The 60,948-nt window shown below is 42.6% G+C and overlaps 2 protein-coding genes across 4 annotated transcripts in view; both read right to left on the reverse strand.

The window, feature by feature from the left end:
- MYH4 (myosin, heavy chain 4, skeletal muscle) overlaps window positions 1-24,797 on the reverse strand; it is a 25,752-nt gene extending 955 nt beyond the window's left edge. The window contains exons 1-39 of one of the 2 annotated variants that reach the window (XM_021066035.2): window positions 24,705-24,797; window positions 24,437-24,485; window positions 21,070-21,312; window positions 20,834-20,977; window positions 20,562-20,718; window positions 19,446-19,473; window positions 18,558-18,672; window positions 18,362-18,454; window positions 18,164-18,227; window positions 17,396-17,494; window positions 17,200-17,303; window positions 16,919-17,057; window positions 16,602-16,720; window positions 16,363-16,512; window positions 14,881-15,051; window positions 13,922-14,228; window positions 13,043-13,110; window positions 12,103-12,190; window positions 11,901-12,018; window positions 11,199-11,322; window positions 10,969-11,105; window positions 10,585-10,840; window positions 9,650-9,892; window positions 8,569-8,745; window positions 8,341-8,486; window positions 7,996-8,086; window positions 7,359-7,748; window positions 6,720-6,846; window positions 6,171-6,289; window positions 5,847-6,043; window positions 4,295-4,478; window positions 4,049-4,214; window positions 3,823-3,947; window positions 3,253-3,561; window positions 2,401-2,604; window positions 710-835; window positions 450-620; window positions 259-363; window positions 71-166 (exon numbers count right to left, since the gene is read on the reverse strand). In XM_021066035.2, the coding sequence (XP_020921694.1) occupies window positions 71-166; window positions 259-363; window positions 450-620; window positions 710-835; window positions 2,401-2,604; window positions 3,253-3,561; window positions 3,823-3,947; window positions 4,049-4,214; window positions 4,295-4,478; window positions 5,847-6,043; window positions 6,171-6,289; window positions 6,720-6,846; window positions 7,359-7,748; window positions 7,996-8,086; window positions 8,341-8,486; window positions 8,569-8,745; window positions 9,650-9,892; window positions 10,585-10,840; window positions 10,969-11,105; window positions 11,199-11,322; window positions 11,901-12,018; window positions 12,103-12,190; window positions 13,043-13,110; window positions 13,922-14,228; window positions 14,881-15,051; window positions 16,363-16,512; window positions 16,602-16,720; window positions 16,919-17,057; window positions 17,200-17,303; window positions 17,396-17,494; window positions 18,164-18,227; window positions 18,362-18,454; window positions 18,558-18,672; window positions 19,446-19,473; window positions 20,562-20,718; window positions 20,834-20,977; window positions 21,070-21,273 (5,661 nt within the window). In that variant the 5' untranslated portion in view covers window positions 21,274-21,312; window positions 24,437-24,485; window positions 24,705-24,797. 2 annotated transcript variants of the gene reach the window in all.
- Window positions 24,798-34,080: 9,283 nt separating this feature from the next.
- Window positions 34,081-59,943, reverse strand: MYH1 (myosin, heavy chain 1, skeletal muscle, adult). 2 transcript variants are annotated; one of them, XM_021066024.2, is made up of 40 exons: window positions 59,581-59,943; window positions 59,301-59,331; window positions 57,601-57,840; window positions 57,365-57,508; window positions 57,093-57,249; window positions 55,984-56,011; window positions 55,122-55,236; window positions 54,926-55,018; window positions 54,728-54,791; window positions 53,960-54,058; window positions 53,764-53,867; window positions 53,483-53,621; window positions 53,166-53,284; window positions 52,927-53,076; window positions 51,445-51,615; window positions 50,483-50,792; window positions 50,325-50,395; window positions 49,142-49,229; window positions 48,940-49,057; window positions 48,240-48,363; window positions 48,017-48,153; window positions 47,670-47,925; window positions 44,910-45,152; window positions 44,641-44,817; window positions 44,413-44,558; window positions 44,068-44,158; window positions 43,589-43,978; window positions 42,882-43,008; window positions 40,953-41,071; window positions 40,594-40,790; window positions 39,347-39,530; window positions 38,900-39,065; window positions 38,685-38,809; window positions 37,997-38,305; window positions 37,706-37,909; window positions 37,130-37,255; window positions 36,870-37,040; window positions 36,498-36,602; window positions 36,283-36,378; window positions 34,081-34,343 (listed from the first exon to the last, which is right to left on the reverse strand). In XM_021066024.2, the coding sequence occupies exons 3-40, from the start codon at window positions 57,802-57,804 to the stop codon at window positions 34,191-34,193; spliced, it is 5,820 nt and encodes a 1,939-aa protein (XP_020921683.2). In that variant the 5' UTR covers window positions 57,805-57,840; window positions 59,301-59,331; window positions 59,581-59,943; the 3' UTR covers window positions 34,081-34,190. The 2 variants fall into 2 exon arrangements, with proteins under 2 accessions (XP_020921683.2, NP_001098421.1); NM_001104951.2 differs by lacking the exons at window positions 59,301-59,331; window positions 59,581-59,943 and having other exon boundaries at window positions 34,186-34,343; window positions 57,601-57,842.
- Window positions 59,944-60,948: the final 1,005 nt, after the last annotated feature.

The following is a 60,948-nucleotide window of genomic DNA, read 5'->3' on the forward strand; positions in this document are numbered from 1 at the left end:
AACGATAGCCTCTTAAATTCTGTGAACTTTAGTCTCCTGAGCCCATCTCTCTCCCTGTGGAGGTACTCACCGCCTCTTCCGCTTGTCTCTTGTAAGCTTTAACTTTGGATTGTAGTTTGTCCACCAAGTCCTGCAGCCTGAGAACATTCTTTCGGTCCTCCTCAGTCTGGAACGAAAGAGGTAGCAAATAGATAGTGTCACTATTCAAGAACAGCTCATTATTTTCTTGAAAGTGAATTATATGGAAAGGCTGGTTACCTGGTAAGTGAGTTCCTTCACTCTTCTCTCATGTTTCCGAAGACCCTTGACAGCCTCAACATTGCGCTTCTGTTCATTTTCAACCTCATTTTCAAGCTCCCTCACCTGGAGGAGGACAAAGATGTTTAGCGACTTGGCTGTAACCAGCGACAGGCACAGGCTGGGAATGGAATGAAGTAGTGGAGACCCACCCTGGCCTCCAGCTTCTGGATCTGCTTCTTCCCGCCCTTCAGGGCCAACTGTTCTGCCTCGTCCAGGCGGTGCTGCAGGTCCTTTACCGTCTGTTCCATATTCTTCTTCATCCGCTCCAGGTGGGCGCTGGTGTCCTGCTCCTTCTTCAGCTCCTCGGCCATCATGGCCGCCTAAGTAGCAGTAAAATGAAATCAGTCGAGGGAGCTGAGTAGCCCATCGGGACTGTAGCCTGACCACCCGTGCATGGCCCTCTGCTCACATCAGTGATGGCCTTCTTGGCCTTCTCTTCTGCGTTGCGAGCTTCCTGGACAATGTCCTCCATCTCTCCCTGGATTTGGGAGATGTCTGTCTCCAGCTTCTTCTTGGTGTTGATCAGGCTGGTGTTCTGTTTCAAATTAACCAAAAAAAAGAAGAAAATATTAGTTAATTATAACTATTTGCATTGTCACTTGTACTAGTTTACTGAGTTATAAATTATTGATCATAATATATATTCAGAATCAAAACCAAATCAAAAGTTGATTCTAAGTTTATGACTTATTATGTCTGTTAATAAGTACTCTTAAATACTCTTAATTTAGAATTTAATTAAGAATTTAATACTCTTAAATTCTTCCAGATGAAAATTAGTTTTGATAACAAACATACTCGACTATTAGGAGTGGCTGCCTGTAGGTATAAAGTACAACCACTGCCTCAAGAAAGAATCTGAGGTGCTCCATGTAGCACCACACAGCTCATGGCAAGTGGATTATTCATTTTTAGTTGTTTATTCACATTTGTTGACTCTATATGGATAAACAGTATCATTACTGGTACAAAAATGAACCATGAATCTCTTACGTTTTTGGAAAGTTGACAGTATTTGAAATATTTAATAAATTCAAGGATACTAATAATGAGTAAGAAAAATGCTGCATTTTAACTTGATTTTAAAATTATTTCGGGAGTTCTCGTCGTGGCGCAGTGGTTAACGAATCCGACTAGGAACCATGAGGTTGTAGGTTTGGTCCCTGGCCTTGCTCAGTGGGTTAAAGGATCCAGCGTTGCCGTGAGCTGTGGTGTAGGTTGCAGACGCGGTTCGGATCCCACGTTGCTGTGGCTCTGGCATAGGCTGGTGGCTACAGCTCTGATTTGACCCCTAGCCTGGGAAACTCCATCTGCTGCAGGAGTGGCCTAAGAAATGGCAAAATGACCAAAAAAAAAAATTATTTCGTAGTATGTAATTTTAACTTTTTCATGATGGCTATTTCCATATATAGCAACTTCAAAGGTGTATAATAATATATGCTTATTGTAAAAAAAGTAGTATAACAGACGTAATAGCAATAAAAGGTATAAGAATAATTACTGTACTCTCACTACCCAGAGATAACCATTGATAATACTTTTGTTTATACTTCTGGATGTTTCCTGTATATTTTTAACAAAAAGGTTCATGTTTTCTATATTATTTTTAAGGTGCTTTTTTTTTAACTTAATTGTGAGTATCTTTCCATGGCAACAAATGTATAAATATTACAATGGCTGCTTATGAGCAATTGTGAGGATATATCATCATTGGTTTAACAAATCTATTACAAATAACAAATGCTGCTGGTAACATTGATGGCCTTCATGCATTTGATTTATTTATCTCTTTTCAGCTTGGAGTTACAAGATGAGATGGCTACTGATACTGTAAATAAGATTATTAGTAGGAGGTCTTATATGCCTTGTAAACAAAAATTTCTAGAACTGTAAGTTATTTCAAATCACCATGCTTATGCCAGCCCATAAATATACTTGTGAACCAGCTGGACCCTTGTGCATATTTGCTGATGCACATTTTCCAGAACTCCTGGGAGGAACAGTTGCCAAGGTTGCCCCTTAGTGAATAACAAGCTTATCCTCTCCAGTTGTCTTCAGCTTCAGGGAGTGCGTTTTCTCAGCCATAGTCCCAAACCTCACCTGTGTGTGTAAGAGCTGCACACGCTCACTGGCATCCAGAAGCTCTTGCTCTGCCACTCTCCTGCTCCTCTCTGTCTGCTCCAGCGATGCCCTCAGCTCTTCAATCTCAGCCTGCATCAGGTTGGCTCTGCGTTCCACCATGGCCAGTTGTTCTTTAAGGTCATCCTGGCCTCTGATGGCATCATCCAAATGGAGCTGAGTGTCCTACGTGGAAAGAGAAAATGACTCTTACTCATGATCCAAAGCAAATACAAATTTCGGGTCATGCATGCAAACGGATCTTAATAACTGAGAGTATGATTAGGTAGGAAAAATGTGCAAGTCCCTTTACTGACAAATTCTTTGTAGCCTTGGGTAGCAGTTCTACCCAGAAACATGATGTTATATTATTTTAGATCCCGAGTCATAAAAATAATGCCATGACTAAAGCTACAAAGGTTTTGATCAGGAAAGAATTCTTAGAGATGAGCTAATTTAATAGTGTTATTTTATATATATTAAACAAATGCAGATATACACATTATATATTTATATATAATAAACACGTGCAGTCCACATACATGCAGTGATTTGTGCAGTGGCATGTAGCTAAACTTTTTCATCACTTCCCCTGCTTCCCACCTCTCATTACTTTGTCATCTTTTCAGATAGCAAAGTAAATTCTGTCCTTTAGAGTCTGTCCTTTCTGTCTGGGCTTTCAAGAGTTTATTTTTCAGCTGCATACATAATATTTTCCACTGATTATAATATATTTAGATTATTTGTGGCATATAGTCCTCCTAAAATATTAAAATTTGAGTGATAAAATTACTCCCAGACTGTATAACATCGTGTTTGTTTATCTCGAGGTACCTTCAGTACTCCTTGTGTGTTTCTAAGATTCCTTATTGCCTCAGTAGCTTGGCGGTTGGCGTGGTTCAGCTGGATTTCCATTTCATTGAGGTCTCCCTCCATCTTCTTCTTGATCCTCAGGGCATCATTCCTGCTCCTGATCTCAGCATCCAGCGTGCTCTGCATGGACTCTACCACTCTAATGTGGTTCCTCTTCATCTGATCGATTTCCTCATCTTTCTCAGCAATTTTACGGTCAATCTCAGATTTCACCTGATTTAACTCAAGTTGGATGCGAAGGATTTTGCCTTCTTCATGTTCTAGAGATGCCTTTAAAAAAAAACATTTCAGTTATCTAAAGAGTTTTTTTGAGGGGCACTGAGTGATGATTCCTTCAAGAAAGCATTAGAAAATCTCAAACTTTCACACATCTTCGTTTAGCCTATTAGTTCTTCGCAAGATACAGTTCAGTATTTCTCACTGAATAGCATGAGCATGACTTACCCCGGAAGTTTGCAACACAGTCAGTCTCGGTTGCTATTCATTTTTCAATTTATTTATAATGCATAGGTGAGTGAACAAAACATGTACCTCTGCTTCCTCTAGGGCAGCCTGTAGTTCACTCTTCTCTTGCTCTATTTGTTTCTTCACTTTCTCCAATTCATGGATATGCTTTCCTCCCTCTGCAATTTGCTCAGTCAGGTCAGAAATCTCCTCTATAGTTTAATAATAAAATACCAAGTCCAGTTGAGAAAAAGGAAAAATGGAAAAGATACCTGCCTACCATTTTTGAAATAGAAAGATTACAAAGACTCACGCTGCAAGTTCTTATTCTCCCGCTTCAGAGTTTCCAGTTGGTCCAGGGATTCCTCGTAGGCATTCTTCACCTTGAACAGCTCAGTGCTGAGAGAACGGGACTCCTTCTGGGAGGCCTCAAGTTCAGCCTGAGTTTCCTCATACTTATGTTTCCACTCTGCTAGGATCTGGAAGTACGTCAAAACTAAGCCTCTGTAGCCAAGAGTCATGTCAGCTTCCCTCTAAGAATCTGGGCACAGTGAGGTACCTTGTCAAAGTTCCTCTGCTTCTTATCCAGAGCCGCACAGGCAGCATTGGACCTCTCCACATCAAGCATGAGGTCCTCGACCTCATTCTGGAGCCGCTGCTTGGTCTTCTCAAGGGAGGCGCACTTGGCATTCACAGCTTCTACGTGTTCCTCAGCATCCTGCAGACGCTGGGCCAGCTTCTTCCTGAAAAGTTGGTCAGCGTGAGTGACCAAGAGCAGAGTCAGAATTACTGTAGTGAACTTTACAAAGCTGTTGACTAGCATATTTTCCCCAAGATTTTTTTTTGTTTTTTGCTTTTTTAGGGCTGCAGTCTCAGCATGTGACAGTTCCCAGACTAGGGGTTGAATCGGAGCTGCAGCTGCCAGCTTATGCCACAGCCACAGCAGCGCTGGATCCTTAACCCACTGAGCAAGTCCAGGGATCAAACATGCATCCTCATGGATACTAGTCGGGTTTGTTAACCACTGAGCCACCAAGGGAACTCCTCCCCAAGATTTTTTGCTCCTTTGTCCACAAGTAATGATTTTCTAAAATATTTTCTCAGTACCTATTTTATCTGTGTTAGCATTCCGTTTTCTAGTGAATTCTCCTTTATCTTGGGGATTGGCAGACATATTTATGAGTCCGTTTTTTGGTGTGTTTGGTGGTAGAGGTGGGGGCACAAAGATTCTGAAGAAGCCCTTTGGTGGGTTGAGTATGTGAGGGTGAAGAGGAAGTGATACCCATGAGCTGGATGCACATCACTAAAGCATTTTCCCATTGAATAGGGTCCTTGTTCATCTTCTGGTGTGGTCCTCTCGACAAGAGAGGGAACTTTGGCCCAGGGTGACATGTTCAGTGTCGTAAAATTAGTAACTTTTTGGGTTTGGTCACCCCAGATAATATTTACTCTTCCCAGGTATCCCCTAAAGTCTCACTGCTCCCTTCACCAGCCCACGGTCTTTTCTCGGATGCTCCCTCCCTCTGCAAAAGCTTGCCAAACCCTATTGTCCTGTTTAATCTTAGCAACTACTGAGATCAATTTAGGGAAAGTTCCTTCACTGGAAATATGAGAGTTATTTCCCTTCCATGTGTAACCCCTGTGAGTTTTATTCCACAAACAGTATGTATGACCAGTGTATGAGTTCATTGGTACTGGTTGTTAGTTAGATGACAACAGGGTGTGATAGTCTTATTGTGAACTTCTCATGCTCCAGGTAAGGATAAACTGACTATGGATAATTATAGTATTCATAAAAATGTACTGGATAGTCTCAGTGTCTCTATTTTTCCTTATATTAAAGAAAATTAATTCCTCTTAATTCATAAAAAGTATGCTGATACTTATTAATGCATTTTGGCAGAAATAAATTTAGGTGCTAGACCAGAAGAGGAGAGGGCTCTGGTCATGGCCCATGCTATCAGAAGCAGAGTGGGGTGGAATCCACCCCTCTGTAGTCACAGGGACCGAAATCCTTCATCTGTCTCCATGGAATATTCTCTTTCGTTTATTTTTCCTTCACTGTTTTTAAGCTTTTCTTTCTTTCTGCCCCCTTCACTAAAAGCTCATACTTGGCCTCCTCCAGCTCCTCGGTGCGCTGGATGGCGTCCGTCTCGTATTTGGTCCTCCACTGGGCAACCTCGCTGTTGGCCTTGGACATTGCCCTCTGCAGTTCGGCCTTGGCTTCCTGCTCCTCCTCATACTGTTCCCGTAGCAGGTCACAGTCGTGGCGGGAGGACTGCACAGCATGGGCCAGGGCACTCTTGGCCTGGACCAACCAAAAAGTGTGCAGTGTAAGTTTACGTTCTGATCATTGACACTCTGCATATGAAGTTCAGTAGTGTGTGATGCTGCAGAGGTCAAGTGATTGAAAGTATCAGCTGGAGAATCCTCACCTTAGTCTCCTCTTCTAGCTGCCTCTTTAACTCCTCAATCTGTTGTGTAAATGCTTGTTTGCCTCGGGATAGCTGAGACACCAGAGCTTCCTTCTCATCTAGCTGTCGTGAAAATTCACCTGTGAGAGACAAAACACAGTGATTTAGTTGTGTTGTCTAGGTGAATAATAACTTAGAGGATGGAATAACATTAGAACTCTCATTTCACATGACGAGGAGAATAACTCAGGAGTTTTGATGCTACTGAGATGTTTACTTCTTGTTTTTTTGTTTGTTTTTTCAAAAATTTAGGAGCTTTCTTTGATAATTTCAGGATTTGGGGCTTTTGAGTAATGCCGAGGCAACAAAAATATTCTCCGCCTATGGAGGTTAGTTTTTTTTTCCCCCCAATTATGGCTTATAATCATTCTACAATCTCACAATAAAAAGATGAAGGCATAACAGATCAGTAATAAACAGGCGTACATGGCCAAAGAAATGATCGGTGTTTGACAGGCCTGCAAGGGTGGAGGCTCACAGTTCATCCCTCACGCCTGCACATTTACGGACCTGATTCTGTCTGTAAACGTGCCTTCTGGGCTGACAGTTCATTGATTAGGCGCTGATGCTCCTCCTCCTTTGTCTTCACTTCGCTGAGCTGGTCTTCCAGTGTGCGGCACATTTTTTCCAGGTTTCCCTGTGGTGAGAAGGTGACAACAGGAGAAGATGGTACACTCCTCTTTGCAAGTCTCGGGTTTGGAGATCTGTAACTTCTTGTGGAAAGAGGCTGAATTGTATTTACCTTGCTTTTTACTTCAAAGCTATGTGCAGTACTTTGAATGGAGGGCCCACCCATAATTTTAGCTAAATGAATAAATAAATTATGGTGAAAATGAGATTATTTTTTTTTGGAAAACTGGAAAGAGTATCATCAAAATTCTGCATCATGTAGAGTATGGTTTTTTTTAAAGGTTTTTTTTCTGTAATTGCATTCTGTCATGGTAATAGTTATGAAGTTTAAAATGATTTCTGCCAAGAAAATATGAAAACTGAAATGATGCAGTTCAATATAATGATGCCCGTTAAGAATAATTTTAAAGTTTGAGATAACATTTAAAGTTTGTGCAGTTAGATAGGTCCAGTCATGTAGAAACTCAGTCATTTTGAGTTGTTGAAAATATGGATGAAAGGGGACAAGTGAATACAGACCTTGGCTTTGGAGACGGTCTCCATGTTGCTAGCAAGGTCATCAATTTCCATCTTCAGCTCGCTCTTCTCCTTCTCCAGCTTCTGCTTGACCCTCTGCAGGTTGTCGATCTGCTCCCCCAGCTCGGCCACGCTGTCTGCGTGCTTCTTCCTAAGAGCAGCTGCCGTGGCCTCGTGCTGCAGGGTGGCCTCCTCCAGGTCCCGGCGCATCTTCTGGAACTCAGCCTCGCGCTTCTTGTTCATCTCAATCTGGGCTGACGTCGCCCCGCCAGCTTCTTCCAGCCTCTCGCTGATCTCCTCCAGTTCCCGGGAGAGGTCGGAGCGCTGCTTCTCTGCTTTGGCCCTGGAGGCCCGCTCTGCCTCGATCTCTTCCTCCAGCTCCTCAGTACGGGCCTGGCAGTAGGGAAAACCCACACTTAGTAGCTTCTTTCCTCTTCTTTTTTAGCCACACACAAGGCATATGGAAATTCCCAGGCTAGGAATTGAATCTGAATCTCAGCCCGAGCTGTGACCCATACCATAGCTATGGCAGTGCCAGATTCTTAACCCACTGTGCCACAGCAGGAATTCCCAGTGAGTAGCTTCCTTGTGTTAGTAATTTGGTCATGTTGAATGAGACTGATGGAAGTCCTGTCCTTACCTGTAACTCCTTGATCTTCTTCTGCAGCTGCATTGCAAGGGCCTGTTCATCTTCAATCTTGCTTTGCAGATTGCTCATTTCAAACTCCTTCCTGTTAGGAGAGCAACACACTGGCTCACAGTCCATCCTCTTACCAGTCTGCTTTTCTGTGTGTAATTGAACGTCTGTATACGGCTGATGGGGGAGGCCATGCAGAGCGCATGTTTTATATGTCAATGATGTGCCATTGTCATTAAGTACGGAAGTCAGAAATGTCACTCTTTGTTTTTTTTTCCATGTGCCGTGAAGTAATATGTTTGAGATCCAGACAATAAGCAGGTTACAGTGGAATTCTATCATCCTTACTTTTTGAGTTTCTCATCAAGTTGCTGTTTGTCATTTTCTATATCCATTGTGGATTCTTGTGCCAACTTGAGGTCACCTTCCAGTTTCCTCTTGGCTCTCTCTAGGTCCATGCGAAGTTTCTTTTCTTGCTCCAAGGACCCTTCAAGCTAAATAGAAATAATGCTGAGTCAAAAGGGATGCTTAGCTTCCTTTTGAAGAAAATAATTTCCTTGATAATCCTAGACTTACGTCATCCACTTGCTGCTCTAGCTTGGTTTTAGCTTTGGTCAGGGTGTTGACTTTGTCCTCTTCTGCCTGCAGGTCATCCAGGGTCTGCTGGTGGGCCTCCTGGAGGGCCTTCTTCTCCTTGGTCAGCTTTGCAATGTTTTCATCAAGGCCTGCCATCTCTTCCGTGAGGTTTTTCACCTTTAAATAAAGTACCGGAATGTTAATGACATCCTGTTGTTTTGATAAAAAACGTGGTAACAGTCTTAGGATAATGTCAGTTTGAGATGAAAAATGGAAACTAGGGGAGTTCTCATTGTGGCTCAGCAGTAATGAACCCAACTAGCATCTCTGAGGATGCCAGTTTGATCTCTGGCCTCACTCAGTGGGTTAAGGATCCTGTGTTACTGTGAGCTGTGGTGTAGACCACAGACGTGTCTCGGATCCTGCTTTGCTGTGGCTACGGTATAGGCTGGCAGCTACAGCTCTGATTCAACCCCTAGCATGGGTACTTCCATGTGCCAAGGGTGCAACCCTAAGAAAAAAAAAGAAAGAAAAAGAAAAGAAAAATGGGAACCAGAAGCTAACCTAGGCTTACAAAGCTGAGAAATATGGGAAATAAAGGTCAAGGCAAATAGCTAGAAATGGTGAGGACTAAAGAGATGACATAATTATAGCAGCATTTTCTTTTCATATTCAGTAATTTTATTTTTATTTATTTATTTATTTATTTTGTCTTTTTGTCTTTTTGTCTTTTGTTGTTGTTCTTGTTGTTGCTATTTCTTGGGCCGCTCCTGCGGCATATGGAGGTTCCCAGGCTAGGGGTTGAATCGGAGCTATAGCCACCGGCCTACGCCAGAGCCACAGCAACTCGGGATCCGAGCCGTGTCTGCAACCTACACCACAGCTCACGGCAATGCCGGATCGTTAACCCACTGAGCAAGGGCAGGGACCGAACCCGCAACCTCATGGTTCCTAGTCGGATTCGTTAACCACTGCGCCACGACGGGAACTCCTCATATTCAGTAATTTTAGAATTAAACTTTCAGTTAAAATACACCAGTAACAAGGTAGCACTTGTAAATACTCTAAAAGAGATTTGTACCTTGTTCTCTGTGGCATGTTTCTCCTTTTCAACCTTGGCCAGTGTCAGCTCAAGGTCATCGATGTCTTTCTTCAGTTCTGAGCACTCATCCTCCAGTTTCCTCTTCTTGGCCGTCAGCTCGGCATTGATCTCTTCCTCATCCTCAGCTCTCTCAGTCACCTCCTTGATTTTGGCCTCCAGCTGGATTTTGGTTTTGATCAGCTGGTCACATCTTTCCTCTGCATCAGCCAAGCCATCTGCTTCCTAAAGGTGGAAATTAAACATTTTTATTTGCTTAAGTTACATCTGCAAATACACAACAATTTATGAAAAGGAGGAAACTTTAATGACCCAATCACTTTGGTCAACACATGTGCCAATTAACTTGCCAACTTTTAAAATTAAATGGACAGAATGTCAGTAATTGAAATCTACTTTTTAAGTACAAAGGTGGATTTTCTCTAAATATCCATGTGTGTGGAAGGTCAAATCAGTAAAATTCACCCCTTGGCAAAATCTACACCTTTGCTACTTTGGAAAAGTCACTTATTCCTTCTAGGAGTCAGTTTTCTCACATTTGAGGGGGGCTTAATTTAGCCTTTTTTCTGCCCTAGTACAAACAGCATGACTTCAATTTTATGCACAAGAAATATGTATTGAGGAGAGAACAATATAATCTAAGGGTTCTATAAAAAAAGGAAAATGTTTATGATTTTTTTTAACTTTGCTCACTGATGAATGTACTATGTCTGAATGTGCGTGGAACATATGTGGCATAATTTGTGACTTCTCATCTGTTCTTTAGGTCTGAGTCTTAGTATTTTTGAAAGGTAGACAATTATGACATATATTTAAGTGGAAGCCATTTACTTCTAAACATTAAGTTTAAAAAAATTCGCATACCCAATCAGTGATTGGGTGACATGTGACTGAACTGTACAGTGTGTGATACTCACAGCTTGAACTTGGAGTTGTAAGTCATTTTTCTCTTGCATCAGAGCTACCATTTTCTCTTCAAGTTCTTTCCTTTTTGCCTCTGACTTAGCCAGGTCTTCTTTGGTCTTCTCAAATTCTTCCTTCATGTTGGCCATCTCCTTCTCTGTCTCTGCGCTCTTGAGGAGGGGCTTGATCTTGAAATACAGCTTCATCCAAGGCCAGTGCTTCACATTCATGAAGGCACGGATATTGTACTGGATGCAGAAGATGGACTCTCTGAAGGAAGAAAAGAAGATGCAAGTGAAGAAGAATGTGGAAAGTGAACATCCATCCACAAAAGTAATAACGGCAGTGGATTCAACTAAGAAAATGTGGAGAAACAGGACTTGTACTTGGTTCCTCACCTCCTCTCCATCATCTTCCTAAACTCCACCCTCATCAGGAACCCTCTGCACATGGCTTGAGTGCGTGTGATGAGTTGAGCTAGCTTTTCATCTCGCATCTCCTCTAGAGTTCCCAACAGGCCGGCCTTAAAGAAAACCTTTCAAAAGAACATGTTAAATGTGTTATTTCTGCTCGTAAGACAGCCCAAAAGTGATGAAATATGATAGATAGAAATCAGGGTTGGTGGTACCTTGGTGTGACCAAATTTGTACTGGGTGTGGTCAATATCAATAGACCCTAGAAGTTTCTCCGAAGCCTTCTTGCTGTCAATGAACTGACCCTCAGGGATGGCACTTGCATTTAGAACCTTGTATCTGTCAGATGAAAAGAATAAAAAATAGTTTTTTTCACTGAAGAAAAACGTGGTACTCTTGGTAGCTGCCATGAAAAAAAATGATAGCTTGAGTTGGGGAGAAAAAAAAAATCCATTAAAACAATCAATGCCGGAATTCCCATCACGGCTCAGTGGTTAAGAAGCCCGATTAGTATCCATGAGGACATGGGTTCCATCCCTGGCCTTGCTCAGTGGACTAAAGATCTGGTGTTGCCATGAGCTGTGGTGTAGGTCACAGACGCGGCTTGGATCCCGCATTGCTGTGGCTGTGGTGTAGGCTGGCAGTTACAGCCCCGATTTGACCCCTAGCCTGGGAACCTCCATGTGCTCTGCAGGTGCGGCCCTCAAAAGACCGCCCCCCCCAAAAAAATGCTTTTCTAAAACTTGAGACAATATGAAAATTTATGGTATATATTTAACCAAGCCTTCTTTCTTTTATGATTACCTTTTAAATGATTGCAGTTCATTTTTCAAGGAAAAGTTTAAAAAATGTTTGAACTATGTGGCAATTTTTCTATAATGCAACACATTGAAAGGGAAAAATAATGAGATAGAAACCTCTGTTTGAAGTCTGCATAAAGGATTCTGCTTGGGAAGCCCTTCCTGCAGATGCGGATGCCCTCCAGCACGCCGTTACACCTCAGCTGGTGCAGGACGAGTTCGTGCTCCATGGCCCCTGAAGAACAAAGACATGTTTTCCATATACTAGTCTAATGAGAAGTCACGCTGGCGTCTTATGTGGAGATCAGCAGTGTCTCACCAGGAGTTTTGGTCTCATTGGGGATGATGCAGCGCACAAAGTGAGGGTGGGTGCTCCTCAGGTTGGTCATCAGCTTGTTCAGATTCTCCTGTGGAGCCATGTGAAAAGTTTTAAAATAATTTCTAGTTGCATCTACATGAGAGTCCTTATCAATGATCTGTAGTTAATGTGACTCTATTTTATATTTTAATGAGCTGTCAAACTGAAGAAGAAGTCATGATGTCCAAGAGATCATACACGTGGAGTAAAATAGGAAATTACGGATTGCACAAAACCAGCCAACTTTAGTTTATTTTTCTCCAGCTCTGCCAGTCAGAGAACATTTGTATTCAGGCTTTGGTTATACAAAGTAGAGGTAACTAACTACAGGGTTTGATTTCATGTGAAATTTGCCTAGTGCCAGATCTTTTAGATTTGGGGCTTAAAGGGCAGGTGGTTCATTTATCATAAAGGTTGATGTGAAGAAACACACTGTGGATCTTCTTTTTGTTAAATTTTTCCTAAGGAATTTTTCATATTTTTTTACTTTTAATGTATCACTACTTCAATTTCATCATATATATATATGTGTGTATATATATATATATTTTTTTTTTTCTTTGTCTTTTTGCCTTTTCTAAGGCCACTCCCGTGGCATATGGAGATTCCCAGGCTAGGGGTCTAATCGGAGCCGTAGCCGCTGGCCTACGCCAGAGCCACAGCAACACGGGATCCAAGCCATGTCTGCAGCCTACACCACAACTCATGGCAACGCCGGATCCTTAACCCACTGAGCGAGGCCAGGGATTGAACCCGCAACCTCATGGTTCCTAGTCAGATTCATTAACCACTGCGCCACGACGGGAACTCCCTCACTGTATATTTTTAAAAGAATTTTTAAAAAATTTATGACAATTCTTTTTACAAAAGTAATCCTTTGGAATTTAAGAATAGACTGTACCCTGAAAAGAGCTGACACGGTCTGGAAAGAAGAACCCTTCTTCTTGCCACCTTTCTTTGTACCACCCTCTGAAAAATAAAATAGAAAAATTAAAATTATTTGCAGTAGCCTTTTAAGCACTATCCATAGACATCAGGAGTGGCAAAATTCCCTTTGGAATTTAAATTTGCACTCTTTGATTTGTGTCATTCCTATTCTTTCCATGTCTTTTCTGCTTCCACTGTAGATTAAGAAAATGTATGCACTGGCTCACCTAGTAGGCATGTAGGATAAGAGCAGCAATGGTAGAACTGTGGTGAAAAGGGTAGGTGTGGGGAAGAGATGGGATACATCTACTCCAAATTGACAAAGTCTGTCCCAGGAGAAAGAGTAGTCATGCCTCATTAGTACACACATTTCCTGGAGAACAGGCAGAATTGCGTGCTGGGTCTCAGGTAGGTGAGTCTTTGGCAACGTGCAAAGAAGTCCTGTTTCCTCTTTGCCTATGCTTTTATCCTCTTACTTACACATCTGGTCTAAGAGGTCTTAAGAGACTAGAACTTCAGTTTCTCAAACTGTAGGGCTCTGGCAAAAGATTTCCTCATTTCGAGCTTACCTGGGTCCTTGAAAGACCATACTGTTAAATGGTATAAATGACCTGAATGAGTTCTCTGAGCCACTGCTTCATCATTGGTGAAATGAGGCAATGGAAAAAAGGATCCATAGTGTCAGTTTTCTCATTGGAAGTCTGTGGTCTTAACTCTTTATCACATTTACAGTTTTCTTTTAGCTTAGTATTGGCCAGGACTTTCAGAGTTGGATTTTCCTATGCCTATCTCTGATAAGCAGTATATTTCTATTTTATGAATCTAGAAATATATTAATGATATTAAAAATGACCTTCAGAACTCTGTCTCTCAGCAAAGAGGAAAGCCAGAGTCTTCACGGAAGACTTCTGGTACAGCCCGACCACCGTCTCATTCAGGGGGTCCTTGTTCTTGTCCAGCCAGCCAGTAATGTTGTAGTCCACGGTGCCTGCATAGTGGATCAGGGAGAAGTGGGCCTCGGCCTTGCCTTTGGCAGGCTTGGGCTTCTGGAAATTGTTGGACTTTCCAAGATGCTGTTCATAGAGCTTGTTCTTGAAGGAGGTGTCTGTGGCCTTGGGGAACATGCACTCCTCCTCCAGGATGGAGAAGATGCCCATGGGCTGGAAGCATGAAGGAAACATGTCAGTCGAATGTGTCCTCCTTGAGAAACAACGGGTAGCATTATGGTCCTACTGAAGTAAGTGCGTCCTTTACTTCTCTAGACTTAGTGGAAACTGATTTCTTCGGTCAGAAGTTGTTAAAGTACAGGTATGTGTCAAGTCCCATCAGGACCCAGGTCTGGTGTTGGCCTTAACACCCCACACTTACCAAAAGCATTTCTAGGAGTGAGATTAGGGAAATGTGCAGTTGTACTGAGGACTTGTGGCAAGTCTTGGGCACATCTGAGAGCCTGCTCTAAAGTACTAGAAATCCTGGTTTGACATAGCAGCAGTACTGAATCCAAGGCTGACCAAGAATAAGAAGTAAAACATGCTCTCCTCACACCTCTTTTCTTAGGAAGGATGGTTTTTGTATAAGGCTTGCGTTGCAGAATGTGGAGAAATGGAGAATTTTGGTCTCTCGAATAAAGATTCGATCTCCTTTCCCCAGAATGCCTACCTCAGCGTTGGCAAAACATGGACTTTTCCTGATTTTTATACAAGGTATTTTTTTCTGTTTTATTTGATATTGCTATAGTATCTAGCCGGTTTTGCGATTTTCTTTGAAATGCTGGTGAGAAGTATGATCTGTGGCCTGAAGAAGGGAACGAACCTTCTCGATGAGCTCGATGCAGGCGGCCAGGTCCATCCCGAAGTCGATGAACTCCCACTCGATGCCTTCCTTCTTGTACTCCTCCTGCTCCAGCACGAACATGTGGTGGTTGAAAAACTGTTGCAGTTTCTCGTTGGTGAAGTTGATGCACAGCTGCTCCAGGCTGTTGAACTGAATAAGCAGAAGAGACACACAAAAACATTGGCCTTGTGATGACAGCTTCTGTTTGAAAGGGGCTTTTCTTGCTCGGTGAGCCTAACTGCCACCTGCATATGAACACCACTGGGAACCCTCTTGACCGAGAGCGCTGTCAGCGTACACGGAAGCCAAAGAGGTTCTATAGCAGGGGTGAAGCTCGCAAACATTCGGCTGAGTGAAAGGAGCCAGGTTCAAAGGCCTGGGTGCTGTATGATTCCATTTCTAGGACCTGTCCAGAAGAGGCAGCTCAGAGTGAAGACAGAGAGCAGATGCGTGGTTTCCAGGGGCTGGGGCGAGCAGGAAATGGGGCCTGACTGCTTGCCGGGGAGGCTTTTCTTGTGGGGGGAATGAAGAAAATGTTCTCAAGGCTGTTGTCGTGAGAGTTGCACATGTCTGGGATATACCCAAACCGGTCGAACTCCGTATGAAACTAGATGCACTGTCCTGTGTGAGTTACATGTCAGTTAAATTGTTGTTTAAAAACTCTCAGGGAAGTCACAAGTGTGCACTGTGCTTAGCTCTCTTACTTGAAAGGGTGTGGTTGACTCTTCCTGTGGCTGCTTGGGTGCAAGAGTATTCTTTGTGTTGTGTGCGGGCTTGGGACTTTGTGAAAGTGCTCTTGTCCCTACACTGAGAAGATCTCATGCAGTGTCCATCAGTGCACTCACAGACAGAGGTGTAGAACTGGGACCTTTGGATCAGACACACCTGAGCCACTGCGGTCAGGGAGAGGCCCTCGGGAACCTCGTTCCTAAGCTGCATGGGAGGTGTTGAATTTGAGTGTCTTTCCAATGCCATTTGCCTCCTCGGCCCCTGGACGCGGCAGGGCAGGTAGGAATCTCAAACCCTTTCTTTGAAGTGGTCCTGGCCTTCCCCAGTGCCTTTTGTTGCCACTGCTTCCCTCACCCCCTTCTCTGTCATGTCCTGGGTGCTGACTATGTGCTTGGGGACTGTTCCTCGGTCTTGAAATTGAGAAACCTTGTAGTGGCAGGAAGCTCTCAGAAGGGAGTGTGTGTTATCTGGAGGGCTAGGAGCTTTCCATCCGGGTCATAGTGGGATTTGCTCCATGGTGGGTCAGATACTATGTCCATTATCCAGGTTCCCAGGTAGGAATTGGCAGGTGGAGTCTGAGGCCAGGTCTGTCTCATGCCAGAGTTGATGCCCTGCCATGGACTTTGGATCTTCTTTCAGGTGTCGATTTGGTTACCCTGCATAGACCCTTCCTAGCACTGAAGGCGGCAGTGGGATTTGTAAGCTTTCCTCCTGCCGTGTCTGCTAACTCACATCAAAGATCTCAAAGCCGGCGATGTCCAAGACCCCGATGAAGTACTGCCTGGGCTGCTTGGTGTCCAGCTGCTGGTTGATGCGAGTGACCATCCACAGGAACATCTTATCGTAGACGGCTTTGGCCAGAGCACCCACCGCATTGTACACCTTCATCGATAGAATAGTAATTGTTGCTGTTATTACAGACAGGTACTGAAACCCTGAGATGTCTGTGGTTCGTAGAGCCATGTACTTGCCTGCTGGACAGTCTGGCCTTTGGTGACAAACTCATTGCCGACCTTGACCCTGGGGTAGCAGAGGGCTTTGAGCAGGTCAGCAGAGTTCAGACCCTGGAGGTAGGCAGCCTTGTCAGCAACTGCGGAGACACAATTCAGGTATCCAGTGTGACCTGCTGTGTGTGGCCCCCCACTCCTGGGCCCAGAGGAAGGAGTGAATCATGACTGTGTGGGTTAAATTTGCATTTGCCTGTCAGACGCTCAGCTGTAGAGGAGCCCTGAGTTTGGAATGGCTTATATAGTCTCTCATTTAACCACCTTGGCGGTTCGTTTGGTACCTTCTGTGCCATCTGGCTCTGCTTGCTCCTCGCGTTGCTTTTGCTTGAATTTCAAGTTTCCATAGTGCATTACCGCCCCTGTGAGCTTGTAGATGGACACCCTTTCGTCAGAAGTGAAGCCCAGGATTTCAATGGCACTCTACCAGGAGAGGTGAGAGGACAAAGGTTAGGGCAGCCGATGCTAACTTACTGAGGAGAATTTATCCTGTGTCCTTAATAGCACCGACAGCGGTTCGTCACGGTCATTTCCATACCCAACGAATTGTGCTTAAAACACTTACATCTGTGGCCATCAGCTCCTCTTGGTCATCAATGCTGGGGACAGTGATCTCCCCTTGACTGACGAAGGCGTAGTCATATGGGTTGGTGGTGATCAGGAGCATTTCTGGGGACACAGAGTTCGGGGTATGTGTTTTACGTCAGAAGGTGCTAATAAAACAATTAGCTTCTAGCTTACACATTGAAACTCCTTCTTACCAATGAGCTCTGGCTTCTTGTTAGACATGATCTGATAAAAAATGTGGTAGCTTCTTTCTGCCTTTAGCTGGAAAGTGACTCTAGACTTCTCTAGAAGATCTGCCAGGGCAAGCGGACAATGATTGGAGAGAAAGGTCGTAAAGTTCCTGGAGTGATTTTGGCAGTTGGGGGTTATGAGCTAAATCTCTTTGGCCCCTTGCGATTCCAGGTGAGTGATCCCATGAGGTAGTCATAGTGTGTCTCTGCGGAGACCACTGGGGTTGCTCTTACCACCTCTGGAGGGAAACTGCAGCTGCGGGGCTCAAGGCTTTTTCACACCGTAGAGCATGTCCTTGACACTGGCGTATACCTGGTTCTTGATAGCCTGTTCCTCCCCAGGCAGGGTCTCTTGTTTACTTTATAAGAGAGGGGTGGCTAAGAGCCACGTTTATCAAGGCTCACACTGGGAAGAAATGATAGACCCTCAACCCTTAGGGAGCTTAATTACCCCTCGCCTTAGATTTTTCTTAGAAACTCTTGAAATTGTTTTCTGAGGCTGGCATACTTGAGGCAAGGCCAGCAACTCCTGACAGTTTCTGCAGAACAGTTAGCTCATGCTGAAGTGGGGACAGCACACGCTGGGCGGTGGTTGAGCCTGGCATTAACCGCAGGCGTGTTTGGCAGCAGACGGGGGTTCCACAGGGCCCAGGCTCAGCGGGAGCTGTAGAATGTTCCTCCCCACCATCATTTGTCATTCTTGGATTCTGTGGAGGCAGTCCTGTTACTCACATGTTTCGATGTCAGCAGAAGCCAGCTTCCCAGTGGTACCGAAGTGGATCCTGATGAATTTACCCTTGCACGTGAGAAACAGTGATGTCAGAAACCAAACTGGAAGCGCACGAGGGAGAAGAGACTGAGATGATAACTCAGACAGGCTTCTCTGGCACCCGAGGGCCGAGAAGACCCTTCCGTGTGCAGGAGACTTACAAAGCGAGAGGAGTTGTCGTTCCTCACGGTCTTGGCGTTGCCAAAGGCCTCGAGCAGGGGGTTGGCACTGATGATCTGATCTTCCAGAGTCCCCTGCCGAGAAGGGCGAGAGCAGTGCTCACCTGTGGGGCTCCAGGAGTTTCTCCCCGGAGAGCCCAGGCCGAGCTGGGCTCCTGATCCCGGCAACCCGACCCACCTGCATTTTGCCAGGAGTAGGTTCCTCCTTCTTCTTCTCCCCAGTGACGGCGATTGTGGCAAAGTACTGGATGACACGCTTCGTGTTCACAGTCTTTCCTGCCCCGGATTCTCCGCTGTGAAACAGTGATGAAATATGTGTAAGGAATTTAGCTCTGTGACGAGTGACTTCCTCCATCTGCATTTACCGTCTCATATGTCTGTTCTTTATGTGTCTTTGTCAGAGTGTCCTCGAACTTTCTCTGCGGCCTACATTTAGCTCATGCTAGTACTGTTGTTTTGCAGTAAGCTGAAGCATTCATTCGGTAATCATATGGCACATATTTCTTGAGTGCTTAAAATATACCAGCCTCTCTTCTAGGTGCTGAAGCCAGGGTTTGAGGAGTCCCAGAAGCAGCTCCTCAGCCACTATGTTGTAAATTTTTAGTAATTTGTGTGTAGTTAGTAAAGAGCCTCTGAAATAAGACAAGTGTTCTTCAGCTTCCTTAGACTAAAGTCATTCCCACATTAGGTCTTTAAAGGAACAGATGTTCCTTGGATAGGCCTTGGGAATGAACCATTGGTAACACGGCCCAGACTGCCCAGATTTCAGAAGGTGTGTCTGCTCCCTGCTCAGTACTGGATTCTGGCTCTGTGGTACCTGGTGTTTTACCTCTCTACCTTCCCAGGACGTTCTGGAACTTTTACAACTGGACTAGGAAACGATCTAAATTTGGGCATTGTTACTTTACATTCAGATGCAATCCAAACCTTCAATTGGGGATAGCAACATTTAATTCAAGCCAGTTATGCCATTGCCGTAGTATGGAGGCATGAACTAATTTCTTCTTTTGGTCTGTCATTTTCCTGGTGAGAGTAAAATAGGAGCAACTATCGGAATAATACATACGTGATTAAGATAGACTGATTCTCCCGATCTAGAAGAAAAACAGTGGACATTTAGCATATTATCAGTTACACAAGCTTTCGACATGAAATTGCTGGGGGCTTTGAGTGTAAGTGTCATGTTCAATGGTGTTTTTCAATATATTATTTAAAATTTCATATAGTATTATTCTTATGCCTCTTAGGTTGGGGAAAGAAGCATAAAATGTTGTTGTGTCCTAAACTTCTTAAGGTCCCCGGCAAGTGTGTCCTTCTGGTTTAAAATAAAGAGTACTGTCTACAACCAGACACATTCCATAGTTTTCATCTCTAGATTTCAGGAACCTACTGTCTGCTGATGAATACGTTTAACTGAAATGTGCCTAACGTACTAAGGATTTGGATTGTATTTCATAGACTAAAACATTGTTAATCAAGCCAAGGTTGAGATTCAGTTTCTAAATGGATTAATTCAACACACACACACACACACACACACACACACACACACACACCCTCTATCTCATGGCCACATACTGAAACCCTAACTCTCATCAGCCTCTGAAAAGTATGCCACTGGGACAAAGAAATATCAGATGAAAGCGCATACCTCAATCAGAATAAAGTCCTTTTAAAGGGGGCAATACATTAGGACAATGTAGTCCCTCAAATACTATCTTCATTCAGAGAGACAATGTCACATCTTAAATTAGTTTTGATGGCTTTAACAAGGTAACGATACCTCTAAAAACATCTATCCATAATCAGCAAGCAACTTAGATTAAAAAAAAAGGATTGAGTACACATTTTTCATTTCTATTAGACAATACTACTCAGCAGTTACTCAATCTTTTGTTACTTAAATATTTAAGATAAATCATGTATTCCAAGCCAGGAGACTATAATCAGTCAAACGTAAGAGGGATGGAACAGTAGCGTGGCCTAGTCAGGTTGTGGATCTGGAACCAAGAGAACTGAGTCTTTGTCCCCATTACCAGTGTCTTCCTCTCTGTGCTTTAAGTCACCTCTTCTGTGCAACCAGGTGGTGGGATCTGATGACTCCTGAGGATTGTTTTAGCGTTAACATTTTGGGATTATAGGTGGCAAAATAATTTGTATGAACCATGGTTGGGCCACTCACCAGTCAGCATGAACTGATAGGCGTTGTCGGAGATGGAGAAGATGTGGGGCGGGGCCTCCTGGCGCTTTTTGCCTCTGTAGGCCGTCACCACCTCGGCGTTGTACACCGGCAGCCACTTGTAGGGGTTGACGGTGACACAGAAGAGGCCCGAGTAGGTCTGTACCATAAAGAAACAAAAGGGCGTAGAATTATTTGCTGGGGATCTCAGTAACGTTCTGTTTTTCCAAACATGAACGACCCGCATGAGCGGAAGGCCACGGGGATGAACTCACGTAGATCATCCAGGCTGCGTAACGCTCTTTGAGGTTGTACAGCACAGCGGGCTCGTGCAGGTGGGTCATCATGGCCATGTCCTCGATCTTGTCAAATTTGGGAGGGTTCATGGGGAACACCTGGTCTTCTTTCACTGTCAAAGTCTGGGAAACAGGAAAGATAAGCATTGATGTCAGTCGAGTGGCCAGACAGAAACACTCAGTAGAATGTGATCGGCTTCTGGGGCTCTACTCACCGCCCCTGCTTCCGTCTTCACTGTCACTTTCCCTCCTTCTCTGCTCTGGACAGTCCCTTTGACAAAGGATTCCTTGGGCTCCGCCACAAAGACTGACGTTTTGGCATCAAAAGGTTTATTCTGGGCCTCAATGCGCTCCTTTTCAGACTTTCGGAGGTAAGGAGCAGCCTCCCCAAAAATAGCCATTTCCTGGTCGGAACTCATGGCTGCGGGTTATTGATGGCAGCAGGGCACTAGATGTACCTAGAGGGAGAGACAGAGCTGGGTGAGCCAGGGTGCGGAGGGACCTTGTCCTGTTGCCTTTCAGTCCGTGGCCATGTCTATTGCTTACTCTAGCTTTAGGATTCAGACCTCTGTACTGTGTCAGGGTACTCTTAGAGCACACCATTGATTTGAAAGTCTTATCGTAGTGGCTTAATATCCGTGACATTTAAGCCTCCTTTCCATCCTCTAAATTATCAGCCTTAGTTGAAAAGTACGGAGTTGACATTTGAAATAGCAACATCCTAAATGTGTCCAGAATCTTTTTTTCGCCTCGCTTTTTTTTCCCTTTTCTTTTCCCATCCCCCTGCCTTTTTTTTGGACGTTATGATTATAAAAAAATGTAAATAACTGTTTCCAATGGCTCTACAATCTTAATGAACCTTTTTTTTTTTTTTTTAATTTCTATTTTTTGGGCTACAACCATGGCATGTGGAAGTCCCGGGCCAGGGATCGAACCTGTGCCACAGCAGCAACCCCAGCTGCTGTAGTGACAACATCAGATCCTTAATTCATTACACCACAGTGGGAACTCCTAAATGAACTTATTTAAAAAACTCAAATATGCAGGCCAATTTTCCTCCTGCCTCAAATTATTAAAATTGGATTTATTAATTGAAAGTAAAAATTATTAAAATTGAATGTACGAATAGGTGAATCTTTTTTTTTCCAGACAGAAGTCCGAGTTGAAAACATTTGATAAGCACAAATAAGAGTATTAGGTAAATAAAAGGAAAAGCAAAAAAAAGTGAAAACTGAAAATGCAGGATAGGATTTTGTCTTATGTCAAAACTGAGACTTTTAAAAATCTGTTCTTAAAATTTGTGAAAGTCAGTAGTTTAAGCAAAAGATAACTTCAAAAGATTCTTGGAGAAAAACAGCATTTGAATTCTTAATAAAATTTCATAGTGATTGTGTATTTTTGGTCTATAATTTTCTTTTTAAGGTGTATTTCAGCATACTGTCTGTTTTTACCTGATTCTTATTATTTTAGGTATATTTATATCTATATCTCTTATACCTTAATACATATGTAAGTCTAAATATATATATATCTTCCCCTTCCTCTTTTTTTTTTTTTTAAATACCAGTCCTCTAAATATTTCTTTTGCAATGGATAGCCAATATAAAGTTTCAAGCCAAAATTAACTTTAAAAAATTTCCCCACTGACAAATTAATTATGAGAAAATAAGTCCTCTTGGAGTTCTTGTTATCATTTAATGGTAACAAACCTGACTAGAATCCACGAGGACTCAGGTTTGATCCCTGGCCTCACTCAGTGGGTTAAGGATCTGGCATTGCCATGAACTGTGGTGTGGGTCACAGACGCTGCTCAGATCTGGTATTGCTGTGACTGTGGCATAGGTCAGTGGCTACAGCTTTGATTTGACCCCTATCCTGGGAACTTCCAGATGCCATGGATGTGGCCCTAAAAAGACAAAAAAACCCAAAAAACAAACAAAAAACCCCCCAAATCCCCCCAAAAACAAAACAAAACAAAACAAAACAAAAGAGAGAGAGAGAGAATAAGTTATCTTGCCTGGATGAGTGACCAGAGTTAAAAGAAGGTGGAAAGCCATGTGTTGGTTGCCAACAGCGGCGACACCAACAGCCTCAACCTTTTGTAGGCTTTCAGAAGAAGTTTTGGTCTTGAGTCATCAGGATTAAACTTCCTCTCAATTTAGAATAATAGGGAGTTTGCCACATACTGTATCTCTGTAATTAACCTAGTTTGTATCTATTACAATCTCTTAATAATCCTGAAATTTAGACATATTTTCAAATATTGGAACATTTAATGCTAAGGTTTTTCTTGGAAGGAGAAATGCTATTTTTTTGTTTCTGTGTTTGTTTTTATACCTGACAATTTTGAATTAAGAGCATACTACCTTGTAGCGATTACTACGGTACAGTGTATCCACAAAGCACAGAAAAGACACTGCTCTTCCCATCTCATGTCTGAGATCAGTCATCTCCTAACTTGTGGGTCACAAACCCCCAAGGTTCCTCAGCGTCATTGAGTCCATTTGGACAGTGATAATAGCTTTGAGTTCAAACAACATTTCCAAACCATGCTTTCTCTTCTTGTGATGAATATAGCTACTGTATTAACTATAAATGTGTTCAAAATAATTGTTATTATTTATTTATTTATTTATTTATTTTTATGGCTGCACCCATAGTATATGGAAGTTCCCAGGCCAGGTACTGAATCCAAGTTGCAGCTGTGATCTATGCTGCAGGAAAGCCAGATCCTTGAAGCCATTGCACTGGGTGGGGGATCAGACACGTGCCTCCACAGATACCTGAGCTGCTGCAGTCAAATTATTAACCCACTGCAGCACAGTGGGAACTCCCAAAATAACTATTAAATGTATAGAAGGCTTTCATCATCATGTATATTCCTGACATAACGGTAAAAGTACAGGTCCCAACATGTGGAGTTGGGTGAAGTCTTTTAAATATTTTGATCCCATGGAAGAGCCCTTGAACACCACTGACTTAGATCCTAGATTATAAGAGCCGGAGGAAGCTTAGTAGTCAAATAGAATTCAGCCTCCTCACTTGACTGATGAGGAAACTAAGGCCCAGAAGGGTCATTGAGTGTTGCAGAGGTGGAAGTGGTAGTGCTGGGGAATGAGCCCTGTTCTCCTCACTCTAGGTACAGTGCTATTCCACTGCAACACACTGTACTTCAAGATACATAAAAGCCAACTGGCTGGACCCAGGCAACCACAGTCGGTGAAAAGCCTGGATTGACACCTGGAGATTTTGACTTTCAGATCAACAGTGTTGATTTTATCACTCAGTCTCTCTGATATATCCACATTGGTTAAGTTGCAGTAATAGTTCTTATTAAATATTACGTGTGATCCTTGCAGTCTTTCTGAAGTTCTCACAACATGTGAAAGAGAAGAGTCACTAGATTTTGTGTGGTTAAGAGGTCTGAAAAGTCAAAATTGTATGAGATGCCATTTTTATAGGAGAACTCCTTTTGGTATCGTATTCCCAGTGCTAAACTAGAAGATGAGACGGGAGTTCTTTAAGACTTAGCAGTATAGACATCTCCCTGTTCTTGAGAGTGTAATAATAAATTACTCTTACCTCTTATGTTACCAGATGAAGACGGTGGCAGGCTCAAGGCAGACAACTACTGTTGAAAGAAAAAACAAACAAGAGAATGTGGATTCTTTTATTTTATTTTTTCCATTTTAATCACATAGTACTAGAAACTATATTGTGTATGACGTCATCCTTAGGAATGTTAGAAAGAAAAATTAAAATTTGGGAAACAGTGGCCATCTCCCTTAAGTGAATAATTGTTTGTGTGAGGGATGCAAAGCTAGCCAAGTGTTCTTCTACATATACATACCTTAAAGTGTTTTGAGGAAGGACAGGACAGAGGCATCTCAGCTCCACTTTTATAGAGACCATTTTGCAAACACAGCAGCCACCTCAGCTGTCCCAGCTGGGAACCTACTTGGCAAACCTTTTTTGGCAATCTCTTTGCACAATATTCACTGACTGTGGCTGTGAATGGATATAATTAGAAATATTTCTTGACACCTATAAATAATTTGACAGAGGATCATCTAGGGTTCTTTTGAGGCATTTGATAGGGATGGAGATTCAGGGCTTCTAAGGCTATTTCTCCAGCTTTGCTGTTCCATCATTCATCACTGAGTTGAAAGCCAGGTTCCCACTTACTCTCCTGCCTGTAAAATTGGTCCGACAGAATGAGCCAGACACGAGGAGTTGAGAACTAATTGATTTGTTAGTGCTTAGGGCCATTGAGGAGCTGGGATGAGTTTTAGCTCTGACAACATGATTGGTATTAAAGCAGAAAACTCCTAGCCTGGGTCTGGATTTTAGAAATACTGATGATAGATTTTTTTAAAGTCTAAAAGACTAAGCATGAAGGAGAAAGTTTAGGCAGATTCTCGGGCTAAGCCATGGTGACAGACCAGTGGGGGAGCCATAAGGGATTTAGAATAGATAGAAACACTTCTTTTCCTTTTCTGGAGAGCTTGCCGTGGCTGTCTTGAGCTCACATGTTTTCACTGGGGGGACTGCAGGAGTCCGTGTGATGTTCTATGTGTGTTTCTACCGCATAATGATGGAAGGAGGCATCAATATGCATTCCTAGTTCACAGGCAAATCCTCATGACTAGCAGTAGCTCTAATGAGGTGGGTAATACGTATTTTTATTTAAGGTGGGAGGAGAGATGTGATACCCACAGGACTCTTTGTGGGTTGAGAACATAAGGGGGCTATCACATATGCCCACGATGCTTGTAAATTGGGTTTTGGTGGTTTTGCCACAGACACAGCTGCTGCTGAATGTAACAGCAAATCTGTCCACGCTAAGTGTGTCACCTAGATCTGATGTAATATTTTTGGCTGTCATCTCCTAGCTTAAGTTACTGACTAATATGATCACTGTTTGCAAGCATCCTACTGACATAGAATTTCTTTTTCATACCTTCAGAGATTGAATCTTTTATAGTTTTTATTTCTTTTGATACAATACTGTGGAATAGATGATCAGGCTTTTTTTTTCCCCCCAGTCTCCATGGAAATGATTCACAGAAGTTTAGTGACTTACCCAAAGTGTTAGGCTCTAAGCCAGAAAGAAGAGATGTCTTCTGATTTTTCTCTAATTTAAGATTTCACAACTCATTTATTTTTACTCCTTTTGAAACTTAATGTCTACATTATAAACATAAATATTATCAGACGCATGTGCTATCTTTGGAACTGAAAGTTAAAAGAAGAAATCACGGATGAGACCAAGACGCATAGGCTGAGTTACACAGTACAGCTAATGAGGATTTTTTGTTGTTGTTGTCTTTTTAGGGCCGTACCCATGGCATATGGAGGTTCCCAGGCTAGGGGTCAAATCAAAGCTGTAGCCACAGCAGTGTGGGATCTGAGCCGTGTCTGCGACCTACACCACAGCTCATGATGATGCTGGACCCTTAACCCACCGAGCCAGGAGGCCATGGATTGAAACTGCAACCTCATGGTTCCTAGTTGGGTTCATTTCTGCTGAGCCACGACGAGACCTCCTCATTCAGTTCTTAAAGTCTCTAAAAGAAACCATGATATTCCAGTGGACACTGGCAAGGACCGCCAGGAGTGGGTCAGAGAGCCTTGCAGAGAGTGAGTATGGAGAGAGGAGCAGTGGCGCTGAATGAGGGAGAGATTTCCTTACACTTGCTTCTCTAAGGGTCGTTGAACTAGGAAATACAGGATATTAATACTGAGCTTTCTTGTATTTGTGTGGTTCTTTATGATTAGATATGGGGAGGAGCTTCAATCTAAATTAGGAGAGTGTTTTTTTTTGGTTTTTTTTGTTTGTTTGTTTGTTTGTTTGTTTTGTCTTTTTGCTTTTGCTGGGGCTGCTCCCGTGGCATATGGATGTTCCCAGGCTAGGGGTCTAATTGGAGCTGTAGCCGCCAGCCTGCACCACAGCCACAACAACACGGGATCCTTAACCCACTGAGCAAGGTCAGGGATCGAACCTGCAACCTCATGGTTCCTAGTCAGATTTGTTAACCACTGAGCCATGACGGGAACTCTCAGGAGAGTGATTTTGGATACTGTATTTAAGCAGTCTGGATAAAAGCTTCTCTCTAGCATTTCCCCCCATTGTCCTCCAAGAATAAGGAAATATTTTAGACTTCTGTAATTTTGTGCTTCTTTATCTATTAAAGCATAAATCTGGTGAAAACCTAATATTTCCTTCACTTTATAGATTTGTATGAATTATATCAGTAATCTATAGTATATAATATTTATATGAGTAATATCTATTATAGATTATTATATTAATATATTATAAATCAGAGTATATTTATCATATATAATCTCATTTAATGAATACAGATACACACTCAAATACATACAGATATCATAGATATGTATATAAAATGCTGAGAACAGTGTCACCAGGGAGGTAATGGTTACATAATGACACATGAGTGTTTCTCCCCAAAATTCCTAGGGAGTTGAAGCAGTAGTAAAGGGCTGAAGATAGGTGGTGTCTAGATGCTGGTGAATAATATTATTTTTGATGTTTTTATGTAACATTTATTATTGTTGCATTTTTCTTATATAAATTTTGTTCAAAAAGTACAGTTAAGGAGTTCCCGTCGTGGCGCAGTGGTTAATGAATCTGACTAGGAACCATGAGGTTGCGGGTTTGATCCCTGGCCTCGCTCGTTGGGTTAAGGATCTGGCATTGCCCTGAGCTGTGGTGTAGGTTGCAGATGTGGCTCAGATTCTGTGTTGCTGTGGCTGTGGTGTAGGCCGGCAGCTACCGCTCCGATTAGACCCCTAGCCTGGGAACCTACATATGCCGTGGGAACAGCCCTAGAAAAGGCAAACAAACAAACAAACAAACAAAAACAAACTCTATTGTGAATATCTGCTATGAGCCATGTGCACATTCCAAGCACTTGGTGTATACTGCTTCATTTTATCCTCATCTAAACCTAGTGTAGAAAGTGTTATAATTGCCATATACTGAAAAGGAATTGAGTCGCACAGTCTAGTTAATTAAGTAAATTGTCCAGGATGACATAGCTGGTGTGTGGGAGACCAAGACTCAGCTCAGGAGGGGTTCCCTCAGAGACCACTACCTGGCCACTAGTTATGTAGCTTCTAATGTCCCTTTCAATTAGAAGATTCTGTATTTACCTAACAATTTTACCACTGCAGTAAAAGCTATGCCAGAGGTAAAAGGCTAGCAGAATAAGAAACCTCTCATCGGAGTACTTACACTTTATAAAAACCTGCATTTACAGGAACTTCATGTGATGTTATGGTATTCTGTTGTTTGAATGTGCCAGAATGCTTACCCTCCAGAAGCTGGCATATTCAGAACCATGATGCCACAAACTGCTCCCAGGACACTCAGAACTATGGAAGGTACATAGTGCTGAAAAGATAGGGGTATGGAGAGGCTTATATTTCCTGTGCTACAGTAGAGCCTTAAAAATGTATTTCAGAATTTCTGTCTTGTAGCATATCCATCATTTGGCCCCCGCACACACGTAATTTTGTTCCCTTGCCGCTTTCTTCTAGTGTCTACCCTTTCCTCTTGCTTGAATAGAGGGAATAGAGAAGCATCTGCTAAATGTTATAATTAACACAGAGGCATATAGATTCGTGGGAAAGCAAGTCTAATTGGAAAAGAATGGGGAGACAGAATCATTCAACTCTTTCAGTTCTGTTTCATTCTTTAGGGACTTTCTCATTTCTAGAGGTTAGTCTTTATTTGTGTGGCTTACACTTGTTTTCTTCTCTAGTTGTCATCTGACATGTCCCCTCTAAAGTATGAGAAATCATGTGCTGTCCCCACCATTAAGGCAACAATAATTAATACTTGAGATTCAGATTTCTCACAAATTGATGAATTGTACTAAAAATAAATCAACAAATTTAATTTTAAATTACCTTAAATGTTCTCTTCTTTCTTAATTACAAGACAGCAAGATACACTTAGGCATCTTACTCCAGAAGAAGGACTTTTATGTTAAAAATCATGTTTAATTTTAGGAATTTTTTTTTCTGTTCAAGTTTGGGATATGGTACTAAGATAACTTTAATCCAGAAACGAAGTACCAGGAGATTGATATCAATGGGAGCGATTATGAAGAAATAGAAGGCAGTAGGAAAAATATAATAACTATGTTAGTTTTCATGTAGTAATTGTGAATATTTTTGATTTCTATAAATTTTACCACGTAGGCAGAGCTTCTGTACCTGCCTGTTTGCATCTTTTACAAGCATCCTATCTTAATAAATCTATTTCTTGCCTAAAAAAATTTTTTTTTTTACCATGTAAACAGTTGCCTATTGGTTTAGGAAGAGAGAAGGAATTTAAAAACTATTTTTTCCTTAAGTATACATTGTAGTTAGGGAAAATTCAGAAGTAAAATGTGAACAAATACAACTATTTATCTTTTAAAAAGTAAAACTTTTTCTAAATCTAAAATATAGACTTGCTTTGAATAAGAGAGATAAGACAGGATAGAATACCTGAGAGAGTAAGACAGGAAAGAACTGAAAGAGAGAGATAAGGGATGTGATAAATGAGAGGGAGAGATGAGACAGGGTACAATAAAGGAGAGAGGATGGGGGCAAGGTTGGGAAGGAGGGAAGGAGGGGGAAAAGAGAAGCGTGGACCAGATCTAGTGAACATGAGTTATAAGACAGGAGGGAATAACTGAGCTGTAGAGATGAGACAGGATACAGTGAATGAGCAGGCTAGATAAAACGGAACAAAAATGAGGGGGAAGATAACAGAGAGATGAGAAGCAGGCAGTAAAAGAGGAAGAGAGATAAAACAGAATGCAATAAATGAGAGGGAGGGATAAGATAGGATGTGGTAAATGAACGGGAGAGATATGTTAGGGTGAAATAACTGAATGGGAAAGATAAGACAGGATGCAATAACTGAACAGAAGAGATAGGACAGGAGGCAGTAAATGAAGCAGATAACATGGGATACAATAAATGTGCAGGAGACAGAAGAAAAGATGCAGTAACTGGACAGAAGAGTTAAGACAAGGTGCTATAACTGAGCAGGAGACAGGATGCAGTAACTGAATATACACGATAAGACAGATGGAATGATTCAGTGACAGAGATAAGACCTGAAGTAATAATTGATCAGGAGAAAGTATTAGGTGACTGCTCTAGAGAGTTTTCTTTCCACTAAGGGAAGGCTTCTTGGAGGCAGTGCCCTTGAAGGATGAGTAGGTTGAACTTACAAAGAGGAGGAAAGAGCATTATGGTCAGAGGCTGCAGGAACAAGAAGAATATGACAGAGGTAATACAGTATGGGGAAGGAACATTCCATGGGTGTCGTGGAATGAGTAAGAGTAGATGCTTTGACTCCTAAAGAAGGTATTAAAGGGAATAATGTTTAAGCTGAGACTTGAGGAATGGGTCACATTTGCCATATGGACAAGAGTTGGAGAGCATACAGATTCAAAGGCATAGAAACATTCATTCATTCATGCTTTGAAAATGTAATTATTAAACATGTGCTCTAATCAAAGTACAGTCCAAGAGGAACAATACAGAGATGAACAAGTAAGACCCCAAGCCTACACTCATGTAGGTTATATTTTAATGAGGGAGAAAGACTATTTGTTCATGGTTTAGTAAGTGGTTAAGTGAAGAGAAAATAAAATAGGAAATATGACCTATTCTCGAAAGTCTGGGGAACTTTTCTTAAAGAAGAGAAATGTAAGCTGCCATTTAAAGGATAAGTAGGCCTTAGCTACTTAAAGTTTGGAGGTGGGAGGTGAGAAAGAGTCCTCAAAGCCAAGGGAACAGCATGTACCACATGTACCAAGTCCCAACTGTGAGCAGGCTCAGTGCACTCGTGGAACTGAGAGGTGGCCAAGTGCAGCTGAGACATAAAGAGGGAGGAGAGTATCAGAGGTGAGGTTTGCAAGATGGGCAGAGGCCGTCTTGAGGATTTAGTCTTTTTTTTTTTTTTTTTTTTTGCTTTTCAGGGCTGCACTGTGGCATATGGAGGTTCCCATGCTAGGGGCTGAATTGGAGCCACAGCTGCTGGCCTACACCATAGCCACAGCCAACTCAGGATCCATGCCATATCTGCAACCTATACCACAGCTCACGGCAACACAAGATCCTTAACCTACTAAGTGAGGCCAGGAATCGAACCCTTGACCTCATGGTTCCCAGTCGGATTCATTTTCCCTGTGCCATGATGGGAACTCCAGGATTTTAGTCTTTATGCTAAATAGGGAGTAATATGATCAGACTATCTTTTTACGTAGATTTCTGTGGCTGCAGTTGACATTTTGCCAGGATGGTTTAGACTGGAGAAGGAAGGAGGGTAGATGTGTAGGAGACTCAGGCAGTAGATGATGGTGGTTTGGATGAGGAACATGGCAGAAAATAACAGGGAAAAGTTGATGGTCCTGAAAGAGACTTAGTAAGTAAAAAAACATGGTGATTTGATTAGATAAGGGTGAGTGAAGGACAGGTAGATTTTAAGAATGATTTTTTTTTCTTTCTTTTTTTTTTTTTTTTTTTTTAAGGGCTGCACTTGAGGCATGTGGAAGTTCCTGGGCTAGGGGTCAAATCAGAGCTGTAGCTGCCAGCCTACACCACAGCCGCAGCAATGAGGGATCCAATCTGCATCTGGGACCTGTGCCACAGCTTGTGGCAATGCCGGATCCTTAATCCACTGAGCGAGGCCAGGTGTTGAACCCTTGTCCTCATGGATACTAGTTGGGTTCTTGACCCCCTGAGCCACAATGGAAACTCCCAAGAATGATTTGTAAATGTTTAGCTTGAGCATTATTGCCATCCACTGTAATGGGATGTATAGTAAGACAGGAGAGATTTAAGGGGAGAAAAGGAAGTTCATGAATTTGTTTTAACTGTGTTGAGTCTGAAGTGCCTCTTAGTAAGAAGAGCTGTCAGGTCTGGAGCTCAGAGAAGAGAACTAGAAACGGGTTGTAAATTTGGAATTTGTAGGTTAAGGATAGTAATAGAAGCCAAGGGGGCAGATGAGATCTTTCAGAGAGAAAATGTGACCTGGGAAGAGAAGTGAAACCTGATACACATCACATGGATTTAACAGAACATTTGAAGGTTAGGCAGAGGAAGATGAGCTGACAAGGAGAGAGGAGGAGAGGCTGGACAGCTAGAGCTAGGAAGAAAACCAGCATAGGGAAGCGTTCTGTAAGTTGAGGGAGGAGAACATTTCCAATAGGAGAGAATGGTCGGATGTATAATGCACAGTCGGACGGTCAAGTTAATTAAGGTTTGGAAAGTGTCCATTTGACTTAGCAGTGAAGAAGCCTCTGAGGACCACAGATTCATTTAAGTGGAGTGGAGGGAGCACAGACTAGATTGGACTGAGATGAGGAGGAGGTAGGAGGGGAGGAAATAGAGACGGTCTGTATATACAGTACTTTTTGAGAATTTTTGTTGTAAAGGAAAGCAGAGAAATGAGATAGTAGCTGGAGAGAAAAAATAGGCTCAAGGGAGAATTTAATAAAGGATACAGTAGAGTGAGAGAGATTGGGAATAAAACTGAAAGGAAAGGATAGCCCAGTGTGGAAATATGTTCAGGAGGGAGGGCATGAGATTCAGAGCCAGGTAGAGGAGGTGGCCCTAAATTGGTGGAGAGACCTCTGCACCGGAGGGATGAAGCTGACTTGGAAGTAAAAGTACGTGGCTATTTCCATTCATGGCATCTATTTTTTTTTTTAAAAGCAGGTTGTAGGGTCATTTTCTGGGGCCAAAGGGGGACATGGAGATTTGAGAAGAGTTAGGTGATTTGAAATAGAAATAGAATGCACAAATTGACTGTATTAACTCCAGCAGTGAAGGGCCAGTAGGATTAGTGATTGGGAATTTATGGAGGCACCATTTTCTCTGAAGTGTGGAGAAATGAGTTGTTTGACTCATTTGGGTTTAGTCTCTTTGCCCTCAAGTATGACAGGGGCTAGGAGATGGCAAAGATATTATCAGTAGAATACACAAAAAGCTAAATTATGAGTTTTTGCTTAGTTGGGAGGGAAATAAAGGTAAAATAAGGCTGATGGATATGGAGGAGATGAAAGATAATAATAGGGAAGGTGCCAGTGGGACTGAAGAATTGTTATGTTGGTTGTTCCCTGGTAGCTCAGTGGGTTAAGGATCCAGCATTGTCACTGCTGTGGCTTGGGTCTTTGCTGTGGCATGGGTTAGATCCCTTGCCCAGGAGCTTTCTGCATGCCACAGGCATGACCAAAAAAAAAAAAAAAAAAAAAAAAGATTGTTATGTTGAGGATAGTCCAACAAACAAGCTAGAAAATCAGCATAAAGATGCCTGATTTGGTGACTTCAAAGGTTGGGTGTTTTCTGGAGTGAGGCTGTGGAAGGAATGGAGGGGAAGAGAAAGCAGTGGAGGATGAGAGTCAGTGTATCGGATGCATCGTCTCTGTGGACTCTGAAGTCTTCCAGGAAGGTAGCAAGAATTGGGTGGAGAGAGGAGAGTGCCGAAATCTAATGAAAAGTTGGTGGATGACAGCAGTAGATTTGTGGAATAACAGCACAGCATGAATCTCAAAGGAGGAAGAACTTTCTCTAAGAGGATAAACAGCAGTGGGGATCGAGGAGGACCTCATTTCTAGCTGAGGACTGAAGCATTCTTTAAAGCATGAGAGAATCATGGTCACCTCTTGCAAGGGCTTCCAGAGAAGCACTGTTCTTGGTGGGGAGTGGGGGTGGGGGCGTGGATTTTAATTCAAGCCAGGAGGTGGGGGAATGTTCCAAGGGTCGTAAGGAATCTCATCTGTTCTAGAAGAGTCAGTGTTAAGTGTGCAGCTAAAACTGGCTGCCATTATCAGACCCTACCTTCCTTTCCTGCTTCTTTGCCAAACTTCTGTCCATTTATCTATTCATTTTTCTTATGTAACCAAATGAAATGGCAATGTAGATCGGAATATTAGGTTGTAGAAAATGTTGGCAGAAAATTGGATCATATATTAAGGACTGTTAAAAACTGCTTTATAAATTATTTTAAATTGTGGTTCAAGATGTAGCATTCAACAGTTGTCTAATGATGTATAGGAAATAGGTGGAGGTGAGTAACATACCAAAGGGAATCTTGCTTCTCCAGAAGATATAAATAGAATCTATCTTTTCTTTCTTTCTTTCTTGATGCTTAAAAAGATAAATCGACACAGTGAAAAATAGAGACTCACAAATTCTTTGCAGGTAAATTTTTTATCTGCAAAAATCATTAAGTACAAAACAGAGTGACAAAGATTTTCACATTGTGTGCATTTCTTTGGTCACTTTTGAGCATTTGGATGAATTACTCTTCACTTATGATTTTTGTGTGAACCTCCCGACTCTTGACCCGCAACTTGTTGACCTGGGACTCAGCAATGTCAGCCCGTTCCTCGGCCTCCTCCAGCTCGTGCTGGAGCTTGCGGAACTTGGAGAGGTTGACGTTGGATTGTTCCTCCTGAAAATAAATGCAAATGCATTTATGAGGGGAAAAAATTTCAGAATTTCTTGTTTCTTAGGTCAGTGGGTCTTGAATTTCCTTTTACTTAAAAATGGTTCACTCTAGTAAGCCTTTTAAAAAGCCTAGAAAAATGCTTTTGATTTTAAAAAAACACACACACACACAAAAACTCTTACGCTCCTTGCTCCTGGTAGCAAGGAGGGACAGGTCACATTTGTCTCCAGGTTGTTCTAAAAGTTCTCCTTTTATAACATCCAAATTTATGAGAGCTACTATTAAATATGCCGGCTTTCCAGCCTCTTTTTTTCCCTCCTGGAATCCTGAGAATGGAACTAGCCCTCTTAAAAATGCAGGGATACAATATATATTATACCAAACTAATACTTTTGAATATAAATTGTCACTGGAGTATAAATTATTGCCAATTAATGCAGTTTAGAAATTAAACAAGATAGGAGTTCTTATTTTGTCACAACGGAAATGAATCCAACTAGTATTCATGAGGATGCAGGTTTGATCCCTGGCTTCACTCAGTGGGTCGGGGATCTGGCACTGCCATGAGCTATGGTGTATAGCTGCAGCTATAGCTCAGATTTGACCCCTAGCCTGGGAACTTCCGTATGCTGTTGGTACAGCCCTTAAAAAAAAAAAAAAGAAAAGAAAAGAAAAAAATTAAACAATATAAAATAGTCTGACTGGTCCCTGATTATGTGTGAATATACAGCAGTAAATTTGAAAAGGCCAGTTCCAGTTTAGTCTCTAGTAACCATTCTTTTTAAAAAGGCTCATTAAGAACCATCCAAAATATAGCATTCAAATTTAGAGCATTTAGAAAACTTTGAGTCATTAAACAATAGAGCTTGGGGAAAAAAAAACCCATATCTTCCTCTTAAAGATGAAGAAAATAGGAGCCAGAGAAAAGTTAAGTCTCTTTCTCTCTCATATCTTAGAGGTCAGGGGAAAAATCAAAACCTTAAGTGAACAAAGGAACTAATTTGTGATATGTAGGTACATATTTCCACCCTTCCATACTTAGGAAATGGATATCATTTGATTGCTATTTCAAATAAATCACAGGCTGGAGAAAGGAGGTGAGGTGGAGTGCTGAGGATCTAGTGGTTTGAACATAACTGAGACCTTCTGAGACTTAATAGTTAACTGCATACTGGACACCTTCACTTGTGTATATAATGGCACTTCAAACAATATTTCCAAAACAGAATTCCTGTTTCCTTCTTGGACTCAAATATGTTCGTCCCTTAGTTTCCCATTTTTGTAAGTTATCATGCCATCCACCTGGTGACTCAAACCATAAACCTGATGAATTGCCCTTGTTCTTCTTTCTCTCACCTCCCAAGCACAACCTATTAGCACATCTTGCAGTTTCTACCTCCAAAATATATCTTGAATCTCTCCACTTCTCTCTGCTCCACAAGCCACCAGACCACCTGAAAATCCTCCTAAAATGTCTCCCTATTCTTAACTGTGTTATCTGACAATCCATTCTCCACATAATAGCCAGAACACTCTTTTTAAATATATATCAGGGCATGACCAACCCAGCATAAACCCTCTTACAGTTTCCCAGGCTTCCACTGTACTTCGAATAAAAGCCAGACTTTTTACCATGACCTAGAAGACACGTTGACCCTTCCCAGACCTCCAGCTCCATTTCTACTATTGTCTCTTGTTCTTTCTGCCTCTCTGACCAGACTCTTTTCCACTCAAAAGCTTTGCATTTGCTTTTCCTCTTCCCTAAAACACTCTCCCCCGGCTTTTCAAGTTGTTGGTTTCTTCTCATTCTTCAGATCTTCATTGAATCATTTTCCTTTGATCCTTCCTTATTTTACCCTTCTTTCACCACTGTAACTGACTTGGCTTGGACACACCTGAGAAGAAGAGACAGCCCAGTAACTCCAAGGAGTTTTAAACTCACCGCTTCCTCAGCTTGTCTCTTGTAAGATTTCACCTTTGCTTGCAGTTTATCCACCAGATCCTGGAGCCTGAGAATGTTCTTGCGGTCTTCCTCAGTCTGAAATATTTTAAAGAGTAAGTTTCTTGAAAGTACAGATACCATCACATTTTGTTGTATATTTGGTTTTTGATTACTTGTAGATTAGGGGGAAAACCGAGATGGGATATTTTACTTACTTGGTAAGTGAGTTCCTTTACTCTTCTCTCGTGTTTGCGTAGACCCTTGACGGTTTCAACATTGCGCTTCTGTTCACTTTCAACTTCTCCTTCAAGTTCACGTACCTGCAAGAAAGTGGGCATTTTATAGACATCCACTATGATCCATTTACTCGATGCATTTTTACTTCATCAGGTTACCCATAATACTTGCACTCTGCTTTATATGTAGTCCTTGATGCCCTGGTCTAATCATTCCCCTTGTAAGCTCTTGGGTGGCAAGGTGTATCTCTTGTTCATCTTTGTATGCCCCGCATCGTCTAGCGGTGCTAGACATTCAAAATCGTGCATTGGATTGGAATGAGATGGGACTATGATGATCAGAAGACCCACCCTGGCCTCCAGCTTCTGGATCTGCTTCTTCCCGCCCTTCAGGGCCAGCTGCTCAGCCTCGTCCAGACGGTGCTGCAGGTCCTTCACCGTCTGCTCCAGGTTCTTCTTCATCCGCTCCAGGTGGGCGCTGGTGTCCTGCTCCTTCTTCAGCTCCTCGGCCATCATGGCCGCCTAAGTAGCAGTAAAATGAAATCAGTCGAGGGAGCTGAGTAGCCCATTGGGACTGTAGCCTGACCACCCCTGCATGGCCCTCTGCTCACATCAGTGATGGCCTTCTTGGCCTTTTCTTCTGCGTTGCGAGCTTCCTGAATAATGTCCTCCATCTCTCCCTGGATTTGGGAGATGTCTGTCTCCAGCTTCTTCTTGGTGTTGATCAGGCTGGTATTCTGGTTAAAATATAAAATTTAGAAATATTGAGTACATAGGAACAAAATAGGGATGTCCATTGTTCTAGTGAATTCCCAAACTAAGTTAACTAATTCATCAACTCTATCACAGTTTAGATAAACAAATATTGTTAATCCAAAAATAGTAAACGTTGCTGCTGTATAGCACTGGGAACTGTATTTAGTCATTATGATAGAGCATGATAATGTGAGAAAAAGAATGTATATATGTATGTGTGACTGGGTCACCTTGCTGTACAGTAGAAAATTGACAGAACACTGTAAACCAGCTATAACGGAAACAATAAAAATCATAAAAAAATCAGTAAACATTGTAAACTTTAACCCCCATAAGACACTATGAATTAATTTTTAGCTAGTACTAAAATTTGAGCAAGAATTTCACCTTCAGTCCACTGTAGTTTTTACTCTTCTGTTATACTCACTCACCTGGGTGTGCAGGAGCTGGACACGCTCACTGGCATCCAGGAGCTCCTGTTCTGCGACTTTCCTACTCCTCTCTGTCTGCTCCAGCGTGGCCCGCAGCTCCTCAATCTCAGCCTGCAGCAGGTTGGCTCTGCGCTCCACCATGGCCAGCTGCTCCTTCAGGTCCTCTTGGCTCCTGAGAGCGTCATCCAGGTGGATCTGGGTGTCCTGTGGGATGAACGGTCATTGAGACGCCCTGTTCTCAGGGCCACAGTCACCCCAGCATCCCTGGGACCACCTCCCGAGCCCGTGTACCTTGAGGATGCCTTGGGTGTTCCTGTAGTTCCTCAGGGCCTCGGCAGCCATGCGGTTGGCGTGGTTCAGCTGGATTTCCATTTCATTGAGGTCTCCCTCCATCTTCTTCTTGAGCCTGATGGCGTCGTTTCTGCTCCGGATCTCAGCATCCAGCATGCTCTGCATGGACTCCACGACTCTGACGTGGTTCCTCTTCAGCTGGTCGATTTCCTCATCCTTCTCAGCGATTTTCCTGTCCACCTCCGACTTGACTTGGTTCAACTCCAGCTGGATGCGCAGAATCTTTCCTTCTTCATGTTCAAGAGATGCCTTAATGACAGCAAAGGGTGACATTAGCAGGGGATGGAAGTAGGTAGTATTCTAGAAACAGGAATTAGTTCTTACCTTTGTGCTACCATAGCACATCTTTATTCCATTGTTATGGAAATTTCTGTAATGTTTTACCATTGGTTTTGTATAATTCTATCTCCCCAGTTAGCTATTCCCTTGAGGGCAGGGCCCTTAACTTATTCATCTTTGTTTTCCTGCAGTTCCTAATGTACAGTTATGTTGTTTGCATGGTCAATTTTCCATCCTCACATTTAGGACACAGATGCTATTTGTCTTTTCTCTTGATTCACCAGTTCTTACATGCATTGGATCTTAATTCCTCTCGAAATTGTTTTAGAGTATACAATAAAATGTATACCTCTGCTTCCTCTAAAGCAGCCTGAATCTCAGACTTTTCTTGTTCCACTTGTTTCTTTATTTTCTCCAGTTCGTGGATACGTTTCCCTCCTTCTGCAATCTGCTCCGTGAGGTCAGAAATCTCCTCTGTTGGTGAACAAAGATTTAAAAATTTATTCATTGAGGGAAAACTTCCTTTTAAATCTTTCTTTCGAAGAAAAGGTAAAATTTACTCACGTTGCAAATTCTTATTTTCACGCTTCAGGGTTTCTAGTTGGTCTAAGGACTCCTCATAAGCATTCTTCACCTTGAACAGCTCTGTGCTAAGGGAGCGGGACTCCTTCTGAGAGGCTTCAAGTTCAGCATGAGTTTCTTCGTACTTTTGTTTCCACTCTGCTAGGATCTGTGCGCCAAAGAATGGGCAAGAAATTTGGTGGAGAAGGTTTGATGGAATGAAAACCATCTGTTCTCACAACTTTCAGAGTTGCAATGAACTGGGACTGAAAAATAATTATGAATCAGAAGTATTAGGAACCATGGGTGCTCCCTCCCTCTTCCCACTTACTCATGGAGCAGGAGTGGCTGAGAACAGCCCTCGTGTGGTTTGAATAAGGCACACGGAAGGTAGCAGGCTGCCTTTCATCACGTGTTGAATGCTGGGGCAGAAACATGTGCAGAAATTACCTTATCAAAGTTCCTCTGCTTTTTGTCGAGAGCCGCGCAGGCAGCATTGGATCTCTCCACGTCAATCATGAGGTCCTCGACCTCATTCTGGAGCCGCTGCTTGGTCTTCTCAAGGGAGGCGCACTTGGCATTCACAGCTTCTACATGTTCCTCAGCATCCTGCAGACGCTGGGCCAGTTTCTTTCTGAAAGAAGGACAGTAGAAGTGAATGGTCACTCAGAATCTTCTAAGGGATTCACCCAAACTTTATAATCCTAACTATATGGCTGTCTGTTATTCACAGAATAAATGACTAGATCTCTCCTTAAACTTTCTTTTTCTTTCTTTCTTTTTTTTTTTTGTCTTCCTGTCTTTTTAGGGCTGCACTTGAGGCATGTGAGGTTCCCAGGCTAGAGGTCTAATTGGAACTGTTGCTGCCAGCCTATGCCACAGCCACAGCAACCCAGGATCTGAACCACGTCTGCGACCTACACCACAGCTCATAGCAACACCGGATCCTTAACCCACTGAGTGAGGCCAGGGATCGAACCCGCCACCTCACTGGATTTGTTTCCAGTGCCCACAGTGGGAACTCCTCTCCTTAAACTTGGTGATAAATTAGATTCTCCCTCATAAGTTCAGTCTTGGAACTTTTGATCGCATTGAATATTTAGACTTTGTTATATAAATGGTTTTTATATATATATACACACACACATATATGTATGTTTTCTATATAGATTTATTTATGATTTTCTTTATATATAGCTTGTATTTCTTATTAGAATTTAATTTCTACTTTTTAGTTTTTAATAATGTGTTTCTTTTTCACTCTACAAATAGCCATATTTTTATATCTCAAAAGGAAGAGCTGTGCCTTAAAGTCTGATTATTTTTCTCTTATATACCTATCGCCTTGGATCAGTGTTTCCATTAGAGGCTAAGAAGGAGAAGCACAGGAGAGTGTAATTGACTCTTATTCTATCTATACTCACATGAATAAGATGATATCAAAAGTTCCCTCTTTTAAGAATAATCATTCAGCTCCCTCTTGCCTTATGTTCTTTTTCCTTTTATCCTCTAACTTAATTTCTTTCCCTAGAAAACCTAGAGTATTTGTTTTCTTGCTTAGGTTTACGTCATGCGTGATTTTTCTCTAGGTTTGTGTTTGTTGGGGAGCAGTGGACATTTGCCCATGTGGTACTTATAGCAGGTGCACTTCGATTGTTAACAGAGACATTTCCATTTTGATTAAGTCTAGAACATACTTGGCTTCCTCCAGCTCCTCGGTGCGCTGGATGGCATCCGTCTCGTATTTGGTCCTCCACTGGGCAACCTCGCTGTTGGCCTTGGACATTGCCCTCTGCAGCTCGGCCTTGGCTTCCTGCTCCTCCTCATACTGTTCCCGCAGCAGGTCGCAGTCGTGGCGGGAGGACTGCACAGCATGGGCCAGGGCACTCTTGGCCTGAGAACATAGAGATTGGTCTCTTAATTTTATATCTTTAAAGTGATGTTTAGTCCCTAAGCTCCAGTAGGCCACCAGAAGAAAATCTATAGAAGAAAGCAGAAAACAGCCTCAGATGCAGGGAAAATGACAAGAACAGCAGTAGCGGTAAATAGGGCTAACCTTGATCTCCTCTTCAAGCTGCCTTTTCAGTTCCTCGATCTGTTGTGTGAATGCTTGCTTGCCCCTTGAGAGCTGAGAAACTAACGTGTCCTTTTCATCTAGCTGGCGTGAATATTCACCTATAAAGACCAAGAGCCAGAAAACTTACCTTATTTTGTAAATTAAAGCTCTAAATTACAAACTAGAGTAGACTAAGGGAGCTGGGTGTGAAAGACAAAGGAGAGCGTGAATTCCAGCAAACCACCACCATCTGCTTCAACCTGGGGAAAATGAGGGGTAGGGAAGACTTTGAGGCAGATTATGTGCGTATGAACAACATAAAAGACTTTAGGAGATAGTTAAAATTATTTGATCATAACAGATTATGAAGAAATTTGTGAAAAGAAGTGTAAATCAAAAAACATTCTAAGAGATAGCAACAATAACAACAACAAAAAGACAAAAAGACAAAAAAAAAACAAAACAAAACAAAAAAAAAACATTCTAGTGATTTTTGTCTAAAAGGCACCAGTGTTGTACTAGTTTACCTGCCACTGAAAATTTATTGAAACAGAATTTATTCTGTGGAAAATAGGAGGCTTCCTCTCTGTAAGTGGAAGTGATATTTGAAAGAAAATCCTGGGAGGAGTTTTATATTAAGAAACAATCAAATGTCCTTCCATTCCAAGAATGAATTGGTTTATGGATAACCAATCAGTCCCTGAAGTAAGTGGCATTTAAATTTGCTCCTCATTCTTTAAGTACCATAATTCAGAAAATACGCTCTGCAGTTGACCCTCGAACAAACCAGTAGTTTACGGGTTCTGACCCCTTTGTGCAGTCAGAAATCCACGTATAACTTTACAGTGGGCCTCTTTGTCCACATCCATGGATTCGACCAACTGTGGATCATCCAATACTGTAGTACATATTGATTGAAAAAAATCCACATTGAAAGTTCACCCACACTGTTCAAACTCCTGTTTTTCATAGGTCACTTGTATTATGTTAAAAAGAGAGAAAACTCTTTCAGCACTATTTTTTGAACTGGTTTACTGGAAGCCTTATTATCTCTTTAACATTTACTAAGAATCACAAACTTCTCTTTTTTTCCATACTAGTAAATTACTAGGAATAAACATGTGTTGAGGAAAAGAAACTACAAGGAGCATTTTGATTCTTTGAGAATACAGATTTTCTTTTTCATAAAATGTACTTACCACCTGTATAATAGTAATAAAAGCCTTACTTGAGCTTTGTTCTAGAACGAACAACATTAGGATGAATTTTTAAAGAGTAAAATGGCTCTCCCACACTTTGATCTGCTCATGTGGGGAGGCAGGAAGTTGGTCAAGTTGATGGGGGGAGGAGCGAATGCAGAGATGCTCCAGTTTGGATAGTCAAGATTCTCTGAACCTCACATGAATGCTCCTGGCTGGACTGCGGACTAACCCTAACCCTGAGTACCTCCCTACTACTTATCTGTGATGCTCCCAGCCATTGGCAAGACATCACGAAAAAGACTAGACCACACATTCTTGGACGGGTCATGTCATTCACTACCAAAATCTGTCATCTTTAAATGAGGATAACGTTACACAGACCTAATGAAGGTAAAAAAGTGATGAGTAACTTGTGGAAGCATTTTGAAAAGTGAAAATAAATACTGTGAGGATTTTTATTTGATCACTTTCAGCTTAGAGTCAAATCTGCTTGAATACAGTAACAAACAAAAGAGCCTGGATTTATTTATTTAAGGGAAAACAAACCCCAAACCAAAAAGACAGACAGAAAGAACGTAGTCCAGGCCAGTCAATAATGTGTTTGCATGAATGGGCACCTCCCAGGGAGGTCATATGTGAGCTCAAGGATCTCAGGGCAGAGTTTTTTGGCAAATTGAGCATCTAAGGTCAATTTGTCATTCAAGGTCAGCAGTGGTAAATGGCCCACCTGATTCTGTCTGCAGGCGTGCTCTCTGAGCCGTCAGGTCATTGATCAGCCGCTGCTGCTCTTCCTCCTTCGTCTTAAGTTCACTCAGTTGATCTTCTAGAGTACGGCACATCTTCTCCAGGTTTCCCTGCATTCAAAAAAGGGTAGATGGTATCTCAAGCAAGTATTTTGGACCACAGAAATTTTCAGTAATCCAGGCATTCAACAGGAGCTGCAGTACTCATTTATTTTGAGAATAAACGTTATTTACAAACAAACACAACTGAGGCCTTAGATTATGGTAGAGTGACAAGACATATAGTCTAAACACACTGCCATGGAATCACTTTGTGAATTCCAACATTAACTCAGTGGGCTTATCTGTCATATGAAAATGGTGATCTTGATAATTCAGCTCATGAGATTATTTTGAGAAGCAAATTATGTATTTGTGCATAAGAGAAAAAATGAAAAATTTCAAAATATGTCATTGAATTGTGTTTTTTATTTGAAAGGACTTAACTTTTTAGGATGCACCTTCTTTCAGTTTATCCCTTCTCATGTGAAGATGGAGCCCTTTGCCCATCATACCAGAGTTGCCCCTCCCTCCCACCAGCCTCCCACCTTGCCCTGTCATAGTCTCCTCCTGCCAGTAACTAATGATCCTTGAAAGGCTCACTCACACTTACCCTACAGAAATCTCTTTAAGGCTTAAATCATGATTATACCTTGGCTTTGGAGACGGTCTCCATGTTGCTAGCAAGGTCATCAATCTCCATCTTCATCTCACTCTTCTCCTTCTCCAGCTTCTGCTTGACCCTCTGCAGGTTGTCGATCTGCTCCCCCAGCTCGGCCACGCTGTCCGCGTGCTTCTTCCTCAGCGTAGCTGCCGTGGCTTCGTGCTGCAGGGTGGCCTCCTCCAGGTCCCGGCGCATCTTCTGGAACTCAGCTTCGCGCTTCTTGTTCATCTCAATCTGGGCTGACGTCGCCCCTCCGGCTTCTTCCAGCCTCTCGCTGATCTCCTCCAGTTCCCGGGAGAGGTCGGAGCGCTGCTTCTCTGCTTTGGCCCTGGAGGCCCGCTCTGCCTCGATCTCCTCCTCCAGCTCCTCAATGCGGGCCTGGCAGTAGGGAAAACCCACACTTAGTAGCTTCTTTGTGTTAGTAATTTGGTCATGTTGAATGAGACTGATGGAAGTCCTGTCCTTACCTGTAACTCCTTGATCTTCTTCTGCAGCTGCATTGCAAGGGCCTGTTCATCTTCAATCTTGCTTTGCAGATTGCTCATTTCAAACTCCTTCCTGTTAGGAGAGCAACACACTGGCTCACAGTCCATCCTCTTACCAGTCTGCTTTTCTGTGTGTAATTGAACGTCTGTATACGGCTGATGGGGGAGGCCATGCAGAGCGCATGTTTTATATGTCAATGATGTGCCATTGTCATTAAGTACGGAAGTCAGAAATGTCACTCTTTGTTTTTTTTTCCATGTGCCGTGAAGTAATATGTTTGAGATCCAGACAATAAGCAGGTTACAGTGGAATTCTATCATCCTTACTTTTTGAGTTTCTCATCAAGTTGCTGTTTGTCATTTTCTATATCCATTGTGGATTCTTGTGCCAACTTGAGGTCACCTTCCAGTTTCCTCTTGGCTCTCTCTAGGTCCATGCGAAGTTTCTTTTCTTGCTCCAAGGACCCTTCAAGCTAAATAGAAATAATGCTGAGTCAAAAGGGATGCTTAGCTTCCTTTTGAAGAAAATAATTTCCTTGATAATCCTAGACTTACGTCATCCACTTGCTGCTCTAGCTTGGTTTTAGCTTTGGTCAGGGTGTTGACTTTGTCCTCTTCTGCCTGCAGGTCATCCAGGGTCTGCTGGTGGGCCTCCTGGAGGGCCTTCTTCTCCTTGGTCAGCTTTGCGATGGTTTCGTCCAGGCCTGCCATCTCTTCCGTGAGGTTTTTCACCTGGAAAGGTCAAGGCGAAGATTATCTCTATTCTAAAGCAGTTTAATTAGATGGCAGATTCTGTCTATGCTATGTAGAAATATGGTTCCTACCTTGTTCTCTGTGGCATGTTTCTCCTTTTCAACCTTGGCCAGTGTCAGCTCAAGGTCATCGATGTCTTTCTTCAGTTCTGAGCACTCATCCTCCAGTTTCCTCTTCTTGGCCGTCAGCTCGGCATTGATCTCTTCCTCATCCTCAGCTCTCTCAGTCACCTCCTTGATTTTGGCCTCCAGCTGGATTTTGGTTTTGATCAGCTGGTCACATCTTTCCTCTGCATCAGCCAAGCTATCTGCTTCCTTAAGAAGGGCCAATAGACACTTTTAGTTTTTGTTCTGTGGACATTTTCAGATTTTATTGAGATTTTGAGTCCAAATAAGTAAATTTGTGCTTTAGAGCCGTAAGTTAATTTTTATTAGCTTTCCATCACTTAGGAAATATATATTGAGCACTTATGGGGCTAGAGATTTTTAAAAAAGGAATTTAGGAGTTCCCTGGTGGTCTAGTGGATAGGATTTGGTACTTTCACTGCTGTGGCTTAGGTTCAGTTCCTGATCTAGGGACTTCTGCAAGCCATGGGCATGGCCAAAACAAAACAAAACAAAAAAGAAAGAAAATAAAAAAGACAAGAAAATAAAGGAAAAAAAAGAATTTAAGTCATAATTCCTGATGTAATTATGATTCATTCATACTTGATGATGTCGCTCAGGATATACTGTCCCCAAATATGGCACCTTGGCATAATGAATATCTTAAGTTAAAGGAGTTTGAGAAAACAGTGGAAACAGGAAGCCTACTCTGACTTACTCCCCTCGCCCTTCTTCCCTGAAACAGGTTATAAAACTCCCCTGTGGAAGGTGCCCTCCCTGTACTGGGAGGAAAGAAAACATTCTTTTCACAGGAAGTGGAGAATTTAGGGCTGAGGAGAAGGCTGTATAAACAAAACTTTTTAAACTACATTCCAAGTTACTTCTTCACCATTTACTGCCCCTAGTCCACCCCTTTGTCTTGTCCATTCTTCACCTAGTCATCATTTCTTCATCTAAGTTATAAAAGCTTCGCGGTTAGGTCAGTTCTTTAGGTTTTCATTCTCTTGCGAAGACTCCCATGCGTATGTAAAAATTAAATCCAGTTTGTATATTTTTCTCCTGTCAGTCTGTCTTTTTACTTTTGAGACCCCACCAGGAACCCTAAGGTCAAAGAAAATTTTTTTAACTCCCTTACGTGATAGCCTATGTTTCATGTGTTGGTATATAATTCCAGTTAATTTTCTTTATCTATTATTATTTTTGAGAAAAGCTTAGTACATGAAAAACAAAGAAAATGTCTGGGTCTTTAGCATGTTGCTCAGAGGGAGGGGTAATATCAGAAAGTGACTTAAAGGGAAGATGTGCTACAGTGACAACGTAGCTGGGGATTAAAGGGAGCACGTGGAAGAACTAGGGGAATGGAGCATTTCAAAAGGTGGTGCAAGAGAAGTAGCAAGTGTGTTTCTCAGGAGAAAAAATCAAAGTTGGAATACAGCAGGGACTCTGTCACTTGCTCGAAGGTGTATCCCTCATGCTTGGAACTGCGTGAAATATTTATGAGATGGGTAGCTGACAGAATAATGTTGAAAAGAGGATGCAGAGAGGAGAGGAGTGTGCTTGGATCAAGCTTAAGTACCCTGTAAAGTTATTCCTAATTCTTTTTTTTTCTTTTTGAAGCGAGTTTATTTTATTTTTAATTTTTTTTACATTTTAAAATTTCCGTATATTTCTTTTTTTCCATTATAGCTGATTTACAGTGTTCTGTAGATTTCTACTGTATAGCAAAGTGACCCAGTGAGAGATATATACATATATATATATATATTCTTCTTCTCACACTGTTTTCCATCATGTTCCATCACAAGTGACTTATCCTCAATTCTTGAAGGTGTGATGAGCCCCTCCTCAATTTAGACAACCTTGGTCTATGTAAACTACAAGGACAGTCATAGTGCCAACCTAGGTATTTACAATTCATCTTTCTTTAGCTTTTCTAAGTCTGTGTCTAAAACCTGTGCACCCGGTGGAACCAATGTAGATTCCTTTCTGAATTCAGAGAAATAGAGAGCAACTTTCAAAGTTTCTGTTCTGTTGTTGATTTCCATGGTGGCCGGTAAAATCCTTTTGTCATTTGGGGTATAAAAATGGGTTAGATGGTGGTATTGATCAAATATTTCTTCCCAAGCCTCTGGATATAGCTTGGGGTGGCAAAGCAAAAACATCAACACTCTCTTATGTTTTGCCTAATTGACACTCTTTGTAGAAAGAATCGCCATTATCTTTGCAGTGACCCTATTTAGGTACTAGAGAGTTTCTAAAGAGATAGTTGAGAGGGAAATCGCCAGAGGGCTATCGATATCATCAATCAGATCAATTCAGAGTATTGGTTTCAAGTTGACAGATTTTTATCGCAAAGTCTCTTCCCTCTTCACTGTCAATATTGTCCTTCTTTCACTTGTTCTTATTTACGTTTTCAGTAGGAAGAATCTCAGGGAGCAAAGATTATTTTATTTCCTGCCCATACTCTGCTAGGAAAAACAATGGAGGGGAAGGAAAAACGGCTTAAATTCTTCCCTTCTCTTTGATAGGATTCTCAACAACAGGGAATCCTACCATAGAGCTTTTTAGTAATATTGTGTATAAAATTTTATGGGACATTCTGAGGAGTTGTGAGCTAGGAAAGATTGATAATCAGTCCCTTAGTAGGGTGGAATCTAGACTGTCCCCTAGCAACTGCTGAAGTGAAATGTTAGTATTGGATCACAAGCAGTGGGTTCTGATACTCACAGCTTGAACCTGCAGCTGCAGGTCATTTTTCTCTTGCATCAGAGCAACCATCTTTTCTTCCAGTTCTTTTCTTTTGGCCTCTGCCTTTGCAAGGCTTTCTTTGGTCTTCTCAAATTCTTCCTTCATGTTGGCCATCTCCTTCTCTGTCTCTGCGCTCTTGAGGAGGGGCTTGATCTTGAAATACAGCTTCATCCAAGGCCAGTGCTTCACATTCATGAAGGCACGGATATTGTACTGGATGCAGAAGATGGACTCTCTGTGATAGGAACAGAGATGTTCAAAGTCAGGTATAATAGGAAGCAGAATCAAAGGCCTAAGCTGACAGGGTATAATACCCCATTTAATACCTTCTCTCCACCATCTTCTGGTACTCCACTCTTGCCAAGAACCCTCGGCACCTGGCCTGTGTTCGGGTAATTAGCTGGGCCAGCTTTTCATCTCGCATCTCCTCTAGGAGCCCCAGGAGACCAGCTTTGAAAAAGACCTGTGTGGGGGCAGAGCTGCCGATGAGGAACTTGACATACACTTCAAAGGGGCAGGCACAGTGTCAGGCGGGGCTTGGAGACTTACCTTGGTGTGACCAAACTTGTACTGGGTGTGGTCAATGTCAATGGACCCGAGGAGCTTCTCAGAAGCCTTCTTGCTGTCGATGAATTGTCCTTCAGGGATGGCACTTGCGTTTAATACCTTGTATCTGTTCAAGCCAAAACAAGTAAATGATATAGGTGTTGTCACTAATAAGAAATCTGCCTGCCTTATACAGGTGGGTAGTCTAACAAACATAAACAAGCAATCCTTTCTATCTATTTATTCTCTGCATGTTCAAACATTTAGTATATCAATACAGAGTCTGTTAAATTTCTCTTTTATGCAATTTTAATAGAAGTTATAAATGCTAGGATTGTTTCATTGAAAAATAAGAGGAACTTCTTTTTTTCTTTTTCTTTTTCTTTCTTTTTTTTTTTTTTTTTTTTTTTTGTCTTTTTGCCATTTCTTGGGCCACGCCCATGGCATATGGAGGTTACCAGACTAGGGGTCTATTCGGAGCTGTAGCTGCCGGCCTACGCCAGAGCCACAGCAACGTGGGAATCCAAGTTGCATCTGCAACCTATAGCACAGCTCACGGCAACGCTGGATCCCTAACCCACTGAGCAAGGCCAGGGATTGAACCTGCAACCTCATGGTTCCTAGTCAGATTCATTAACCACTGAGCCACGACGGGAACTCCAAGAGGAACTTCTTAAAATAATTCCCAGTGAGGAAGTCTGACCTCTGTTTGAAGTCTGCATAAAGGATTCTGCTTGGGAAGCCCTTCCTGCAGATGCGGATGCCCTCCAGCACGCCGTTACACCTCAGCTGGTGCAGGACGAGTTCGTGCTCCATGGCCCCTGAAGAACAAAGACATGTTTTCCATATACTAGTCTAATGAGAAGTCACGCTGGCGTCTTATGTGGAGATCAGCAGTGTCTCACCAGGAGTTTTGGTCTCATTGGGGATGATGCAGCGCACAAAGTGAGGGTGGGTGCTCCTCAGGTTGGTCATCAGCTTGTTCAGATTCTCCTGTGGAGCCATGTGAATATTTGGTTAAAAATGCACTGTTTTTCTACATTCATATTTATAGACATACTTGTCATGATCCATGATAGTGGTTCAATTCTAACAAACGGTACCCAGATTGAATTTACGAAGGGCTATCTCTGGAATTTCCACATTCCCAACATGTTCTTCTGCTACCTATTTTTGTTCATTATAAACTAGCTGCTGACATGGTGTCCACTGCTGTTGAATTTCCTAGCATATGTTGTAGATTCATGACATTTTAACATATGGAAATACTCCTCCCGTAATCTTTTGCCTAGATATGTGGTCTGATTTACAGATAAATTCAGTCTTCCTCCAGATGTCCCATTTCCTTCTTTACCCAACTTTCAGTTGTATCTGCTTTTCCATCACATGCTTATTCTTTATAATTACAGAGCTGTGCCCTCCTGCTGGTTTCTTAGAAAGGGGCCTTTTAATGCCCGTTGTAGAAATTGGCAGAAAACAGACAGCCATATTACCAAAGGTGGGAAGTTTTTCACCCCATGGAAATCCTGATTTTTCAGAATAACTAGACCTTCAGTTATTACAGACTAGATTGTCAAAAGATAACTCAATTTTCCTTAAAGAGCTATTCATATCATATCAGGTTTCTTATTTTCTTCTTTTAGATTAGATTAGCCTCCAAATCCTACCACTTTTTCTATCCTCAGCTTTCAAAATCTACTCATTTCAGTTGTATGCCATTATACACCTAAGCAGCTACCTCATTTGGATGCTCCTAAAGGCTCAAGGAAATCTCATGTTTTTCTTAATTATCTCCCCAAAGAACCTTTTAAGTATCAAATGACCTTATTTCCCAGCCCCAGTATTGAATTTTATCATCTCGTGCCGATCTTGACCTCCTGACACCTGTGTTTCCTGACACCTGGAGCTGGCTCTACCAAGCTACCCCACACTTTCCCAAGGGACTGTGTTCTGTCACTACGTACTGACCCAGTTCCTAGAGTCCGTCTGGCTCTAGACTCTGTATGATTACGCCCCTTCCCCCACAAAACAAAGGGACAAGAAATTAACTTCCTGAATGTTTTAAGAGAGAGAGAATGAGGTTTGTACCCTGAAAAGGGCAGACACAGTCTGGAAAGAAGAACCCTTCTTCTTGCCACCTTTCTTTCCACCTCCAGCCTCTGTGAGGAAGAGAAATCACAGTTATAATGCAGGCTTTCTCTACCCAGCTTTTATCCATAGAATAGAAAAAAACTATTGAGAATTACCTGCATCAGCACCTGCTGCGCCAGTGAAGAGGAAAGCCAGAGTCTTCACGGAAGACTTCTGGTACAGCCCGACCACCGTCTCATTCAGGGGGTCCTTGTTCTTGTCCAGCCAGCCAGTAATGTTGTAGTCCACGGTGCCCGCGTAGTGGATCAGGGAGAAGTGGGCCTCGACCTTGCCTTTGGCAGGCTTGGGCTTCTGGAAGTTGTTGGACTTTCCAAGATGCTGTTCATAGAGCTTGTTCTTGAAGGAGGTGTCTGTGGCCTTGGGGAACATGCACTCCTCCTCCAGGATGGAGAAGATGCCCATGGGCTGGAAGCATGAAGGAAACATGTCAGTCGAATGTGTCCTCCTTGAGAAACAACGGGTAGCATTATGGTCCTACTGAAGTAAGTGCGTCCTTTACTTCTCTAGACTTAGTGGAAACTGATTTCTTCGGTCAGAAGTTGTTAAAGTACAGGTATGTGTCAAGTCCCATCAGGACCCAGGTCTGGTGTTGGCCTTAACACCCCACACTTACCAAAAGCATTTCTAGGAGTGAGATTAGGGAAATGTGCAGTTGTACTGAGGACTTGTGGCAAGTCTTGGGCACATCTGAGAGCCTGCTCTAAAGTGCTAGAAATCCTGGTTTGACATAGCAGCAGTACTGAATCCAAGGCTGACCAAGAATAAGAAGTAAAACATGCTCTCCTCACACCTCTTTTCTTAGGAAGGATGGTTTTTGTATAAGGCTTGCATTGTAGAATGTGGAGAAATGGAGAATTTTGGTCTCTCGAATAAAGATTCGATCTCCTTTCCCCAGAATGCCTACCTCAGCGTTGGCAAAACATGGACTTTTCCTGATTTTTATACAAGGTATTTTTTCCTGTTTTATTTGATATTGCTATAGTATCTAGCTGGTTTTGCGATTTTCTTTGAAATGCTGGTGAGAAGTATGATCTGTGGCCTGAAGAAGGGAACGAACCTTCTCGATGAGCTCGATGCAGGCGGCCAGGTCCATCCCGAAGTCGATGAACTCCCACTCGATGCCTTCCTTCTTGTACTCCTCCTGCTCCAGCACGAACATGTGGTGGTTGAAAAACTGTTGCAGTTTCTCGTTGGTGAAGTTGATGCACAGCTGCTCCAGGCTGTTGAACTGAATAAGCAGAAGAGACACACAAAAACATTGGCCTTGTGATGACAGCTTCTGTTTGAAAGGGGCTTTTCTTGCTCGGTGAGCCTAACTGCCACCTGCATATGAACACCACTGGGAACCCTCTTGACCGAGAGCGCTGTCAGCGTACACGGAAGCCAAAGAGGTTCTATAGCAGGGGTGAAGCTCGCAAACATTCGGCTGAGTGAAAGGAGCCAGGTTCAAAGGCCTGGGTGCTGTATGATTCCATTTCTAGGACCTGTCCAGAAGAGGCAGCTCAGAGTGAAGACAGAGAGCAGATGCGTGGTTTCCAGGGGCTGGGGCGAGCAGGAAATGGGGCCTGACTGCTTGCCGGGGAGGCTTTTCTTGTGGGGGGAATGAAGAAAATGTTCTCAAGGCTGTTGTCGTGAGAGTTGCACATGTCTGGGATATACCCAAACCGGTCGAACTCCGTATGAAACTAGATGCACTGTCCTGTGTGAGTTACATGTCGGTTAAATTGTTGTTTAAAAACTCTCAGGGAAGTCACAAGTGTGCGCTGTGCTTAGCTCTCTTACTTGAAAGGGTGTGGTTGACTCTTCCTGTGGCTGCTTGGGTGCAAGAGTATTCCTTGTGTTGTGTGGGGGCTTGGGACTTTGTGAAAGTGCTCTTGTCCCTACACTGAGAAGATCTCATGCAGTGTCCATCAGTGCACTCACAGACAGAGGTGTAGAACTGGGACCTTTGGATCAGACACACCTGAGCCACTGCGGTCAGGGAGAGGCCCTCGGGAACCTCGTTCCTAAGCTGCATGGGAGGTGTTGAATTTGAGTGTCTTTCCAATGCCATTTGCCTCCTCAGCCCCTGGACGTGGCAGGGCAGGTAGGAATCTCAAACCCTTTCTTTGAAGTGGTCCTGGCCTTCCCCAGTGCCTTTTGTTGCCACTGCTGCCCTCACCCCCTTCTCTGTCATGTCCTGGGTGCTGACTATGTGCTTGGGGACTGTTCCTCGGTCTTGAAATTGAGAAACCTTGTAGTGGCAGGAAGCTCTCAGAAGTGAGTGTGTGTTATCTGGAGGGCTAGGAGCTTTCCATCCGGGTCATAGTGGGATTTGCTCCATGGTGGGTCAGATACTATGTCCATTATCCAGGTTCCCAGGTAGGAATTGGCAGGTGGAGTCTGAGGCCAGGTCTGTCTCATGCCAGAGTTGATGCCCTGCCATGGACTTTGGATCTTCTTTCAGGTGTCGATTTGGTTACCCTGCATAGACCCTTCCTAGCACTGAAGGCGGCAGTGGGATTTGTAAGCTTTCCTCCTGCCGTGTCTGCTAACTCACATCAAAGATCTCAAAGCCGGCGATGTCCAAGACCCCGATGAAGTACTGCCTGGGCTGCTTGGTGTCCAGCTGCTGGTTGATGCGAGTGACCATCCACAGGAACATCTTATCGTAGACGGCTTTGGCCAGAGCACCCACCGCATTGTACACCTTCATCGATAGAATAGTAATTGTTGCTGTTATTACAGACAGGTACTGAAACCCTGAGATGTCTGTGGTTCGTAGAGCCATGTACTTGCCTGCTGGACAGTCTGGCCTTTGGTGACAAACTCATTGCCGACCTTGACCCTGGGGTAGCAGAGGGCTTTGAGCAGGTCAGCAGAGTTCAGACCCTGGAGGTAGGCAGCCTTGTCAGCAACTGCGGAGACACAATTCAGGTATCCAGTGTGACCTGCTGTGTGTGGCCCCCCACTCCTGGGCCCAGAGGAAGGAGTGAATCATGACTGTGTGGGTTAAATTTGCATTTGCCTGTGAGACGCTCAGCTGTAGAGGAGCCCTGAGTTTGGAATGGCTTATATAGTCTCTCCTTTAACCGCCTTGGCGGTTCGTTTGGTACCTTCTGTGCCATCTGGCTCTGCTTGCTCCTCGCGTTGCTTTTGCTTGAATTTCAAGTTTCCATAGTGCATTACCGCCCCTGTGAGCTTGTAGATGGACACCCTTTCATCAGAAGTGAAGCCCAGGATTTCAATGGCACTCTACCAGGAGAGGTGAGAGGACAAAGGTTAGGGCAGCCGATGCTAACTTACTGAGGAGAATTTATCCTATGTCCTTAATGGCACCGACAGCGGTTCGTCATGGTCATTTCCATACCCAACGAATTGTGCTTAAAACACTTACATCTGTGGCCATCAGCTCCTCTTGGTCATCAATGCTGGGGACAGTGATCTCCCCTTGACTGACGAAGGCGTAGTCATATGGGTTGGTGGTGATCAGGAGCATTTCTGGGGACACAGAGTTCGGGGTATGTGTTTTACGTCAGAAGGTGCTAATAAAACAATTAGCTTCTAGCTTACACATTGAAACTCCTTCTTACCAATGAGCTCTGGCTTCTTGTTAGACATGATCTGATAAAAAATGTGGTAGCTTCTTTCTGCCTTTAGCTGGAAAGTGACTCTAGACTTCTCTAGAAGATCTGCCAGGGCAAGCGGACAATGATTGGAGAGAAAGGTAGTAAAGTTCCTGGAGTGATTTTGGCAGTTGGGGGTTATGAGCTAAATCTCTTTGGCCCCTTGCGATTCCAGGTGAGTGATCCCATGAGGTAGTCATAGTGTGTCTCTGCGGAGACCACTGGGGTTGCTCTTACCACCTCTGGAGGGAAACTGCAGCTGCGGGGCTCAAGGCTTTTTCACACCGTACAGCATATCCTTGACACTGGCGTATACCTGGTTCTTGATAGCCTGTTCCTCCCCAGGCAGGGTCTCTTGTTTACTTTATAAGAGAGGGGTGGCTAAGAGCCACGTTTATCAAGGCTCACACTGGGAAGAAATGATAGACCCTCAACCCTTAGGGAGCTTAATTACCCCTCGCCTTAGATTTTTCTTAGAAACTCTTGAAATTGTTTTCTGAGGCTGGCATACTTGAGGCAAGGCCAGCAACTCCTGACAGTTTCTGCAGAACAGTTAGCTCATGCTGAAGTGGGGACAGCACACGCTGGGCGGTGGTTGAGCCTGGCATTAACCGCAGGCGTGTTTGGCAGCAGACGGGGGTTCCACAGGGCCCAGGCTCAGCGGGAGCTGTAGAATGTTCCTCCCCACCATCATTTGTCATTCTTGGATTCTGTGGAGGCAGTCCTGTTACTCACATGTTTCGATGTCAGCAGAAGCCAGCTTCCCAGTGGTACCGAAGTGGATCCTGATGAATTTACCCTTGCACGTGAGAAACAGTGATGTCAGAAACCAAACTGGAAGCGCACGAGGGAGAAGAGACTGAGATGATAACTCAGACAGGCTTCTCTGGCACCCGAGGGCCGAGAAGACCCTTCCGTGTGCAGGAGACTTACAAAGCGAGAGGAGTTGTCATTCCTCACGGTCTTGGCGTTGCCAAAGGCCTCGAGCAGGGGGTTGGCACTGATGATCTGATCTTCCAGAGTCCCCTGCCGAGAAGGGCGAGAGCAGTGCTCACCTGTGGGGCTCCAGGAGTTTCTCCCCGGAGAGCCCAGGCCGAGCTGGGCTCCTGATCCCAGCAACCCGACCCACCTGCATTTTGCCAGAAGTAGGTTCCTCCTTCTTCTTCTCCCCAGTGACGGCGATTGTGGCAAAGTACTGGATGACACGCTTCGTGTTCACAGTCTTTCCTGCCCCGGATTCTCCGCTGTGAAACAGTGATGAAATATGTGTGAGGAATTTAGCTCTGTGACGAGTGACTTCCTCCATCTGCATTTACCGTCTCATATGTCTGTTCTTTATGTGTCTTCGTCAGAGTGTCCTCGAACTTTCTCTGCGGCCTACATTTAGCTCATGCTAGTACTGTTGTTTTGCAGTAAGCTGAAGCATTCATTCAGTAATCATGTAGCACATATTTCTTGAGTGCTTAAAATATACCAGCCTCTCTTGTAGGTGCTGAAGCCAGGGTTTGAGGAGTCCCAGAAGCAGCTCCTCAGCCACTATGTTGTAAATTTTTAGTAATTTGTGTGTAGTTAGTAAAGAGCCTCTGAAATAAGACATGTGTTCTTCAGCTTCCTTAGACTAAAGTCATTCCCACATTAGGTCTTTAAAGGAACAGATGTTCCTTGGATAGGCCTTGGGAATGAACCATTGGTAACACGGCCCAGACTGCCCAAATTTCAGAAGGTGTGTCTGCTCCCTGCTCAGTACTGGATTCTGGCTCTGTGGTACCTGGTGTTTTACCTCTCTACCTTCGCAGAACTTTTAGGATTGAACTAACAAGTCATGTATTCTGTGTTTTATCCTCAAGATGCAATTTAAACCCTACAATTTCTGTTTCTAGGCTGTCATAGCCATTGTTTTAATATGGGAATATGAGCTAATTTCATCTTTTAGTTTGTCATTTTCCCAGTGAGAATAAAATAGGAATCAGTTTCAGAGAAGTAATACATACGTGATTAAGATAGACTGATTCTCCCGATCTAGAAGAAAAACAGCAGACCATCAACATATATACCAGCCGCCGAAACAAAACTTTTTATACAGGAAACACTGTGGGCATTGAGTATAAATGGAGTTCAGTGGAGTTTTTCAATATATAATTGTAAAGTTACATGTAGTGTTATTCATAAGTCCCTTAAGTTGGGGAAGAGAAACATTAAAATGCTGTCATATTTTAAGCTCCTTAAGCTCCACCAGAAGTGTGTCCTTCTAGTTTAAAGAAAAAAGCAGTCCTTGCCAGAACCACATCCCTGGTTGTCATTCGCAGACTTCAGTGGCCTGCTGTCTGCTGCTGAATGCATGTAACAGAAAGATGCATAATATGCTAAGGGTTTGGACTCTGTTTCATAGGTTTAAATAGTCTTAATCAAGCCAAGATTGAGATTTAGTTTCTAAATGGATCAATTCATCAGACACAGCGTCCTCTATCTCCAGATCACACACTCCAACCCCAACTCTCATCAGCCTCCCAAAAGTATACCATTGGGACAAAGAAAGATCAGGCGAGAGAGGGTACCTCAATCAGAATGCAGTCCTTTTAAAGGGGAACAGTAAGTACTGCTGTTTATATAATGTAGCCCCAAATATCATCTTCGTTCAAGGAGACAATATCATTTCTTAAATCGGTTCTGATGACTTTAATGAAATAACAGTACATCCTAAAAGTATCTGTATCTATCCATAATCAGCAAGCAACTTAGATTAAAAAAAAAGGATTGAGTACACATTTTTCATTTCTATTAGACAATACTACTCAGCAGTTACTCAATCTTTTGTTACTTAAATATTTAAGATAAATCATGTATTCCAAGCCAGGAGACTATAATCAGTCAAACGTAAGAGGGATGGAAGAGTAGCGTGGCCTAGTCAGGTTGTGGATCTGGAACCAAGAGAACTGAGTCTTTGTCCCCATTACCAGTGTCTTCCTCTCTGTGCTTTAAGTCACCTCTTCTGTGCAACCTGGTGGTGGGATCTGATGACTCCTGAGGATTGTTTTAGCGTTAACATTTTGGGATTATAGGTGGCAAAATAATTTGTATGAACCATGGTTGGGCCACTCACCAGTCAGCATGAACTGATAGGCGTTGTCGGAGATGGAGAAGATGTGGGGCGGGGCCTCCTGGCGCTTTTTGCCTCTGTAGGCCGTCACCACCTCGGCGTTGTACACCGGCAGCCACTTGTAGGGGTTGACGGTGACACAGAAGAGGCCCGAGTAGGTCTGTACCATAAAGAAACAAAAGGGCGTAGAATTATTTGCTGGGGATCTCAGTAACGTTCTGTTTTTCCAAACATGAACGACCCGCATGAGCGGAAGGCCACGGGGATGAACTCACGTAGATCATCCAGGCTGCGTAACGCTCTTTGAGGTTGTACAGCACAGCGGGCTCGTGCAGGTGGGTCATCATGGCCATGTCCTCGATCTTGTCAAATTTGGGAGGGTTCATGGGGAACACCTGGTCTTCTTTCACTGTCAAAGTCTGGGAGACAGGAAAGATAAGCATTGATGTCAATCAAGTGGCCAGGCAGAAACACTCAGTAGAATGTGATCGGCTTCTGGGGCTCTACTCACCGCCCCTGCTTCCGTCTTCACTGTCACTTTCCCTCCTTCTCTGCTCTGGACAGTCCCTTTGACAAAGGATTCCTTGGGCTCCGCCACAAAGACTGACGTTTTGGCATCAAAAGGTTTATTCTGGGCCTCAATGCGCTCCTTTTCAGACTTTCGGAGGTAAGGAGCAGCCTCCCCAAAAATAGCCATTTCCTGGTCGGAACTCATGGCTGCGGGTTATTGATGGCAGCCCAGTCAAAGACCCTGCCCGGCAGAGAAAGAAAAGATGAGAAATTCAGAAACTGGACCATTAGATTCTTGTTAAAAAAAAAAAAGCAAGACCTTCTTTCTTCCCTGACCAGCTGAGTGCTAGCATCTTGCTGGGTATGACCACTTCCCTGGCTTGACTGCAGGTGAAATGTCACCCTCTGTATTCTGTGCCAGTGCTGACAGATACTCATTCTTGTGTTTCAAAAGAGTCTGTTGTTTCTGGCTCATATACTGTATCATATTATAGCTCCTTTCTCTGTTTCATTTTTTGTATTCATCTTTAGAAGTCCTCTATGATTGATCATCTTATACAGAAACAATGCTAAGATGCTTCTCCAACGCTTTTACTCATAGTTTTTATCTTCCATTTGATTTATAAGCACCACTTGGGCAGAGTATTTTCCTTCTGCAGCATCCTTCATGCATCTTAGAACACATGTCAGGGCTATGGGGAAGGACCAAAGCCAGCTTTGTAAAGTAAAATATCAATAGAAATATGTTGCTGAAATTATAGGAACTACTTAGTACATGGTGAAGACCTTTTCATTATAGATTTGGGATTTAAAAACAACTACCTAATAAAGGAAAGCAGGAACGTGAGGAGCTTTGTTTTGCACTGTTTCGTTAAAAATATTCTGTCATATATCAATTTCTCTTGTTCCTATCATAATGTTGACACTCAGCTTCTTCACCTGTCTTTAGTATTTCTCAGTGACTTCTATAAAATGTTGTTATTTATGTTTTCTTCCTTTATTAACAACACTCATAAAAATTGAAACTTTCTTTTCAAGATCCAGCCCTTGCCACTTGAACATTCATTAATCCTTCAATAGTGATCATATGTCACCAGTTTTATAATAATAAAGATGTCTTTTCCAGGAAACTCAAAGCACTCGTGTAGTTGCAATATTTGTCTATTCAAACTACAGTGATTTAGTAGCACAGTTAAAATCCTTTGTCTTTCTAAAAATGCTGAGTCAGTTTTCATACCATATTTTTTAAAAAGTCCATTTTACAGAGTATGGAGCAACATGCAGGTTTCAGCTCAATCCATTCCATTCACCCATTTAGACAGTATCTTAAGATTTTTTTATATTATATATAGTTTTGAGTAAAAGCTGTAGTCTAGGAAATTTACATTTTCTCTATAAATGAATAATAACACTGAAATGTATTGCGTGTTATAATTCAATTTAAAAAATCTGCAATGCTCTAAATAGGAAAAATTGTATCTAAAAACTTCTAAAGATTCTCAGAAAACATTTCAAGTATTGCAAAATGTATAAATGAATGAAAACCAGTGTCTAAAGCTCCCCTCATAGTTTTTCAAGGGAAGCATAAACAGCCATGAAATTGAAATACTTTTAATTCATAACTTCCTGATCACTCTTCAAACCACTGCAGAAGATTTCTTGCACCCTGCAAGCCATGAGAAAAAGAAACCATTATCTTACCTTTGAGATGCAACCTTGAAGTGGGGCAGAACTGTAAGAAAAAGAGCAAATTTCTTCTGATTAAATTCTAACAATTCCCAATAATAGCATGAATGAGTCTGAACTGAGAAGCAAGAAATGACTGGGACCCTAAACATCTAATTAAAATTGCTGCAGAGTAAGTTGGTGCTTGGCTGGCAGGGCTGCCAGGGCAGTAGGAGCCAGGATGTGTGGCATGTGTCGGGCAGCCAGGCATCCCTAATGGCCCTTTAGACAGAGCCCTGTCCTCATACACACTTACCTTGAAGCTTTATGAGGAAAGACAAGTCACACTCATTCCAAGGGTACTTTTATAGGGTCAAATATGGAAAACATGTCGCCGCCTCCTCTTTCTTAAATCATATTTGGCCAAACTTGTTTTTGGCAATGAACGTCTCCAAGTATAATTCCCCTCATATTAAAGATGTTTGGATATAATTAGAAGTATTTCCTCTCCCATTGGGTTAAGTGTATAAATCAGTCTCCTATAAATAATTTGAGTTGTTGGCAACCTGAAAGTGACTGCCTTTGGAATAATGTAAGGTGTTGTTTCAAAGAGAGCTATGATTTGGATTCCCTGGACTTTGTTGCCTGCTGCTCTTGTATTTCACCGAGTCGCCTGTGTAAAGTCTTTTCAGCTGCCTGCACAATTGCATATAGTATATTAGGGAAGAGAGTGTTTGCTCCTTACCGGAGACTCAGAAAAAGATTGTTAGTTTCAGATTTTTTTTCCAGTTTATTATACTTTTTCGATGATGCTTGGAAACTTAATTTTAAAACCTACTTTATGAAGAGCAGCCAAAGACGGACTGATGCTTTTGTTTTCCTTCAATCGGTCGCCTCTGATTCAATTCATGGTCAAATTATCCATTGTCTCACCAAGCTGGGTTGTCTTGCTTCTTTTGCCTTTTTTTTTTTTTTTTTTATTGCAAATTGCTTGTGAAATCCCTTTACCTCTAACTCAAACGTAGGAAACTCAACATAGGAAAATACTAGAAAACAGGACATTTTTCTGTCTATATATGCAGCATCTGTGATTTCTCCTCCATCAGTTATCCATGATATGTTTTTCACATTTTCTTTACAGAGAGTTCCTGCACCTTATTTTCTATTCTGATTTTTCATCTTAAAAAAAAAAATTGCGTTATTGTCTATGTGGCCTTGCATCTCTTTAGGTCAGCATTGTCCTTCTGGGACTGGGACAAAATTTGCTTAATATATACCTTGTTTTGCAACCATTCCTACATTATTTGTGCTTATAGTTCAGTCCATTTAATGGAAATAGGCTGCCTTGTGAAAGCAGATGTCTGAAGATACTGTTTGTCATGGTCACATGACTTTATTGCTGTAAGGGATATCTAATCCATATTCCTCATCTCACTAATGAAGCAAGTGAGAGCCAAAGAATAGAAGACAGTTCATGAATCACACAGTGGTCTTGACCTTGATCACCTGGTTTATGGTCCGTGTGGGTCCTGGTAGCACTCCTCTACCTGGAGCAGGTTATCACCATCAGGAAGGGTCTTGCAGGAGACAGGCATCTGAGAGGGGCTTTCCTAGCCATCTCTCAACCTGCTTTGTAACCACAGGTACGTTATTTTACTTTCTTTATCAGACATCTGGAAAATGT

Source organism: Sus scrofa, chromosome 12 (assembly GCF_054392235.1).
Source record: "Sus scrofa isolate SSC_HxYL_T2T_F1_AM1 chromosome 12, Sscrofa_HxYL_maternal_Yorkshire_Landrace_v2.0, whole genome shotgun sequence".
NCBI lineage: Eukaryota > Metazoa > Chordata > Mammalia > Artiodactyla > Suidae > Sus > Sus scrofa.

Excerpts from the sequence above, each read along its gene's own strand:
- MYH1 (XM_021066024.2), bottom strand. The coding sequence starts at position 57,804 with ATGAGTTCCGACCAGGAAATGGCTATTTTTGGGGAGGCTGCTCCTTAC. Across the intron at positions 38,306-38,684 it reads CTGCTTTAGAGGAAGCAGAG|GCATCTCTTGAACATGAAGA; the intron begins GTATACATTTTA and ends GCTGTCATTAAG. Across the intron at positions 36,379-36,497 it reads TAAAGGAACTCACTTACCAA|ACTGAGGAAGACCGCAAGAA; the intron begins GTAAGTAAAATA and ends AAAATATTTCAG.